Source organism: Odocoileus virginianus, chromosome 34 (assembly GCF_023699985.2).
Source record: "Odocoileus virginianus isolate 20LAN1187 ecotype Illinois chromosome 34, Ovbor_1.2, whole genome shotgun sequence".
Taxonomy (NCBI): domain Eukaryota; kingdom Metazoa; phylum Chordata; class Mammalia; order Artiodactyla; family Cervidae; genus Odocoileus; species Odocoileus virginianus.
The window spans coordinates 4,286,522-4,343,839 of NC_069707.1; the positions used below are offsets into that span (position 1 = coordinate 4,286,522).

The 57,318-nt window shown below is 41.9% G+C and overlaps 1 long non-coding RNA gene across 1 annotated transcript; it reads right to left on the reverse strand.

The window, feature by feature from the left end:
* Positions 1-22,552: 22,552 nt before the first annotated feature.
* On the reverse strand, positions 22,553-46,372 carry LOC139033043 (uncharacterized). Its single transcript, XR_011485667.1, has 3 exons — positions 46,222-46,372; positions 34,809-35,025; positions 22,553-22,710 (listed from the first exon to the last, which is right to left on the reverse strand). It is a non-coding gene; the product is annotated as an uncharacterized lncRNA (long non-coding RNA).
* Between the last annotated feature and the right edge of the window lie 10,946 nt (positions 46,373-57,318).

Below are 57,318 nucleotides of genomic sequence, written 5' to 3' on the forward strand. Positions count from 1 at the left end.
AAAAAAAAAAAAAGAAGGAAGTCAACCAAATGTAGACTTACAGAAATATACTGAGAACAATCTTAAGTGCTTCAGACATCTGAATGTGGAACTCCAGCCCTGGGTCAGACAAGTCATACTGCAGCAGGGAGCACATAAAAAGAGGTGAAACTCCATGTCGCCATCATCATCACCTGATTGCCTTTCAATTTGTCCTGTTCTGTTTGACCTCTGAATTCAGACCTGAAGCTTTCCTGGCTCCCAGACTCAGTCAATTAACAGTTCCCAAGTTGGAAGAAACTTCTAAGCTAACTCTCCTTGGAAAAACAACTCTTCAATCTCTGTCTCAACTTATCTTTTATGTCCATTTTGCATTTACAGAGGCTATAGTTAGAGCCCTATTGTTCCTTTCTTTAGAGAATCGCTTGGATTTCCAAAAAGAAATTTGAAAACTCCTATGTGGATGGACATCCTAAGTCCACCCTGATCTGCCCCTGAGGGTTAAAGGGAGGGAAGAAGGGGACTTCAGGAGTGACAGTGTGCATGGGGAAGGGTAAAGGGTCCCTCTTGCTTTTATACTGTTACGTGTTCAGTCCACATTCGTTTTAATTCAGGCATTCCTTTTCTTAGGAAAATTACTCCCAATTTCTAAAATTCCTGAGAAACCACTCCCACAGTAAAAAAATAAAAGCTTTATTTCTTTCTAAGGGCAATTTCCTTTCAAGTATTTTATAGTTTGGTAGATTTGACACTCAATGTGCAATTTGTCTCTTTCATAAATGTTAATTTCAAGTCTTTGCAAAAGATGTATATTTTGGGAAACACTCATACGTTTTAGAAGCAGCTGACAACAGAAGGAAATCACCTGTGTCTATAAATATAGCTTCTGTTGCTGTCATCAGTAACAAAAAAGAGGGAAATAATTTCTCTTTGTTCCTGCCAGATTCCCTAGGCTTAACTGTTTTGGGGGGAACATTCTAATGAGTCACAATTGTTATCCTTGTGCCCAAACGTGGTGTCTCCATGGCATCTAGAAATGAAGGCACCCTATAGTAATCCCCCTGAAGGAAGAGGGTCTACTCGAGTTCTCTATGGAAAAGAGTTCTACTTTCCTTTGCTCACACTGAAAGTGGAAGAGGTGGAATGGACTGAAGAGAGCAAAGTGCTTAATTGGTAGAAACCGAAGATCCATCTCCTCTGCTATAGTTAAAATACGAGGAGAAATGGAGCTATATGCTCACAAAAGCATTAGCCTCCGGCCTTGAATTTGCAAAGGCACTAAAAAGAGAAGTTACTATTTTACTGCCATTGATCCAGTGCACTGCAGAGATTCAGAGCTGCGGCCAGATTTATGATCGGGGGTATACCCCCTAGTAGCTAAATTGAGGGTGCTCCCTTGCACTAATTTATCATTTATGACCTGTCACCAGTATAATTTGTTCATCTTTTAATGTTTCACCCGGAAATATAACTTCTCATTAAAAAATTTATTAATGGTCAGATAGCTGAAACAGAATAAATATGAAGTATGTGAAAAACTTTGGTGAATTGTCACAAATGCAATGACCTAGACGTTAATATAGCTTTCCAAACCAGCTACACCTGATGTTAGGCAGCTTGTGAGGGCTACTGCTTCTTCCTTAATAATCCAGTCCTTTTAATTCACCAGTAGAGTGGGGTACAGAATGAGCTAAGAGGACTCCTGAAAACCAAAAGAAGTAATGCATTGGTCCCCGGTCAAGGCCTATATAACTGGCAAAAATAAATAAATGGGAGACTTTCCTGGTGATCCAGTGGTTTAGAATCTGCTTTGCAATGCAGAGAATGTGGGTTCCACCCATAGCAGGGGGGGGGGGACTGGGATCCCACATGCTGTGTGGCAACAAAGCCCACACACCCCAACTAGAGAGTCTGCAAGCTGCAACAAAAGATCCTGCATGGAAGATCCCAAGTGCTGCAGCTGAGACCCAAGGCAGCCAAGTGAATAAGTTTTAAATAACTACATGGAGTCAAAACAAGTGCTCAACTGTAAATATCATAGAGATCATGCAGGTATTCAAATAAATACAACCAAATCTCTATCAGTTAACCTGAGGAATTTTTTAAAGATATTATTTTTTAGAGAGAAAAGTAAGATGCTGAGAAGGTCATGTAACACACCCCGATTCGGCGAGGCAGCAACTGTCACCCTAGGTGTGCATTTGCAGGTTTGCACAGGAGGATGTGAGTGAGAAGCAAGGGGAGCTAAGACAGAGGGCTCACATTGGGGCCCTGGAGGGGCGGGGATGTGAGCCAAGAAGGGAGCCGCAAACGGAAAAGCAAGATGCAGAGGTCAGGAAGCATCCATGATGCAATACTCTTTCTGTAAAATTAGATGTACGCACGCACCCATGGAGAGAGGCATGAGAACATATTTGCCGAAACAGTAATGGTGTCTACTTTAAGGTGGCAAAAACTCAAAAGATGCTCCTTCCTTTTTATGCCTTTCTATATTTTTTTAAATGAGTATGCATTGTGTATTAAAAAGACAAATTTATTTCACAGTGATAAAAATAATTGATATACAAAATATTCTTCTGAGCAAAATTCTGCTGAGTGGACATCTTTATACATGTATTATATTATCGAATATGTAAGAATTTTTAGAAATCATTCTATAGCCCAAAAAATCCACATTTTAGTATGAATATGTGGAAGTCTTCAAACTATTATAGCATACAGGCTTTCCCAAGAAATGTACCCAACATATGTGCTTAATGTCAGATTATTTTGGTTATTAAGAGAATGTCAAACTCCTCACAACAAACCAAAATATGTAACGTATTTCTGCCTGCACATGGTTTTCTGTAAAGGAGCTGTAAATCCATAAATGCACAGATCTGAATTCATATCTGCCTTTATACATGTATGCATGCATGCACACACATACAGGCAGAGAGGTATGCCCAGAGTCATGCCTGCAAATCTATGTGCACATGTGTGCATGCACAGACATATCTGCACACATGGACGTGTACAGACTATATGCATGCACACATATAGGGTAATTTACATTCATACACATCTGCAGGCATATGTGTGGTCCAGAAAAAAAGCTTGTCCAGAAACCAGGACAACAGAACTCTAAATTCTCTATTCAAAGATGTGTTTCTGAATATTCACAGCCTCAGTTTCCTTATGTGTAAACTGCAAGTAGGAAAATGGTCAGTGATCTTCAAACCCAGCATTTTCATGCAATTACTTAAGGAGTTTTACAAAGGTGACAGTCTTAACAAAGTGATTGTTTTCAAAAATGGAAAAAATAAAAGCAATATATACCAAGAAAATGCTATATGTTATAATTTAACACCCTGAAGACCACTAATACATCAACTTGTACTGGCCAATAAACTCAATTTTTATAAGGATCGGTTTACAGTTTTCCCAGATATTTATCTGGGAATGTATTTGCAGTTCTTGACATCATGTAACTGCTAGAAAGCCTATAACCCCAAACTCATCCTTACATTCCATCTTTGTATTTCAGTCTTCAAACAAATGCAGGGAAATGCAGTATCTCTCCTATGGGTGCCAGGTACAACTGGACAGTGGGCTCCAGTCCACACTCACCAAGACGCAGCAACAAATTGTGTAAAATGAGCATACACAATACATGTATCATGTTCAAAATTTTAGAACTTAGAATAAATATGCATGCTTCAAATATGAGTTTCAATAAACTAAATAGCATATGTGTATGTGTTAGTTGCTCAGTCATGTCTGACTCTGTGACACCGTGGTCTGTAGCCCATCAGGTCCTCTGTCCATGGGATTCTCCAGGCAAGAATACTGGAGTGGGTTGCCATGCCCTCCTCCAGGGGATCTTCCCCACCCAGGGATCAAACTCAGGTCTCCCACACTGCCAGCAGATTCTCTACCATCTGAGCTACCAGGAAAGCCCAAACTAAATAACATGCATTCCATTTATTAAATTATTAACACACTTTAAAATTTAGCTCTAATGTTGGTATGAAACTAAAACATAAGTTGCAGAACCAATGAAGTAAATGTGAATGATTTCAACTTTCAATGAATATTGAAACACAGGCATCTGTGATTTTAAAAACAAGATTGCTACATGCCTCAAATGTTGTAAAATACTTTGTAGGTTATTTTCTACCCAAACAGACTTTTTGGCCAACCCAACACCAGGTATGCTTTAGCTAGTTTAAGAATTTGGCCTTTTGCTTTCTCCAATTTGAACACTTTTCAATTAAGGAATGCAAATAGTTTTTAGATACTGTATTTCATCACTCTGAGATACACTTTTCTCTTTGAAATTTGAAGACTTTTTCCCCCCAGGTAGGTCTCACAATGGATGGCATTTATCCATAGCAGACCACTTGAGCTAGGCTGTACTGGTTTCCACTGCCTGGACATATCTGTTTCTACTGGTGAGACTTCACTGGTGCTCACCACTCTTCCCAGCTTTTCTTGCTTCCTTGGATATGTGGAACAGTTAAACTTAACCATTTCTTTGAAATCAGGGGTCACTATGAGATGTCCTTGGTCCAGTGGGATGTGAAGAGAAGGATCACTTGCCAGTTTTAGGCAAAAGCAGATTTTTTTCATACTTTTTTTTTAGCACATGTTCACTTGTTCAGTAGCCAGCATCACCTATGCAGAGGAGATCCACAGTGAGTTTGAATAAAATTTATCAAATATACTTGTTAAATATGAAATGGGATTTGCTAAATCTGAAACTCCAGGGAAATAGTTTTGAAGAGAACAGACTTCATAAGATACCCAAATTCTAGAATTCACTCTCTAACAAAGCTTCTGGGCTAACCCTTTAGGCACATAGTTTCAGAACTAGGTAAATTCACTGCCATATTAATAGCGAACCAAATATGACTATCTTGAAAGGAGAGGAAAGCAAAGAAAAAGGGGATGAAGAAAGAGAAGCCTCAGTTTCTCACAGTGAACTTAAATATTGAAGGCATGGCATACTATTTCCCTGGAGTTTCAGATTGAGCAAATGGCATTTCACATCCAATACGTATATTTATTAAATTTCTTCTATGTGTCAGGCACTGGATTGGGTTATAGGTGGCAAGGAAGATAAGACTCAGTGGGTTTTCTTACAGAGCAGAGAGCTTATCAGGAAAGATGGAAATTCAAGAGTAAGAATCCCATGTGGTTCCACCTGCTGGGAAGGGAGTTCCTTGAGGTGAGTTCTAGAGGAAGAACAATTAGGCTGAAACCTGGAGGAAAAGTGTCTGGATGCTAAAGGGGAATGGAGAGATTATTTTCATCAGCAGGAACTAGACATATGAAAGCTCAGGAAAAGAACATGGCATGTTTAGCCACCAGACTGCCGGAGCCCAGACAGTAGGGAGACACAGGGGGATTCTAAGTGGCTCCGCTGTGCACAGAGGAATCTGGTTTAGATGCAAATGACTCAGGTGCCTTTACCTTATACTTTTAAAAACTACCTTGAGTTTCAGATTTCAAAGGGAAAAGTTTGTGAACCACATCTTAAAAGGAGAAAAATGTATCACTCTAGAGAATTTCTCAAAGACTAGTGGAAAAAGTAAGTTTTCAAATTTCCTGTAATCTACAAAGAATGAAAGGAGAGTGCCTCCAAAGCTGAAGATGGCAGGATTTTTTTAGCAATTCGCAATCAAAGCTATGCCAGGTTGAAGCAGCATCATTCTGCCCACCTTAATGCCAATTATCCTAAATTTCAGAAACACTTGGGTGCAATAATTCTAGGAAACTTTTTTTTTTTTTTTTTTAGAAAATAAGGTAGAATAACTGTGTAATAGAACCGTAGATTCTAAAACTGTTTAAGACACTTAGGAAATGTCCAGTGGTCTGAAATGTACCCTGGATAGTTGTGTTAATGACTGCAAATGCTTGCATCTTGCATATTAATATGTGAGTATTCCAGAATCTAGACTGCATCACTTAAAGAAGAGCTGCGACTTCCTTACTACATCTTCTGCATCACTGTCAGGATTCCCTGAGAATCATGAGCGACTGGAAAGTGTGAACCAACTGCGTAATGCTTCGTATACATTTGGACATGATGTTAAACACTTCTCTTTGGGAGTAGACGATGAGATTAAGTGCCAAAATCATAACGATTCTGAGCCACAGCTCCTCACAATGATCTGTGTTCAACAAATAATAACAAATATTAAGGCTTAGCAGATCTGCAGGAAGTTGGCTCACAACCTAATTAGCAACTAACACTGACAATTTTCAAACTTTAGCCAGAAGTATATTTGCACGTGGGCTTTGCTGGTAGCTCAGCTAGTAAAGACTCCGTCTGCAATGCAGGAGACCCCAGTTTGATTCCTGGGTTGGGAAGATCTGCTGGAGAAGGGATGGGCTACCCACCCCAGTATTCTTGGGCTTCCCTGGGGGCTCAGATACTGAAAGAATCTGCCTGCAATGCGAGAGACCTAGGTTTGATCCCTGGGTTGGGAAGGTCCCCTGGAGGAGGGCATGCAACCCACGCCAGTATTCTTGCCTGGAGAACCCTCATGCACAGAGGAGCCTGGTGGGCTACAGACCACACGGTCACACAGTCAGACAGGATTGAGCGACTAAGCACAGCACAGCATATATTCGCATGTATCCCACAGAGAAAGCAAATGTCAGCTCAAAAACGTTCACAATTAACCTACATGCTTTATATAATTTTTCATATATTTTAAAACAGTGCATTTGTCATTTAATGCAAGCAGATATATTAACCAATAAATTAACTTCTGGGCTCAAAACCAGAAGCCCATCCGAACACTTGAAAAATTCATTTGAAGTGGAATTTGGGGATTTCAGTTTGAAATGGCACTTCTTTATCTCTCTTTTTCATGTCTTCCTGATAGAATATTCACAGATTTTTTTTTTTAAGGGAAATATTTAAATGCTTCAAATAGGTAAAGAAACTGAAAGTGAAAGTGGCTCAGTTGTGTCCGACTCTTTGGGACCCTGTGGACTGTATAGAGTTCTCCAGGCCAGAGTACTAGAGTGGGTAGCGTTTCCCTTCACCAGGGGATCTTCCCAACCTAGGGATTGAACCCAGGACTCCCACATTGCAGGCAAATTCTTTACCAGCTGAGTCACAAGGGAAGCCCAAGAATATTGGAGCCTATCCCTTCTCCAGGGAACTTTCCCAACCCAGGAATCAACCCAGGGTCTCCTGCATTGATGGCGGATTTTTCACCAATTGAGCTATTCTAAGGTGTCAATAATGGGTCAGAAAGTTGGGGGTCTTTCAGGACTTTGTGAAGAAACTCCAACCCCTTGTATACCCTCCCTTCTGATATAAAGAGACTAGTTGATCTCAATAGCTTTCGACACAACAGTCAAAAACAACTCTGCAAAGAAAGTTCTCTCTGTCATGGGGAGGGTGTGTCTCTGAGGCTGGGAGAAATAAAAGCAGAATTTGAGGCAAATGAATTCTCCAGTTCTGAAGTAGAGTCTCCTTGCACAAGTGAATTTGGAATTCCTTGGATGGAATTCCATCCAGAAGAGTGGAATTTGGAAGATGAAACCTGACTTCTTGCGATCACTGTAAAAGAAAGACAGCAGAGAGGACGCCAGGCATCACACCAAGAATTTAAAATAAGATCATTAATATACCCAAAGGCATTAGGGAAGATGAAGATACTATAAAGCAGAAGTAAGAGACCACATGGGAAAATACTTGGCATGAGAAAGTATAATAATTCAGATACAGAACACATGGATGGGGGAAACAGTAGATGGACAGAACCAGGAACAAGACAGAGGGCTGGAAATTCAGAAGGAGAACTGCCCCCGAGCAGTGGGACAGCACAGAATAGACACCACAGGGGAAGCTAGGACACACGGGAGATGAGAGAGACTTGCTGAATCAAGATAAGAGGGGCTTGAGAAGGAGAGGCAATAGAGGAAAGAAGCAGATCAAGAATCAAAATTAAAATTTCAGATTTTAAGACTTCTCAAGTTCCAAACAGGATAAATAAGGAAAGCTCACATTTGGATGTCACAGTAAAATTTGAGAGCAACAATGATTTAAAAAATCTAAGTCTATCCAGAGGAAAAGTGATAAATAGATGATAGATATTGATACACATTGAGCAAGCTCCAGGAGTTGATGATGGACAGGAAAGTCTGGCGTGCTGCAGTCCATGCGGTCACAGAGAGTCGGACACAACTGAGTGACTGAACTGAACTGACTTGAGATACATGTAGATAAATAGATACATATAGACGGATTCATATATACTTATGTTTATACATACACATACTTATAAAAGAACAGAAGACTGTTTGATACCAAACTGCCGTTGGCCACACCAGATGCAAAAAGACAATCAAGCAGTATTTTTTAAAATTACAGGAGAAAAAAGTTGGAAATGATTTTTGAGTAACCATGAAGATCGGTTCAGTTCCTGGGTTGGGAAAATCCCCTGGAGGAGGGAGGGCATGGCAACCCACTCCAATGTTCTTGCCTGCAGAATCCCATGGACACAGGAGTCTGGCAGGTGACAGTCTGTGGGGTCACAAAGAGTCGGACACGACTGAAGCAACTTAGTATGCACACGCATCCATGAGAACACGTCCTCCCTGTCAAGGTCTTACTCTCTCCTTCACCCCCACATCCAGTCCCACGTCGAATCTCTTGATTCTACTTCCAGAAATATCTCAAATGTAATCTCCCTGTTCTATTTCCAATGCTCAGACCCTATTTTATACCCAGGTAAGGAATCCTCTGACCGATGGGTTTCGAAGGCCTCTAACTGATTTTCTTGCATCCAGCCTCGCCTGGTCAACGTGAGCACAGGTGACCTTGTCTTGTCATATCTGGTTTTGCTCTGATTTTCCAAATGAACAAAATTAAACCTAATTTTACTATATGAACCTTTTAGCAGAGCCAGTGTCAATAACCTCACGGAAATGCTTCCGAATGGCAACACATTCAAGAGAGACACAAGAATTGTCTTCCCATGGAGGCATCCATCTCCATTAGGTCCTCTGCAAAGATAAGAGTGTTTCTGTAATAAACAAGGCCCAGTGCAGCGGAAACAGGAAGATCTGCTGGGTGGCCACTCATCTGCATGCAGGGGACACGAGAACATGGCAAAGGAGATGTTGTAAATCACCCGGGAGCCCATGACGGGGCCTCTCGGAAGGCCTGGCTCAGAATTATTAATTAAAGCTTCCTCAAGGCTGTTTTGTTTGCACATCAGTTGAGCTAAGCCACACTGGTATCCCTGTAAATAATAAGACAGCCCGATTAGGCCCAGTCATTAATTAAGTGTCTTCGCTGTGAATAAACAGTGAAATCTTTCAGTCTGAGAGGGCCTATGGCGCCGTGATAAATATGCAGCTGTTGACAGTCGTGGAACACAGCTTGACATCTTCATTCGTTAACCAGAGCTCCCTCCCCAGGGCCGGGCAGCTCATGTCATGGGGAAGATGACACTTCTGCCGCTCTTGGCCCCTAAACTGACACCATAGGCAAGTTTACGAACAACCTACATTGGGAATAAACAAAGGGGAAAACAGTCCAGACCCTTCACTGCGACCCACAACTGTCACATTTAATTGTCAGAGGCACTGGCATGCTTGAAGCACACAAATTTGGATAAAAGCAATCCAGTGCTTTACTTTTAGGAAAATGTCCAAGTTTGTTATTTTAAAAAAAAAAATGGGGGGTCTAATTGCAGACACCTTCAAAACTGTTAGCTGTTTTCTAACTTTTGTTTTTTATAGTTGCAGCAAATACCCCTAAACTGATGATAAATAATTGTGATTGTATAAACAATCACCATGTTTATAACATTTGAAAAACAATCCTCTTTACAGCAAACACTCATAAATTTCCTTGTACTCATCTGCCACTGGAAGTGCTTTGCAAACTCTAAAATACACACCACACAGAAGGGGTCAATTCTTTTTCATTGTAATTTCCCCATGAAGCCATAGTTGCTAATAAGGTTTAGAGTGTAGTGTTAGTGAACCTAGCCAGCGTTAGAGCAAGAAGGAATTCTCAAGTTCTCCCAATAATCACCTCCCTCACCTCTATCCCAAGGCTGCCAAGGAAGTTGTATACAAGAGCCAGCATGATGGCGGAGAAGCACCAGCTTGTTAGGAATCACTCAAGGACAGAACTCTGAAACAAGTACACAAATGAAAGCCGACAAAGAAAGGCCTGCCACGGCCAGTAGACCAGGACATATGTGGGGTGTTCGGGAACGATCAATCAACCTCTCCTCTCTCAAGGGCTCACTCTGAGACCTGACCTTCAACCCGCAGGGCAGCCTCAACCTGCAGGGCATGGGCGGGCGCCTACCCCAGCTTCAGTGAGACTCCACGTCACTGCTGACCACGTTATCCCAATGATGATAAAAACAACAGCGATACTAGCTCGTATTTATTTGAGTGTTTAATATTGTCCTGGCCACGTGTTCAGCACTTGTAATCCTTAGAGGGAGCCAAAGGGTAAAAAAAGGTGAGGTTGGTAGTTTATCCTTTTTATTAGTGAATAAACTCAAGGTTACAAATGCTTCTTAATTTCAAGAGCAGAATTTGAGTTGAGGCCTGTCTGACTTCAGAGCCTGCCTTACCTACCCGGTCTACCTACAGGCAGGGGCCGGGCAAGTTGAATACCCTTAATTTTATCTTATGGATAATAGAGGTGAATTACGATGCCTGCTTTACATGAATTTTGTACTTGACTCCCCTCACAAAAAAAAAGGCAATTCAATTGTGCATGGAAGCTTTACTCATACTTCATTTGTGTCAATAAGTATAATGATTCACTATTTTACTGTCATTTAGTGGAATCAAACTTAGAAAGTTCTATTTTGTGTGTTGCATCTCATTCCACTGCAGAGACAGTTGCGCCTTAGACCCGGGCTGCTGGTATGAGATCGCGAAGCTCCCTTACATGGAGGGGGCGGGGGTGGTCCGGCTAACCGGGTAAAATCCCCCTTGCTAAATACTTCAGGACAGCTGCTCCGTATTTTTGCCCTAAGACATCCTCGTTGGTAGGGTCAATGAAAGCAAGACTTAGATTTCCATGACCGCCCAAGGCATCAGAGGACACTCCATCTGCGACCTCTCCTTGGAGCACTCCTTTCTCACGAACTTCACCGCACTCCACCCTGCTGTATTTTGCCCTTCTTGTGATTAGGGAACAGCTGCTCAGCAGGCTTCTATAATTACAGGGATCTGAAGAAATATTTTTCACTCTCTAAACCCTTAAGGAGGGTGACGCTCCTTTCCCTTAAAGCGGATCACCGCCACTGCAGACGCCTGAAGTCTCCATCTGAAGATGCAACCTGAGATTTCAAGCACTGTACGATGTTAGCAGAAAAAAGTGTATCCAGGCTTTTTTTTTCTTAATTTGGATTTTTCCCATGTGTGTATGTCCATTTTTGTCTAGGCACATGTCGGTACACTGTCCATGTCCCACATCTAAAAGGGGAGTTTGAACCAGTAGAATCCGCACACTTTCCGAGAACATAGACTGACCCCAAGGTTTCTCATCTGCTTGCCCTAATGGATTTCCTTGTCACGTCCCTCTAACAGCCAGTAGCCCCAGACACAGAAGGTATATACCTAACCTGAACACTGAGAGTTCCAGATTATATTCTTCACACAGCATCCCGGCACGTAGCCAGCAGTCTGTTATAGATGACAGTATTTAATCTACAGAGTTTCCCATCTACAGGATGGATATTAGGAGGAACTGGATATCACAGCAAAGTCAGACAGTTTATGAACTCTTCTTTTTTGAGAGACACAGTTTCTTCCCAGGGAACATACAGAGCACAGAATAAGAGGTAGGTTTCCTTTACCATTTAGTTTGGGTTCACATTTCACATCTCAAAACACAGGAAGAAAGTGGTTCCAATGTTATTTGACCCAGTCCTCACTCCAATTCTCCTGGCATTTATCTCTCTTGTGTATGAAAAGCTTCTTTTGAAGTTAGAACTCCAGGCATGAAGGAAGAAGGAATTCGTCAAGAGAATTGAATTTGGAAAGAATAAAATGTAGAGTTTTAATATAGCTGTAGCTGACACATGTCAAGGAGATAAAAGGAAGATTTTGGATTCTAAGAACACTTGCCAGAACTATGAAGCACTACTTTTAAAATACATGATTTTGATTGAAATTTGTAGGGAAAAAATCAATATAATCAACCACTCTAGTAGGTAGATGCATTGAGAAAATGTACGTTGCCTTACAGTGTTCATTTTTTAGATGGGAAAAGAAAACAATCTTTCACTGAAAACATTTCAGATGTATTTTCTAACAAGGGGTTTTTCTAAGTGTACTCAGCCTAGAGAATCTGCCCCCTCCAATTTTATCCAGAGTCATTGTCATGCAAAGCATCTTATTAACTTTAAATTAAAGTTGATAAGTTATGCCCACTTACCAATACAGTTACCGTCAGATATCAGAGCCTAAGAGGTTTGAATACATAAAAATTTGGAAATGATCAATCTCTCTACAAAAAAGAACAATTATATTAAAAACCTACTCATGTAAAAAAGAAAGATGAAGTTCTGAGAGATTCATTTCAACATTTATCCCTTCTCACACTCAACTCTCTAAATTACAGAATGTGTTTTAAGGGTGTTGCCCTCAAGTATACATATGCCAGTGCAGGTATATGTAAGAGACAGGTTCGATCCCTGGGTCAGGAAGATCCCCTGGAGGAGGGCATGGCAATCACTCCATACTCTTGCTTGGAGAATCCCATGGACAGAGAAACCTGGCCCATGGGGTTGCATAGAGTTGGACATGACTGAAGTGACTTAGCACACACACACACCATCAAGTAGAAATCTCTTTATGAATATGCTAGAAAGCCATTGCCAACAACTCTAGTCAGCTTGTGTTTTCCCAATCTAAGGTAATCCTGAGATGTTTTCAGGACAACTTTGCCCTGGGTTTTCTGATCAGATGTGATTATATGGAAAGTTCAGATCCTAGAAAGAAAATTTTTAGAATGTCAAGTAGCATGTTAATTATTATTATTATTAACCATGAAATAGTCACCAGAAGAATGAGGTTCCAGCTCAATAAATATTTTTGTTACTTCATCAACTTGCTGGTTAATAAATTACAATTGCCAAATTAAAATCTTAAAGTTGATATTTTCCTTTAGAAAAATAAAACACAATAAAACAGAGATGTAAGTCACTCTCTCCCATGCTCATTATAAATATATACAAAAGACATCAGGGGAGAAATGATCTTAGGGAGAAGTGATGGATTCCACTTTGTCCAGAGGAGGCATCAAGAAGACATTGGCAGCTTGCAGTCTGCTGGTCCCTTCTTTTCTGGAAGCTCAGAAAAGCACTGCAGGTTAGGTGTGTGGGCTTCTGATTACTGGGCATTGATGGTGACTGATACCATAAGAGCTGATGGGGTCACCCAGCCAACAGGTATAAACAGGAATGACATGAGGACCTGAGTACCCTCCTGACATGGTCAGAGCGGGGAAACCAGAGAGGAGAGTCAAAGGCAACAGCTGTGCCACGGCATCAAGGAAAAGGAGGGTATTGATTGGAAAGGAAAGTTCCATTGTGTTTAAGGTTTCTGGGAAGCCAAACAAAATGAACAGTGAAGATCGACCATTAAGCTGAAGATCAACCATTGATATTAAAAAAATAAAAAAGAAAAGGTCACTGGTGGCAAATAATTTGGTGGAAGCAAAGCGAAGTCTCTGGCTAAGACAGAGATTCGGAAGGAAGTGGAAACAGAAAGCGTAACAGCTGCTTTGACACTTTTGGTTGTGGAGAGAAAGAACAGGTGCTTGAGGGGATGTGATGACCAAGGGAGGTTCAATGCTGTTTGTTATGAAGATCAAGGAATATAAGGGATTGAGATACTTTGAAAAGAAGGAAGAGATGGGGTTCAGAGGTAAAATGTCTGGCCATGCACTTTGCAAAATGGGAGTGTAGCTATTACACCTACTCTACAGGAAAGCAAACAGACAAAAGAATCTGATGCTCCAGAGAAAGCAGAACATGGATTCAATTCCTAGTCCTTGGGCAAGCTTCTTTATTTAGGGTAAAGATGATTATACCTACTGTAACGAGATGAGATAAAATCTGAATGGGGCAAGCATGAAGTGCCTGGCACCCAGGGAGCACCCTAGATCTTGCCATGGTGCTGGTGGGGTAGCGCTTTGAGAAACTCATGTCCACTGAGTCGGTGATGCCATCCAACCATCCCATCCTCTTCGTCCCTTCTCCTCCTGCCCTCAATCTTTCCCAGCACCAGGGTCTTTTCCAATAAGTTGGCTCTTCACATCAATGCCAAAGTACTGGAACTTCAGCTTTAGCATCAGTCCTTCCAATGAACATTTCAAGATTGATTTCCTTTAGGATAGATTGATTTGATCTCCTTGCAGTCCAAGGGACTCTCAAAAGTCTTTTATAGCACCATAGCTCAAAAGCATCAGTTCTTCAGTGCTCAACCTTCTTTAAGGTCTAACTCTCACATCCATACATGACTACTGAAAATACCATAGCTTTTATTATACGTACCTTTGTCGGCAAAATGATGCTTCTGCTTTTTATTAAGCAGGATAATAAAGGCATATTAAGAACATCTCTATGTCCACAGATTTGATAACTTATATGAAATTGATGAACATCTTCAAAGATACAACAGTCCCCCTGTTTCAGTGATATCACATTGTGTCTCTTTCTCTCTGTTTTTTCTCTAATGTGTGTGCTGGACCCTCTTCTTTATGCTCCATTTACAAATGTAAATTTTTCTAAAGTTTGGCTTAGTACCAACCACTTAGGAAGGTATATTTACAGGTTTTTCCAGTGAGTGACTTTCCTTGAGTTTCCATCCTTAGCCCTTCCCTTCCCTCTGTAATATCAGGCCTCACTTATTTCACTATCAGAATTATAACTGTCAGTTCTATGGAGAGAACATTTCTTCATATATCTGTATCTTCCATAACCAAAGTCCCAGGTTTAGATTTTCATCTGCCTGAAGGCTACTTCTACCAGAGTAGTCCACCACTATCTCAGCTTAAGATTGTATAAGCTAAACTCATCTTTCTTCCCTTCAGCTCCTTCAGACACGCTCAGGATGCCTGAATTCTGTTCATCGGGCTGTTTTTCACCAACATGAAAGTCTAAAATTTCAGATAAAATTACTCTGCCTTTTAAATTTCCATTTAGTTTTGAGGTCCTGGACACTGTTTCTTTCCAATGACCCTGAAATCTACCTCATTTTGTTTCTTTTGCTTCTGGTTCAGGATTTCATCTTTCATTGAACAAATTCAACAGTATCCTAAAATGTCTTCCTGCTTTTTGGTTTTCCTTGCACAGATTTATCCAAGAACCAAGTCCCAGAGCTAGAGAGAAGTGACATTTTCAGAAACTGAAGTTCATTTGGTATGGCTGGATTATCTCATTCAGCCTCCTTTTCCCCCTAGATCATGCTCATACCCTAGCACCTGATTTTTGCATCTTCATTTTTCTTAACTTGGAATAAGCTTCAGAATTTACTTTTGAATAACCAGTTTTCTATGTCCCTCTTATATAATGGAAGTTAATAATAGGCAACTTTCTCTCCAATGAAATGATTTGGGTAGGAAGACTATGTCACAATTCTAGTGAATATGTCACAATTCTAGTGACAAATCCACTGTCATTAAAAATTGTACATCTCACTGACTTGAATGGATGAATGCCTTTGCCTCTAGTGATCCAACAGGTAATTGATTTTACCTTTATTTGAGCTCTTTGTTTCTTCTTTACATATGATGGCACCTAATAGAGATGTTTGTGCTTGCCCAATGAATTTCATTGATCACCTCTTTCTCCATCACAACCCTGAAGGGTCAGGTCATTTTTATTTCCTTAGAAGTCAAAAGGATAAGTTAAAATATTATCTTTTTCAACTGAATCCCAGATATTAATAGTATCCATGCCCTTAGCTTTCATTGAGTGTTATCACCTAGGGGTCTGTGGGAGGCAGGAGAAAACGGTAAAGGTATTATTCATCCCTCCAGATCCTCACAGAGTGGTGAGGCTGCCCGTGGTCTAGCTGCCCCCTTCTACTGAAGAGGGCATCTCCTCTTGGTGGGCCACATCCCCTCAACATCTCCATCCCCCCAGGTTCCAGCACCCACTTCCTCTCTTCGCTTTTCTGTCCTAAAGCAATCGTGGTTCTGCCCACTGTGACTGGTCCTGCTGAACTACACTACTCCTCGTGATCTTGTTGACGCAAAACTTCCTTTATACCGTTGAAAATAACCCCTTTATTAAGTATCCCTCACACACCAAATTTGAGTCTGCTGTCTGCTTTGTTTGGTCTCCCCAGGTGACTCAGTGGTAAAGAATCCACCTGCCAAGAAGGAGACACGCGTTTGATCCCTGGGTCAGGAAGATCCCCTGGAGAAGGAAACAGCAACCTGCTCTAGTATTCTTGCCTGGAGAAGCCTGGTGGACACAGTCCAGGGGGCTACAGTCCTGACGCAAGAGTCAGACATGGCTGAGCGGCTGAACTCAGTACATGCTTCCCTCGGGGACCCAGATGGATTCACTGACTTGCTACTAATATATGGCTTTATGTCATTTACTTAACTTCTATTGGCCTCAGGTTCATGATTGGTAGAGTAGGAGTCCTATTTTTTCAGACCTATCTTTCAGAATTTTTGTGAAAAACAAAAAAGATAACAATTCATTCTGGGAGCAGGAAACTCAAAACTCCACATAATTACAGCCAGATAAGTGTAGTATCATAAAAGCGCATGTTTGCATAAACAAATTGGGAAATACAAAAGGCAAATTGGAGAACATGCTTGTCATATAAACAGTAAAGACATTTTAAAATATCTAGAGTGAGCTCTTGTAAATCAGTGTTATAAAACAGAAAATGAACCCAATAGAAAAATGGCTAACTGTAGTCAATAGGAGAGAAAAAACAAATGCATTTAGTATTATTAAAAGATGCTCAATTATACACCAAGTAAAAAGAAGACAAATTAAAATCACAATGAAATTTTTTTTAATGCATCAAAATGAAAAAGATCAAAACGTAGGATGATACATTCCTCTGACTAGGGTATTGGGAAATCAGAACTCTCATACTTCATTGACAGGGATATACATTGGTACAACCTCTTTGGAGTGAAATTTAACAGTATGTAGTAAAACTAAAAAGTGCTCACATCCTCTGGGCCAGCCATTCCACTTTCAGAAATTAATTTTCTAGGTGTACTTATGCGAGTGAACAGAGATACAAGATCCCCTGAAGAAGGGAATGGCAACCCACTGTAGTATTCTTGCCTGGAGAACCCCATGGGCAGAGGAGCCTGGCGGGCTACATTAGGGTCGCAAAGAGTCAGGCATGACCGAAGTGACTTAGCACATAGAGCTATTCATGACAACATCACTTACAAACTCACAGGTGCAAAACAACCTCAGTTTCCATCAGGGTGGGGCTACTGTCGACCTTTGACACCAGAGCCCGGATAAGCTGGAATGAATTTTCCCAATCTCTTCTTTTTTTTTTTTTTTATGTCAACAATTCCTATTTTATTTTTTTTCCATTTATTTTCATTAGTTGGAGGCTAATTACTTTACATCATTACAGTAGCTTTTGTCATACATTGAAATGAATTAGCCATGGATTTACATGTATTCCCCATCCCAGTCCCCCCTCCCACCTCCCTCTCCACCCGATCCCTCTGGGTCTTCCCAGTGCACCAGGCCCGAGCACTTGTCTCATGCACCCAACCTGGGCTGGTGATCTGTTTCACCCTAGATAATATACATGTTTCAATGCTGTTCTCTTGAAACATCCCACCCTCGCCTTCTCCCAGAGTCCACAAGTCTGTTCTATACATCTGAGTCTCTTTTTCTGTTTTGCATATAGGATTATCGTTACCATCTTTCTAAATTCCATATATATGTGTTAGTATACTGTAATGGTCTTTATCTTTCTGGCTTACTTCGCTCTGTATAATGGGCTCCAGTTTCATCCATCTCATTAGAACTGATTCAAATGAATTAACACACAGAAATCTCTTGCATTCCTATACACTAACAATGAGAAAACAGAAAGAGAAATTGAGGAAACAATACCATTCACCATTGCAACAAAAAGAATAAAATACTTAGGAGTATATCTACCTAAAGAAACAAAAGACCTATACATAGAAAACTGTAAAACTGATGAAAGAAATCAAAGAGGATACAAACAGATGGAGAAATATACCGTGTTCATGGATTGGAAGAATCAATATTGTCAAAATGGCTATACTACCCAAAGCAATCTATAGATTCAATGCAATCCCTATCAAACTACCAACGGTATTTTTCACAGAACTAGAACAAATAATTTCACAATTTGTATGGAAATACAAAAAACCTTGAATAGCCAAAGTAATCCTGAGAAAGAAGAATGGAACTGGAGGAATCAATCTGCCTGACTTCAGACTCTACTACAAAGCCACAGTCATCAAGACAGTATGAACTGTCACAAAGACAGAAATATAAATCAATGGAACAGAATAGAAAACCCAGAGATAAATCCATGAACCTATGGTCACCTTATCTTCGACAAAGGAGACAAGGATATACAATGGAAAAAAGATAACCTCTTTAACAAGTGGTGCTGGGAAAACTGGTCAACCACCTGTAAAAGAATGAAACTAGTATACTGTAATGGTCTTTATCTTTCTGGCTTACTTCGCTCTGTATAATGGGCTCCAGTTTCATCCATCTCATTAGAAGTGATTCAAATGAATTCTTTTTAATGGCTGAGTAATATTCCATGGTGTATATGTACCACAGCTTCCTCATCCATTCGTCTGCTGATGGGCATCTGGGTTGCTTCCATGTCCTGGCTATTATAAACAGTGTTGCGATGATCATTGGGGTGCACGTGTCTCTTTCAGATCTGGTTTCCTTGGTGTGTATGCCCAGAAGTGGGATTGCTGGGTCATATGGCAGTTCTATTTCCAGCTTTTTAAGAAATCTCCACACTGTTTTCCATAGTGGCTGTACTAATTTGCATTCCCACCAACAGTTTAAGAGGGTTCCCTTTTCTCCGCACCCTCTCCAGCATTTATTGCTTGTAGACTTTTGGATAGCAGCCATCCTGACTGGCGTATAATGGTACTTCATTGTGGTTTTGATTTGCATTTCTCTGATAATGAGTGATGTTGAGCATCTTTTCATGTGTTTGTTAGCCATCTGTACGTCTTCCTTGGAGAAATGTCTGTTGAGTTCTTTGGCCCATTTTTTGATTGGGTCATTTATTTTTCTGGAGTTGAGCTGGAGGAGTTGCTTGTATATTTTTGAGATTAATCCTTTGTCTGTTGCTTCGTTTGCTATTATTTTCTCCCAATCTGAGGGCTGTCTTTTCACCTTGCTTATAGTTTCCTTTGTTGTGCAAAAGCTTTTAAGTTTCATTAGGTCCCATTTGTTTATTTTTGCTTTTATTTCTGAAATTCTGGGATGTGGGTCATAGAGGATCCTGCTGTGATTTATGTCGGAGAGGGTTTTGCCTACGTTCTCCTCTAGGAGTTTTATAGTTTCTGGTCTTACATTTAGATCTTTCATCCATTTTGAGTTTATTTTTGTGTATGGTGTTAGAAAGTGTTCTAGTTTCATTCTTTTACAGGTGGTTGACCAGTTTTCCCAGCACCACTTGTTAAAGAGGTTATCTTTTTTCCATTGTATATCCTTGCCTCCTTTGTCTAAGTTACAGTATACTAACACACATATATGGACTTTAGAAAGATGGTAATGATAACCCTATATGCAAAACAGAAAAAGAGACTCAGATGTATAGAACAGACTTGTGGACTCTGGGAGAAGGCGAGGGTGAGATGTTTCAAGAGAACAGCATTGAAACATGTATATTATCTAGGGTGAAACAGATCACCAGCCCAGGTTGGGTGCATGAGACAAGTGCTCAGGCCTGGTGCACTGGGAAGACCCAGAGGGATCGGGTGGAGAGGGAGGTGGGAGGGGGGACTGGGATGGGGAATACATGTAAATCCATGGCTAATTCATTTCAATGTATAACAAAAACTACTGTAATGATGTAAAGTAATTAGCCTCCAACTAATAAAAATAAATGGAAAAAAATAAAAATTTTAAAAAAAAAAGAATGAAACTAGAACACTTTCTAACACCATACACAAAAATAAACTCAAAATGGATGAAAGATCTAAATGTAAGACCAGAAACTATAAAACTCCTAGAGGAGAACATAGGCAAAACACTCTCTGACATAAATCACAGCAGGATCCTCTATGACCCACATCCCAGAATTTCAGAAATAAAAGCAAAAATAAACAAATGGGACCTAATGAAACTTAAAAGCTTTTGCACAACAAAGGAAACTATAAGCAAGGTGAAAAGACAGCCCTCAGATTGGGAGAAAATAATAGCAAACGAAGCAACAGACAAAGGATTAATCTCAAAAATATACAAGCAACTCCTCCAGCTCAACTCCAGAAAAATAAATGACCCAATCAAAAAATGGGCCAAAGAACTCAACAGACATTTCTCCAAGGAAGACATACAGATGGCTAACAAACACATGAAAAGATGCCCAACATCACTCATTATCAGAGAAATGCAAATCAAAACCACAATGAAGTACCATTATACGCCAGTCAGGATGGCTGCTATCCAAAAGTCTACAAGCAATAAATGCTGGAGAGGGTGTGGAGAAAAGGGAACCCTCTTACGCTGTTGGTGGGAATGCAAATTAGTACAGCCACTATGGAAAACAGTGTGGAGATTTCTTAAAAAGCTGGAAATAGAACTGCCATATGACCCAGCAATCCCACTTCTGGGCATACACACCAAGGAAACCAGATCTGAAAGAGACACGTGCACCCCAATGATCATCGCAACACTGTTTATAATAGCCAGGACATGGAAGCAACCCAGATGCCCATCAGCAGACGAATGGATGAGGAAGCTGTGGTACATATACACCATGGAATATTACTCAGCCATTAAAAAGAATTCATTTGAATCAGTTCTAATGAGATGGATGAAACTGGAGCCAATCTCTTCTTGCAAAGCTTCTGGATCAGGGCTCACCAAGAGAGACACGCGAGGTGAGCAGAGCAGAAGAGCGGCTCTGGGCTTGCAGGCGGGTGTGTGGTGGGTGGCCTGCATGCCACATGCGTGTGTGGCCCACTCACAGGAGTCACAGCAGGCCCAGCACAGCCCCTGCAGATCCGCCGCTTTACCCTTCGCAGGTTCGGCGCACCCCAGCCAAGTGCAAGCTTGGCTCTGTGGTAAGCGGCGCCAGCTTAGCTCCAGTTCCCCTGAATGGTCAGCAACAGAGGTGGTGAGAGAAAGGCATGGCTTCACTTGATCTTCACGGCTTCCAGATTGTTCTTGGTGCACTCTTGAACCTTGGTGTTGCCAACCCCACTGACTTCAGATCCAGTAGCACTGGTGGAGTCCACAGACTTCATAGGCTGCCTAACTGACCTCCAGGTCTAATTCTTCTGGACCACTTATGATGGCCCTGCTCCTCTCTTCAAACCCTACCTGATGCAATTGGTTAAGGAAACCACGAGGATGGTATAGACATCAGAAATGACAAGGCGGTTCTATATTTGAACATAAAGCAACGCCCAAGACATTATTAAGCAAGCAAAGTGATGCTCAGAAAAACGTATACTGTGTGCCACCTTTAGGTTTAAAACAGAGGAGGGGACTTCCCTGGCAGTCCAGTGGTTAAGACTCCGTGCTTCACCTGCACGAGGTACAGTCTACATCTCTGTGTGTTCCTGCTAAGTCGCTTCGGTCGTGTCCGACTCTCTGAGACACTATGGACTGTAGCCCGCCAGGCTCCTCTGCTCATGGGATTCTCCAGGCAAGAATACTGGAGCGGGTTGCCATGCCCTCCTCCAGGGGATCTTCCCAACCCAGGGATCGAACTAGCATCTGCCTGCATTTCTTGTACTGCAGGCAGATTCTTTACCCACTAATCCACCTAGGAAGTCCTTAGATCTCTGGTCAGGGGACTGAGATCCCACATGCTGGGCAGTAGGGTCAAAATATCTTTTTTAAGAAAAGGGAAAATACACACATACTCAACAGTAATACATACATATGCCTGCCAGTCATGGACTAGCTCTGGAAAGACACATTAAAAAATATAAGAACTCTCTTCTGGGGAAAAGAACTGACAGTGACAGGGAGGGTGAGATTTTGCTGTATAGCTTTTGTACCATTTGATTTTTTTCCCCCGTGAACTTGCGCTAATTTTTTAAATAATAAAAATAACATTGAAAAATTGAAATAGCTCACGGACATCTCATGGCATGACTCTCCTGAGCCTAAGAGGTGTTCTGTAAACACTGACTTCCTTGCACCGCTTATAGAGAGTGTCTCTCACCTCACCGTCTATGGAGATTCACCCCGTGTGTCTTTCCTTGCTGAAATGAGAGGTTGCTCTGAGCAGTGCTGCAGACACAATGAACAGAATAGATCAGGACCTGAGCAGGTGTGCATTTATGTTAGTCAATCTGGGAGCCAATGACCCAGCGAAAGATACGGACATTGCTGTACATAAGTTTAATTGCTGAAATAGAAAGGAACGAGATATGCACTACCTTATTGTTGAAGACGGGAAGAAAGAGAGGACCTCCTTAAGTGCAGCCAGGCTGCAGGCTGGGGAGAAATATTCCCTCTGGCTGTCAGCTTTCTGTATTTCACTTCAGTTTCCCTGAAAAGAGGAAGTTTGACACACTATGTGGAAATTTGAAATGCTATAACAACGAAAATCTCAAACGTTGAATTTTGCCTTATAGCTAAAATATTTAAGAAACATCAGTATGTGGTGTGTGTGTATATGTTATGTTGTGTGTGTGTGTGTGTGTGTGTGTGTGTACTCTAGAGCCTTAGGAATACATCTTTTAAAATAAAAATAAAAAGAGTTTCCCCAGAAGCCACAATGAGGAGGATATGCAATCTGGTTTAATGTATACAGGCAAAAATATATATATATATTTATGGCAGGTTATAAATTTTGAGAAATATTCATACACAAATATAAAATACTCTGGTAAAAATATAACTTAAAAAAACTCATTCCTTTGAACAAGGCATATTTTTGGCTAAATGGTTGTAGGAATAAAAGTCATATATTACAGGCTGCAGGCAGAGAAAACTAAACTGTCCTCCTACACTGTTGTAGCTTCGAAAACTTGCTCGCTCTTTTCAGATCCCTTCTCTGAATTATTCCTATGAGATTTCAGCAGCAGGACCCTAGGACTCCAGAGCATTTCTCCTCCCTCCACCTCCATTGAGATGCCCCCGCCCCTACAAAGAGAGTGAGATTGCATTGGAAGGGAAATAATAGAGTAAATGGACTCTGGAGATGCACGGGGAAGAAGGAAAGACAGACAGAGAGGAAGACTTTGGCCTCAGAAGCAGTTAACAATTAGCGAAATTACCGGCAATCACAAAAGGCCACTGCACTGGTTTCCTATCTGCTTTCAAGGCTTCTGCTACAGCCTGTCTTGACCCACAGCTGCAAAATGAATAGCAGAAGAGTGATATTTCAGAAATGAAGCAAAAATCCTTTCAGACGCCTATAATACTGTAATTGTTTTTTATACGAATACTGTAATATTAAGAGCCAAGTGTTCAGCGGTCTTTTGATTCCAGGACATCTAAATGGAACAGTGTGTTGTCTTCAGGAAGGGATGCCTGCTGGCTTAGTGGTAAAGAATCCACCTGCAATGCAGGAGACACAGGTTTGATCCTTGAATCTGCATCGGGAAGATCCACTGGAGAAGGAAGTGACAACCCACTCCAGTATTCTTGCCTGGGAAATCCCATGGACAGGGAAGCCTGGCAGGTCACAGTCCATGGGGTCACAAAGAGTCGGATGGGACTTAGCAACTAAACAGTGACGTACACTCCAAACCTAACATCCAAAGACACCAAAATAACTACCAATTTAGAGCGAACAAAGCTCATCGATACATAACTGTCATCCCTTTTAGACCAATGTGTGTTTCCTATGTTGATTAGCCCTGGCAAATAGGACATCAAGCTTTCTAGGGGGAGCTCTCCTTTTGAAATATCGGTTCGTCTGAGACTGTTTGAGAAAAGAAACAAAAGCATTTGCCTGGCTGGGATGCCTACTTATTTTTCATCACTCACGAACATCACAATCATTATAATTGCCAGGCATTTACAGACCACCTTTCCTCCCCAATCAGCTCATAAATGGTTTTGCAAATGGATTAGAAACAGCAGAGATATGGATCACTTCACACAGCACCAAAGTACAGTCACCTCAAGGGGAAGCTGTGGAACCACTGTATAAATCAGGATAACATTGGTGAAGGTTTAGGACCGACCGTAAAGAATGGCTTATTAGCTTGAAGCCATGGGGAATATTAGGTAAACAGAGGACGTTCCGTTCCCTTGGCTGCAAGGTCACCGTGGCCTCGTTGGTTGTGGTCTGAGGTTAATGAATCTTGCTTCCAGTTGGCAGTGGTGTTTGTCTTCTGGAAGGAGACTGATCAAGCCAGGGCAGGGTTTCCTGGCTTCTCCGAGTCTTGCCAGCTGAGAGGCACAGATCCAAGAGAGGGATCCTGGGCTCAAGTGACACGACTAAAGGACCTTCGGATGCTCACAGATTCAGCAGAGCCCAGGCACCTGCTTTCCACTGCCTTCTGCAAAGACAGTGTGGGTACTTTCCTACAGGGTCCGAAAACATGACCCACCTTGTTCTTGTGCAAAACCCGGTCAGGCTCATCGGCCCCGGGTGCCTCACTGGGGAGTTATCAGTGTAACTTGGAGAGTATTTGCTGTTGATGTTAAAATTGCTCTAAGTCCTAGAGTCTGTCATACAGAGGCATGCATGCATGCTAAGTCGCTTCAGTCGTGTCCAACTCTGTGCGACCTATGGACCCACCAGGCTCCTCTGTCCACAGGATTCTCTAGGCAAGGATACTGGGGTGGGTTGCCATTTCCTTCTGCAACACAGAGGTAAGTAAGTCAGAAAAAGGAACACAAATACTGTATGTTAATGCCTACATGTGAAGTCTAGAAAAATGGTACAGATGAACCTATTTGCAGGACAGGAAGAGAGACAGAGACACAGAGAACTGGCGTGTGGACGTGGGGGCAGGGGAAGGAGAGGGTGGGACGAATCGGAGGGTGATATTGACATATATCAGGTGTGAAATTGACAACCAGTGGGACGCTGACATACAGCGCAGAGAGCTCAGGTCAGTGCACCGTGATGACCTTGAGGGGTGGGATGGGGGACGTGGAAGGCAGGTCCAAGAGGGGGTACCTGTATATTTATGGCAGATTCACTTCAATGTACTGTCGAAGCTAACACAACTTTGCAAAGCAATTATGCTGCAATAAAAAAGATAGAAATAAGAAATGCAATCGCCTCTAGAGACGGTGTCAGAAGACGTTCTCCTGAGTCTCTCCATCTCCTGCGAGCCCTGCCAACCCCCCAAAGCAGTGTGTGAGAAGAACTAAGAAACTCCTGTCAGTCTTGCTTTGCAGAGACAGAGACTCAATCTATGTTGCCTCGTCCGTGGCTGTTAGAAGTGAATTTCCTCAGGGCAGTTATGAGAGATGCCAATGTTTAATGAGACTTGTCCTTGATACTTACTATATATAGGTGGAGACCTTCCTCAGAGGGATTCGGTGAATTGTGCTAGAAGGTTTCACGGTTTCTCACAGCGTATTTATAATGATTGTAAGGAGCAGTACCACACACACACAGAGGAAACGTATATTTTAGAAAATATTCTGGAAACTTGAAAGGTAGCTGTGCTGGTACCCAGCAAGTATAGAAAGTCAGCTCGGTGCTCGTCAGATGCAGAGACTCGTGTTAACAAGAAGATTCTGAGGCATTCCATCTGGGATAAGGACCAAGGTTCTGCATTTCTATTGTTGTTCACTTGCTCACTTGTGTCTGACTCTTTTTGACCCCATGGACTGCAGCACGCCAGGCTCCTCTGTCTTTCACCATCTCTCAAAGTTTGCTCAAACTCATGCCCACCAAGTCGATGATGCCATCCAGCCATCTCATCCTCTGTCATCCCCTCTCCTCCTGCCCTCAATCCTTCCTAGCATGAGGGTCTTTTCCAATGAGTTGGCTCATTGCATCAGGTGCACAAAGTATTGGAGCTTCAGCTTCAGCATCGGTCCTTCCAGGGAACACTCGGTGAACGGACTGGCTTCTGATGAAATCTGGTTCTCACCTCAAAGTTCCTGCCCTGAAGGTGTGGACTGGGTGTCTGCTCTGAGGGCCAGCACAACAGCCCCCGAGAAGCAGGTAAATAAAGAGCTGCTGCGGCTGTCCCTGGAATTTGAAGACATGCTCCCTCCTAGGTGGGACATGACTGAGAACTAGAAGTAACAAAATTGCACATCACTTGCATTTCTGATCAAGCCTGTGTTATCTTTCGAGGCTGTGATGCCTTCCTCTCCATAAAAACACCCTGATGTTTGGGTGTGACTGTTGAGAGTTCCTAAACAAGGTTTCTCTGGTTGTTCAGTGGCAAAGACCCTGCAGTCCCAATGAAGGGGGCCTAGGTTCCACCCCTAGCTGGGGAACGGTCTCCTGCCTGGTGTGATGAGGCTTCTTCGTGCCGCAGTTTAGACCTGGCATAGCCAAATAAACTAAATTTTAAAACAGAAGAATGCTTATATCAGAGGCCAACTCTTGCACATGAAACCCAGAAATAATGGCCTGAGACTCATTTCATCTGAACTGTTGTTTCGGGGTACAGCTTGTTAGTATCTTCCTCCTCGGCTCTCCAGTTTCATCGCAAAAGCCCTTTGTTGATGTGCCCCACCAAGAAGAGCCAGAAAATGTCTTGTTTACTGCCTCAGAAGTTCCTCCCACTACCTTCATCCCAGAACTCAAACAGAGAACTAAACAGCCCTGTAGTTTATGTGGAAGAATGAAATTAGCCTCAATTATTTTCTTAACGGGGAGGAAAGAGGAAAGTCAAAACCCTCCCCTGCTGTAGAAGCCAAAATGTGGGGTGATAAACAGCCTTTCTTCCACAATGTACTTCGCTGAAGTTCAAAGTTGTTTTGCTATCACCCAAGATTCCCCCAGAGGAATTCTATAGTTTGGCAGCAAATGCTATTTGCATTTGCTCATTGAGCCACTCTCCAGTTTCCTGCAGGAGAACTTCAAAAGACCCTTGTGTGGTTCAGGAGCTAACGACTGCACTCCCTGGGAGTCCGCTCAGAAAACATCTTCCCTGCGATGACTCGTAAAAGCTCACAGCCTACCACTTGGAAAAGTCTCAGATGTGATAATTAGAGCAATAGGCATTTTCATAGGACGAGGAGGCATACCTCAGTGACGGGTGTTCCAAATTCTTGTATTTCAGCACACAAAATACAGAGCCCTCACAGAAGAACACCTACCTGCATAACATAAGGCCAGCCTGGAATTTAAGAGGGATATCAAACAGCTTTCTGAAGTACTGTACCAACTTTGGAACTCATGTCTTTCGGGCCAAAAGCTCGTGATTCGGTAGAGCAGCACAATGCTGCAGGAAGAGCATTTTCTATGCGGCAGAGACCAGAGTTGAAAACGACTCTCTAGCTTTCCAGCAGTGTGTTCTCAAAGAAGCTATCTAACCTCGCTCCATCTCTGTAATGTCATCTCTAAAATGCGGGGAATAGTGCGATAAGATCTATTTCACTGAAAGGATTGAATGAAATACAAAATAAAGAAGTTTCTTGGGACTTCCTTGGCGGTCCAGTGGTTAAGACTCTACCCTTCCACTGCATGGTCCACGGGTCTGATCCCTGGTTGAGGAACTAAGATGCCACGCGCATGCCTCGTGGTGCAGCAAAAAAATACATTAAAAATAAATAAAGTTTCTTACACAGTGTATGTAGTCTCAGAGGAAGTTCCCTTTGCTTTCCAATCCTGGACCTCTTCATAATTATTTGAAATTCTTAAAAGCATAAAATAAAAAGGTGAGACAGAAATGAAGCAATGCAATCATATTAATCTAAAGGCCAATGGATGCATGTGAAGAAAAAATAAGTTGCCTTTACCTAGTGATATAAATGATGGAGAATTTAAGAGAAACATCAGGTGTCACTCTCTTGGAGTGTGTGACATTTGTTTGTCTTGTTTTGATCTTTTTAGAGCTGGAAATCATCATAAGGTGATCTAGCACAAAGGTGTCCTTCAAAAAATCAAAAACTTAAATTCTGCAAAATTTACTCTGAGCAGTCAGGTTAATAGTGACTGAACATGGGATGGAGTCCAGTTTTTCTGGTTCACACATAGTGCTACTTCTATTAAAACTTCCTCTGGTCCTTCTCCTTCTCTCCTTCTATTAAAACTCCCCCAGGACATGACTTTGAGAATGCCTGGTCCTAGGAGATCCATGATACTCTGAACAAATAGTTGTCCTTAATTTATGACAAACTTTCAGTGTGACTTTTGCAAAACTTTTTTAATGTATCTGAATCAATGTTCTTATCAATTTCCTCTTTAGTTTATACAGTTCCCTAAATGAAGCAAAAAAAAAAGAGAGAGAGAGAATGCCCTTGATCAAATTAGGTAAAGTGACCAGGACAGGCATTGCTAATTGATCACAGCATAATCATGTTGAGATCAGGCTTGACATCAGAATCTTTTTCAACACAGAACTCAACAGACACTATCAAGGAGCAGTTGTGCAAAATGAAACCTATTTGTCATTTGTAGGTTGAGTGAGCTGAAAGTCTCCATGACTATGGCTGATACTGGAGGACTAACCTCGGCTTGTTTTCCATTCTGCATTACCTGTTTATAATCAGAATTTCCTTACAGGGCTAGCCCTTCACTGACGGTTATAACTGGATTAGTACAGTAAGGAAACCTGACCCAAGTCCTCCCAAATCTGTGTTTTCATAAGTGATTCGTGTGTTTCCATTCTGGAAAATCCTTTTCAGTTGATAATCGTCCTAAAACTTAAGCAATCCTTTTTTGGGTAGATATATGATTTCCATCAAGATTTTTGAATATTGATAGTGGCTCAAATTGCTCCAGTATGTTGTCATGATTTCTCACCCAAGTTTGGAATATGCATCCTTAGAAGGTATTCCAGAAAAGTGCCATATGAAAAATGTTCAGCAAACAAGAGCTCTCTCTGGGTTTGGTGACAGAAATGAGTGCATGGCTACACTGCTGATCGATATGTGAAAGAGTCAAATCACATTGGGGAAGGTCCCATGGAACAGCTGTGTCCCAAGAGTTCTGAAAATCCAGGAAAACAGCTTCTCTTTATAGCTGATTTGCAACTTACCAGATAGATGCTACAGAGCAGATGCACCAAAAAGATGCAGAAAGTGATTTCTGATCCCCAGGTTCCAGCTTAGAATCCCATGTCCTAGGTGACAATACCACCCACTGCAGCGGCCGCATCTCTCATACCCCAGGGACTGTCTCCTCTTCCTCAAAGTGTTGGCTCCTGACTCTTGGTTCCCTGAGCACTTGATTCCTGGTGACTTTGAAACTCACCTGGAAGATCCTCCCAACCTCTTAGATCTGTGATCCATTCTCAGATGACCTTCATTAGTACACTCTAGCCAACTCAGTTCCATTGCCAACCCCCAGGCTTTGTCCTGACAACAACAGCCATCTTTCTACGTTCTAAATGTCAAGCATCCTACTCCCCAGACACTCTCACTTTTTAAAATCAATCTCTTCACCAGAGGGAGCCCTACCCGATGTGCTCAGTTTTTCCAACCAAGACCCACAAGCCATCATTTTTATGTTTCCTCTTCCTCTCACCCTTCTGCTTTTCTTCTTGCTCATTCAGCTTTAATTTCGTAAGCAATTATTATTGTTGTTCAGTCATTTAGTTGTGTCCTACTTTTGTGACCCCATAAACTGCGACAAGCCAGGCTTCCCTGTCCTTCACTATCTTCTGAGTTTGCTCAAGTTCATGTCCATTGAGTCAGGGATGCCATCCAACCATCTCATCTCCTGCTTCAGTTATTATAGTTCACCCTCCATCCCCTTCTCCTCTAGGTTAAACCAAAAAATGACTAAACCCAACCTGTTCCCTCCTGTGCCTACACATCGACCATTGAACGCAGCTGGAGAAAAATATACCTCTACGCTGACTAATATTTGAAATCTGTAATCACTAACCTCAGGTGTGCCCTTAATAAAGGCTGGCTATACCATTATATTCCTTATCCATCCCCTCTCCCACTCTTCCAGATTATTGCTTCATATCTTACTGTCTCTCCTCAAATCTTACTGGTTCTCACACTCTCCTTCTAATCCAATAGTCTTAATTCTTGCTTCAGTGGAAAAATTGACTAGAAGACTTCCACAGGCTCCACCATCGCAGTGACCCATCTCTCTTCAGGTGTCGTGCTATGCTGGTTGAAGCGTCCAGACTCAAGCTTACCTGCCTACTTCTATCCTGCCCCCACTAGATAGGGAAGTCTTATTCTAAGTATTTAATTACTCTGTACCTAACTTCTCTTTTGTAAAATGGAGAGAACAGTATCTTCTCGTTGGGGGTTAGATAGGGAGAATTAAAGCGGTTGATATGTGTAAAACACATAAGTAGCACCTGGCACAGAGCAGACACCGTTTGTATTTGCTGTGATTTTCTTTCCTGCGTGTCCCACATGTCCTCTGTCTTGGCCCCTGTTCTTGTGAACGAGCAATCACCTTCCTCTGAGCACTGGGTAACTCCTCTCACTAAGCACGGGCTTTCACCCTCTCACCTACGTGAGGCCAGTGCTCCCGCAATTCATTACTTCCCACTGAATTTTCCCCCAAATGTGCAAAACGCTGGTATTTTCCTACATCCAAATCCCTTGCGGGGGATAGCAATGTCTGCCTGCCCGGGGGTCCTGTGTTCACCAAGGCTCCCTCTCATTTGCTCTCAACAGAGTGCCAAAGGGTCATGATTCATTATAGTTTTTTATTCATAGTCACATTTTTCTTTTTTTAATTTACTTTTTTATATTGGAGTATATTTGACTTGCAATGTTGTGTTAGTTTCAGGGGTACAGAAAAATAATTTAGTTATGCATGTATATACTTCTTGGGGCTTCCCTTGTGTCTCAGACAGTAAGACGTCTGCCTACAATGCAGGAGACCTGGGTTCAATCCCTGGGTGGGGAAGATCCCCTGGAGAAGGAAATGGCAGCCCACTCCAGTACTCTTGTCAGGAAAATTCCATGGATGGAGGAGCCTGGTAGGCTACAGTCCATGGGATCGCAAATAGCTGGACATGACTGAGCAACTTCACTGGTTCACTGGTTATACTTCTATCCTTTTTCAGATTCTTTCCCCATATAGATTATTATGGAGTATTGAGTATGGTTCCATGTGCTGCACAGTAGGTCTCTGTTGATTATTTTGTGTAGGTAGAGTCTATACATTAGTCCCAAACTCCTAATTTATCTCTTCCCCCATCTCACCCCTTTGATCACCATGATTTTGTTTTCTAAGTTTGTGAGTCTGCTTCTGTTTTGTAAATAAGTTCACCTGTGTTATTTTTTAAAGATTCCATATATCAGTGATATCATGTCTGCCTGATTTACTTCACTTAGTATGACCATCTCTCGATCATCCATGTTGCTGCAAATTGCATTATTTCACTCTTATTCATGGCTGAGTAATATTCCATTGAATATATGTACCACAACTTTATCCATTTATCAGTCAATGGGCATTTAGGTTGCATCCATGGCCTGGCTATTGTGCTGCGGAGATCATTGGGGAGCATGTATCTTGGAGTGTCTCACTTCTTAAAGCCCTCCTGTAGTTTCCCGTATCACTTGGACCAGATGACAATGGCCTGTGAGACTCCACAATGTTGCTTCCACACATCTGACTTTGTTTCCCAGACCCTCCTTCTCAGCCCATTTCTGCGGTGCTGTTCCCAGAACATGTAGGCACGTTTCTGACTCAGTGCTTTTCGAGGCTGTCCTCCCGGCCTGGAATGTCCTTCCCCCGGTGTCTGGTGTCTAGCTGGCTCTCCTCTTCACCCCCTTCAGGTATTGGTCAGATATTTTCTTCTCATGGAGGGCTGTCTTGGATCTCACCATCACCACGCACCACCTCGATACTCTCTGCCTCCGCTCCCTTCTCTGTTTTCCCTTCCCCGCTAGCATGTCCAGAGGTACAACACACTTTCCTGCTTGACTCACTGTGTGTCTCCCGCAGAGCGGGCACGCCACGTGAGCTGGGGCTTTGATTTGCTTCCTGCTTCTGCAGCCAGGTGAAAAGGACGGAGAAAGGCCTGGTCGTGCCAGCCAGTCCCTTGGCAGTCGCCTCTAATCCCTTCCAAACTGCTGAGTGATAGAAAAGTCTTAGTCATTCAGAGGGACCCCTTGGTCCGCTACTTTATTTTATGCTAACAAGGTAGCTCTTGCTGACCCCTCTGAGACAGCAACCAAGTTGTAGGTCTGCCTACACACTCAGTTGTGTCTGGTTCTTTGCAACTCCATGGACTGTAGCCCACAAAGCTCCTCTGTTCATAGAAATCTCCAGGCGAGAATACTGGAGTGGCTTACCGTTTCCTCCTCCAGGGGATCCTCCCAACACGGGGATTGAACCCGCATCTCCTGCATCTCCTGCACTGCAGGCAGATTCTTTATTGGTTAAGCCACTGGGGAACCCAATGCTGGCCCCTCGAACCTCCTCCAAAAAGGAGAGATGCTGGAGGCTGAGTTTAATCATACGGGCAACTGGTCAGTCACTCATGCCCACACAGTGAAGCCCCATGGAAAGCCCTGGACAGTAAAGCTCAGGTGGCCTCCCTGGTTGCCAGCCCCCCACGAATATGATCACAAGTCCATGCAGGGAGTCACACGTCCTGGGGACAATGGAAGCTTTGCATTTGGAACCTCACTAAACTGCCCTGTGCATCCCTTCCTTGGGCTGATTTTAACATACCCGTTCTTATAATAAACATGGCCATGAGCACAGTAGGCTCCAATGAGTCCTGTGAATCTTTTCAGAGTACTGAATGTGGGGGTGTTTTGGGGAACCCCCAAAGTTGCTGTTGGTTTCAGAAGTAGGCAAGACTTTTTGTGAACTCTTACCCCTGACTTTTTGGTTGAACCTTCACTCCTTGCAGTTGGGTCAGAAGTTCTGGGCAGACTTGGCTGCACCTTAATCTTGTTGTTGTTTAGTCACTAAGCTGTGTCCTGGTGAACTGCAGCCCACCAGGCTCCTCTGTCCATGGGAATTCTCGGGCAAGAACACTGGGGTGGGTTGTCATTTCCTTCTCTGGGGGATTTTTTTGACTCAGGGCTAGAACCCATGTTTCTTGCATTGGCAGGTGGATTCTTTACCACTGTACCACCTGGGAAGCCCACCCTGGGCCTTACATGTTGGTTAATTCTGGGTTTCAGTACTGAGACCTGTCATTGGTACCCCACAGGCATCCATAAATGGGTGTTGGATGAAGAAAAGCATGGAAGAATAAAAAGATGAACTACAACCAAGGTTCAAATTTGGAAACATTCAAAACATAAATTATTAAGCTCATCCCACCTTCAACACAGTTTTCTTCCTGATTTCATTTGCTTCTTACCTCTCACTCCCATGGACTCTCAGGACCTGTGAGTCAAAGGACTAAACTTCACCCTTGACATATAAAATAAAAAACTACATCTTTTTTATTCAAAATTGTCATGTGGTTATTGGCAACTTATGGACTAAACAGTTTCAGGTATAAAATCATTAATGTGTGCTGAGTGAAATAGAATGGGCCCAAGAATTTTAGTTGTCTTACTTCATAATGGATATACATAGTGAAACAAAATGTACAGGTAACCTAAGATACTACCAACACTGACATGAAAATATCAGTTTTAAATTTTAACTTTCTTTTTAAACCAAAATCATTCTAATCCCTTTGAAATATAAATTATAGCTATCATTTTAAAAAATACTATCTCTCTGTTTTACCTATTAAGCCTTTATATTCTTAGAGAAAATAAATCTTAACCTCATACAGAGAGGAATATAAGAGGGTGAAAATTTAAAAAAAAAATTCATAATAAACCTTCTGTTCAAATGTGGAGGGCTTATAAGAATCGCAGGAGACCTTCCAGTGAGAAGATGGCCTTTGCACTTTTAAAAAGGTTACAAAATGTTTATCTGCTGATGAAGAAAATGGAGTGAACTTCGTTTTAAATTAATGGCAAATAAAGTCTTTCTGCTTCCACACTGATTTGCCTTCTCCTTGACAATCCAGCAGGGAAACAAGGTGGGGGGGGGGGGAGTGACAGACCACCCAATTGGAGATTGAGTGCAAGTCGAGGAGGGATTTATAAGAATTTCTGGCAGAAACTTGAAACACCATTTATACCCCAAGTGATACAAACACAAGCTCCATTGAAACTGTGGTGTCAGTAATCAACAGTGAAATATTAAATTATGGCTTGGGGCTGAACAGAGTCTCTTTATCAATTTTATTACTTTGGGAAATGTACAGACACATTAATATTTTTTCAAGTCCTTTCCCAAAACTGCCCAGCAATGAGAAATACATTAAAATAAAAAATAACTTTGACACAGGGTATTTTGGGGTGACAGAATCTACAGGATCGGGTCTTTCTGAACTTGCCATTCAGCATGGGTCATTCATCTACATTAGAAATACGAGCTGGGATAATGAGATATTCCCACCATGAGATGTGCGCTGAGTAAATCGCATTCAAGATGTAATTTGAATTTAATGCCTGGTTCATAAAAGAAACAAAGCATCATAAAAAGTGTAATGGTACACAGTGAATCAAGAAAATGCAAAAAAGGGCCAGAAAACTGTTAAAACTCACCCAGAGCCTTCCTCTGTTCCCTGCAGCATGGTGTCAGCAGCGCTGAGTTCATCACGCTGCCTCCATGCGTCCCTCCAGTGTGGACTTTCTTTGAGCTTGCTGGGCCACTTTGAGCTGCTTTTTCTTGTCAGTTTTAAAATCATTTTACCAAGTATCCTTGCTTCAGAGTTGTCACTTCCATCTTTATTGGGGAATACGTCCACTCTGGGCACAAGGCCTGGGATTTCAAAAGAAGGGAGTTTGTTACTCAAGACAGAGATTCCTGAGGAACGTTCTTGTGCCACCATTTGGACAGAAAAAAAGACAAAAATCCTCACTCCCCCCAGTTTGCTGAGTGCACCACGAGGCTGGCTGGATCTGTTAATCATGGAGCAGGAGTCTCACTCTTGAACCAAGAGGGTGTGTGTGTGTATATATATAACAAATTGTACATATATATATATAACAAATTTTACATATATATATAACAAATTATATATATATGTGTGAGTGTGTGTGTGTGTGTGTATATATATATATATAAAAGGCTTCCCTGGTGGCTAAAATGGTAAAGAATCTTCCTGCAACTCAAGAGAACTGGCTTGCATCACTGAGTCAGGAAGATCTCCTGGAAAAGGAAATGGCAATCCACTCCAGTATTCTTGCCTGGAGAATTCCATGGACAGAGGAGCCTGGAGGACTATGGTTCATGGGGTTGCAAATAGTTGGACACAACAGAGTGACTGACACTTTCACTTTCACATTCATATATATATATATATATATATATATATATACGAGCCCAGAGTGTGTGGGCTTTTAAAACTGTGCCTGTCATCATGGACTACCCCTTGCAGAGGTAAGCCATGCAAACACTAGGAACAAATGAGGTATAGGAATTTTCAGTGAGTACAATATTGTGAGAAGTGGGACAAGCTCTGGAATCTTAAGATTTGAATCTCAAGATTCAATCTACCACATACTATATGGACAGGTGTAGGGTATATAAATTTTAGGGCTTCAGCTTTCTTACTCATGAATGGCAATTATAGTATCTGCCCCCTGGGCATGCTATGGGGCTTCCCAGGTAGCTCAGTGGTAAAGAATCCACCTGCCAATGCAGGAGACTCAGGTTTGATCCCTGGGTCAGGAAGATCTCCTGGAGGAGGAAATGGCAACCCACTCCAGTATTCTTACCTGGAGAATCCCATGGACAGAGGAGCCTGGTTGGCTACAGTCCATGGGGTCTCAAAGAGTCAGACACAACTGAGAGAGTGAGCATCAGGCACATAGGAATGCTCTAGAGATGAAAGGACATGATATTTAAAGGATTAGTACCATGCCTAAAATGTAATTCTCAATAAATGGTGAACAACTGTTAGCATTAACATATACACAGGACAAGTTTACATATTTTCAATCATAACTTGTAAGTCAATTGGGTGTGTGTATATCAGCTCATCTTTTAGAATTCAGAGGTCGTAAGAAATTTTAATAGCTATTCCAAGCTTTGCAAGTAAGAAGTGTTCACCAGATAGAAAACCTGAAGCTCAGAGAAGTAACTTTTTCAATATCACGAAAGGAAGTCTTTTTTTTTTTTTTTTTTTTTTAGGTTTTACTGACACAAGCAGGTTCCAAGTTGAAGTTAGAAAAACTGTAACTTCTCTCTCAACTGAGCGGACCCCCTGGGGTTGTGGCTTCCTTCACAGGGTCGGTGAGCCTCCTCTTTTGATGACAAGGCATCCTTCTGATTTGCTGAGATCCAAAACCTGTCAGGCTTCTTCCTGAAGCAAAGCGCAGTACTGGAGCCAGATTGTGAACGGGAAGAAAAGTGGCCAGGAGCCAGCCTAGCTGGATGGTCTATAAATGCACAAACCCTAAACTCTTGGCTGAGAAAGTGGGGTTCCTTCTCTCAGATGAATGAATGTGCCTGCTTCATCACAGTCTACTTTTCCATAAATTCGAGAAGGAGCGGGGGGTGTCTCGGGGGTCTGCAATGCGGGGCTTCTGTGCGCCCCTGTTCTTCCCCTGGCTTCCTCTCTGGCTGGGCGCCCCCGGACGCGCGGAGGGGTGGCCTGGCTGCCTCCCACTTCCCCTCCCCCTGACGCTTCAGTGTTTCTGCTGAAATCCCTCTATTTAAAGGTAAGATAATCAGCTTTTGTTCCATTGGCTTGGATCAAAGACAAATCTCTGAGCTACAAAACAAAGCCTCGCTACGCTGGGGGCGGCCTGCTTGCTGGCAAAGCAGAGGACTGGGGTTTATTCCTTTTCCAGGACTGGAAATTCTCATGCCCTGGAAACCCCAGCAGGAGAACCCAAAGTGTTTCCCAAAGACAAACACTCCCATTATGCACGGGACTGGGCCTTGGCAGACACCTCCAGCCGCGGCGGGCACTTTGGCAGCGGCCCCTCCAAGGGGAGCGGACGGTCCCCCGGTCCCATCCATCCTCGGGGCCGGATTGGGCGCCGCATCACCAAGCACTCCTTCAGCCCCAGCGCTCCGTCAAAGCCTCCTTTCTCCATTTAGAGCTTTCCTCATTGTATTATCGGACTCTTCTAAGAAAGGCCCTGCCTGCGCGGTTCACTGCCCCGCGGAGCGCCAAGCTGCTCTCTGCCCGCCTGGCACAGAATGGGAACTGCCAGCCCGTCGCCCCTTGGAGGTGCCTTGGCTGAAAGCAGCCCAAGGAGGCACAGGTTCAGGCAGGGAGACAAGGAAAAGGAGATTGAACTTCACACAAAACCGCCGCACAGACGCACGTAAAACCTCCATGCGTGCCTGCGTGCTAAGCCACTTGAGTCGTCTCCGACTCTGTGACCCTATGGACCATAGCCCGCCAGGCGCCTCTGTCCATGGGATTCTCCAGGCAAGAACACTGGAATGGGTTGCCATTTCCTCCTCCAGAGGATCTTCCGGACCCAAGGATCAAACCCGTGTCTCGTGTCTCCGGCCCTGGCAGGCATCTTCTTTACCACTAGCGCCACCTGGGAAGCCCTAAAATGGCCATATTTTACATATTCCCTAAAAACACAAAGTGAGGAGACTGGCGAGATGATGGCGGCCTTGAGCTCTGGTTTGAGAACCAGATCATCTCTGCTTTGTCAGTTCCCTCCTTAAACAAGAATTGAGTTACATCCCTGTCTTTTGACTTAAGTGAACTGCAAGTGTTAGTGGGGCAGTGGTGTCTGGACTCTTTGCGACCCCGTGGATTGCAGCCCACCAGGCTCCTCTGTCCGTGGGACTCTCCAGGCAAGAACACTGCAGTGGGCTGCCATTCCCTTCTCCAGGGGATCTTCCCCACCCAGGGATGGAACCCTGGTCTCCTGCATTGCAGGCAGATTCTTTACTTCCTGAGCCGCCAGGGAAGCCCCCTTTTGAGTTAAAAAGAGCAGGAGAGCCCCACCCCCCACCCAGTGAGCTTCCAGAGCCGCCTGGCAGCCACGCCCACCCACCAGGTACCCCAGGCTTCCCCTGGAAAGATGGCTTGGCCATATACAAGGCCAGTTTTTGAGAGTTCCTTTCTCTTATGTCAGGGGGAAAGAGAAAGGAAGGTCTACAAAATTTCTTAAGAAAAGGAGCATCTGAGTATTTTCATGTCTAAGCAGTATTCTGCAAATCCACTCACTGCTGATTAGCCCTCGAGGTGAGATTTTTCTAAAGTCATCTCTGGCCCCAGATCCTCCTTCTCAGGCGAGCCTGGGTACCGCTGATTACCAAACAGGCTGAAGTTCCTCGTTAAGACCCTCCCCAGTCCCCGGGTTCTCTGAGGCGCCCTGATTCTGCAGGCCCGCCCCTGCCACTGCAGGCTCTGATTTTCTTAAAACAGGCGCCCCATTCTGTGTTGCGCCTCATTTAAAAATAAGATTTAAAGGCTTCCTCTTCCGTTCAGTCCTGTGCTCTCATTCAGCTCCTGGCATCTGTTCCTTACTTCAGGCTGGGAACACAAAGATTGTCCTTTGCTCTCTGAGAATCCTTTCACATTTTCCCAAGTCAGTTGAAAACATCCAGCATGTATACCACAGACAGACAGACAGAGACAGCCAGAGAGAACTGACTGAAAAGGTACAGATTTCTATAAAAAATAATGACCATATTTCTAATAGCTTAACCTTCCTGCTTTACCAAATGCTCATTATATGTGCCAACTGATCATAAATGTCATATCTAATTAAACCTAAGCAGCAGCCCACAGGCTGTAGAGTAAGCATCTTATGGCTTTAGGATTTTTTTTTAATGAACATAAATCAATTTATTAAAATTCACTTTAAAATCATCTAAGTTGACTCTAGAATTGTATACACTCTTAATGAGTACCATGTTCTAAGTGTCATGATTTCTACACTTTCTCAGAAATTTCTGGGTGGTTTTTAGTCAAATTCTGGAGGAAATTTTTAGCAGTCTTTAAAAAAACTTTTATGGCCCCTTAGAATGCCTCTAGTGATAAAATGGTTGGAATGCCTCAACTCTTTCGATTTTACTGCCTTCTTTTCCCCTCATGGCGAACACAGGACCTGGTTGTTTTGTTTTTCACTTTCCTGCTGTTATCCAGGTGGGAACACATTTGCTGAAATTTAATCAGAGCACAGGGTCTTTTGGTCATCGCTACCCATCAGTTAGATGAGTAAAAGCATCTCGTTGTCCAAGACGGTGAGAAGCAGATACAGCCTGTGGGCAAGTTATACTCATCCTCTGGGCCATACCAGTCATCTTCCCAAAATAAATGTGCAGGCAGACAAACAGATGCATCCTTCTGCCCCAATTCTTTTCTGTCAGTTACGACCTTATCACGGATTCTCAGGAGGTAAAAATAGCAACATTCCTCAAAAGTGGGTTCTTTCCACTTTCTCGGCATATTCAAAGTATCACCAACAGACCTCAAATCCGATTCCATTTCTTCTCCATTACAGAAAATTCCTTTCTCTTCATAAACTTGTATCTGTGCAATGAGTGGATGAACCCAAAAAAATCACTTTTAATTTGGAAAATTCAGAACAGATCAATTGACCAAGAGAACAGACCCGTGCACATGTCTGATTTAAAACAAAGGCACTTCCGTAGGGCAGTGAGGTGGAGAAAGTTCTCTGCAGCAAACAGTGCTGGGTTGCTGGGCCACCTGCATGGGAGACGAAATGGATTTGAACACCATCCTCAAAACCCAGTTCCTGATAGATTTCACATCTTTGTGGGAGAGATTAAAAAATAAAGCTTGTAGGGAAAAAATAGAGGGAGGTTTTGATGATACTGATCTAGGAGAAAAAAATTTAAACAGTACATAAATAATAATAGAAGAAAAAATGATAAGTGGCTTCATGTTAAAATTAAGAAGCTCTATTCTTCAAAAGACACCATTATGAGAGTGGAAAGGCAAGGCATTCACAGTACAAATGTCTGACAAAGGATTTACATCTAAAATACTTAACGAGCTCCTGCAAGTCAATTGAAAAAGCAAAAATACAGGCAGCCCAAGAGAAAAAAGTGAGTAAAAAAATTGAACAAATTCTTCATAAAAGAGGACCTCCAAATGGCCCATAAGCAACTGAAAAGGTAGGCCACTTTATCGGTGTTGACAAAAAAGTAATCAGTAGTCAATCAAAGAAAGAAATGGAAATTTTTATACCAGCCAAACTGAAGATTGTAACCTGAGAGACAGTCTCTCAGAGATCTCTGAGGACTGTTCCCAAGAGATAAGTTGGAGGTCAGTGTATATGTGATTTTGGTGAACAGAGGAAGTGCAATCAAGCATACATCTCGTAGGAGGTTGCTGCTGTCACAGGAACAGACATTTTAGTAAATGGTCTTGGTGCTTTTGTAGGTATGGGAAGATGTAAGAATCTAGGTTCATAAAATTCTTCTCCTGAGGATATCTAGCTGTTATCTGAGGTCTGGCTCTGCCAGTTCCCCCAGAGCACAGGGGGCCTCATCCTGACCTTTGTCCTGACTTCTTTTCAGGGTGCAGTGAAGGTTGGCAACCGCAGTGGCCAAAGACTTGATTCTTCTAGAACTGGATGGTGGGCAGCATTCTTTATTTTGCAACCCATTCCCTTTTGATTTTGATCTCAACCAAAGTTTGGGAGCCCTTTCAGGACTCATTTGCCCCAAGGCACTAGGAACGCTCATCTCCAGGTCAGGTGAGGATTTTGTTGAGAGGCTCTGCTGACAGCAGCCCAAAGCCTGTGGACCACCTGCCTTGCTCGTCTGCTATGGTCCAGGAAATATGGTCCAGCAGCCTCTTGCTGCTTCTTCCCTTATCTAAAGTAACACTGTTACAACCACTCATCTTATAAGGCTGTATATTTTGTCAATCATTTCAAGTCACCTAATCATGATTCATTTTATCTGAAGCTCAGTCACATATTAGGTAAAGTAAGAACCTTTTGGTTCTTGTGAACCAATTGCATCTATTGCATCTTGTGAAAGAGGCAGAAAACAAGCATTACAGATGGTAACATTAACAAAGCCCTAAGTAAGTATTTAAGCTAAGAACTTCCATTAGGTGGGGCCCATGTCTACCCAGGTTGTCCGGCCCATGTGCTCTGTGCCAGTCACTATCTTTAAAGGAAGTGATGTATTTGCATTTGACATTAAAGTCCACCAAAAATGTCTGTAGGTACAAGGCTATTGGTGGGTGATCATGACCCCTTATAGGCTTGAGAAAGGAGTGTTATCTTCTATGGAGTCATAGTTGATGCCAGAAAGATAAAAAGTGATCCTTATGTTTGAGCAGGTATGTCTGCAATGGGGAGTTCTGGTTAATGCATAATGCACATTAGAGGGGAGGGAGGAGGCTTCAGTGGGCAAAGATAAATTTTGTTGTTACATTTTTCTTGTCTTGCCTTAATATGTGAATTTTCTTTCATGGTCAATCATCATGGAAATGAAAATTAAGGCCAAAATGTTATAGGCTGCATAAACAACAGAATGGCTAAAATAAATAGATGTAAGTACCCATGTTGGCAAAGACATGGAATAATGGGAACTCTCATATACTGCTCCTGTGAGGGTGAAGTGACACAACTGCGTTGGAAAAATCTAGCAGTTTTAGGTAAACCAAGTTTACAGCTACACTCCAACCCAGCAACTGCACTCCTAGGTCTTTATATCCAACATAAATTCCTGCATACACACTCACCAAAAAATCATGAATTAGAATTTTCACAACAATATTTCTCATGATAGATCAAACCTGGCAGCTATCCAGGTCGTCATCAGTCAGAGACTAGGCAGAGACATTGTGCTCCATACACTGATTGGAACATTATGCAGGACTGGAAATAAACAAGATTCAACTACATGCAACTCTATGAATAAAACATGGCATTACAGAAAGAAGCCAGACACTAAACAGTGCACACAGCGTAACCATCTGTATAAAGCAAAAAGTCAAGCCCCTCACTCTATGCTGATAGGCGTAAGAAGGGTGGGAAGGCCAGCAGAGACTGGAAGGGAGGACAGGGAAGTTTCTGGAATGAAGTTCATGGTTTCCTTATCTGGATGGTAGTTACCCAGGTATGTTTAATTTATGGACATCCATTGATGTGTATACTTTTCTTTATATTCATGTGTGGTGCTTTTTAAAAGTAGAATGTACCCATTTACAGTTAAGTGTTCAGTCGTGTCTGACTCTTTGCAACCCCAGGGACTGTAGCCCACCAGGCTCCTCTGTCCATGGGATTGCCCAGGCAAGAATACTGGAGTGAATTGCCATTTCCTCCTCCAGGGCATCCTCTCTACCCAGGGATCAAAACCACATCTCCTGCATCTCCTGCCTTGCAGGCAGATTCTTTACCACTGCGTCACTGGGAAAGCCCCATTTGCAATAGAGTATTTAATAAAAAAACGAGTCAGTCACAACATCAGTGATGAACCTCATTATTTCCAGAGCTTATGAAAGTTATAACCACATTTCATGACATTTTAAAATTTCACAACAGATGGAATTGAAGGGAAGGCCTTTCCAGGGGAATTTGTTATGACCCAGCGGGAGAGGTTGTCTGCTTAAGACAGGGACAGGAGGTCATCCTCCCCCAGCCTCGCCTTCTCCGTGCACACAGCTTTCTGCCCCAGCCTCCGTCTGATGCTGAAGACACTGTCCCTGGCACAGACCTAAGTTCCAGAGCAGTAACCACTCTTGGGGGCCATCCTCTAGATGACCGACCCAGCTCCCTCGTCCCTCATGTGAGCGTAGGGGTGCGTGCCCACAAGACTGCCTGCCCTCCTCACCTCGCCTCCCCACGCCCTTAGTCGGTAGCCATCACCTCCCCAAGCTGCTTGCGGTACACCAGTCCTTGTCTGAGGATCTGCTTTTGGCAGGGACTCAAATGAGTACAATGTGACTGAAAATGAAGACTTCATCTATTTACACTCAAAGACTAACCAGATGTAAAAACAGTAGGAAGTGATGTCCAAGATGAGGAGGAAAATGGGGACGATGAGAAACTAAAATGTGAATTATAGTCCAAATAAACAGCAGCTGGGAGCAAAACAGACTTTGGAGAACCCAGCTGAGCTTATGAGAGGATTTGTAAAGCTCTCGCACAGTTGAGGAAGAAGGAGACGCAAGATTCCACTTAAGGATGAGAGGAATTCCCGAGGAATTCAGGGCAATTTGGAAAGAGCAATAATCACATAAATTACTAAAGAAAATGCTTCAGAGATGCAGAAAGGCAAGAGGAATGGAGATAAGTTTTGATCTATATCTGGACTGAGAAGAAAGCTGTGTGTCTTTCTTTTCTGGCACATTTTATGGTTTATAAGTATGAAGGAAAAAAAGTGTTACAAACATCCAGGAAAAAACAAACAAGCTTCTCTCTAAATGGAAAAGGAAAAGACACTTTTCACAAGATGCAACGCAAGAAGAGATCTTCAGACTTGCCAGACAGGTTTCTCAGAAAAAGTTCATGATGTAGGAATGTTTTTAATTCTGCTGTTACCCAAGCGAAAAGGCAACAGAAAGTTTCTCCCCAGAAATGCATGGGTCAGAAATATTCAGCAAATACGCCTTCCAAAATAATCTATTGAAGATAAATTCCAAGAACCAGGCAAAAAAAAATTTTTTTTAATTGAAAACAAACAGAGATGCCATTGATTAAAGTGGTGGTTGACTTTCTTGTTGAAGGTTCATTGTTGAATGAACAAGCTTTCATAAAAGGCCATAGTGGAATTCCCCACAACAAACCGGAAGATACTGCAGGAAAGTGGAAGGATTCCTATGGTCCTGGCATCTGGATAGACATTGTGTGTAAATTCTTTCCGGGGAAAGGAGACCTCTGATCGTCTCTCAAACCATCCCCAGGAGGACAGAGAAAGGAAATCAGCATGGCAAACTCGTTTGCTAGGTCCAGGAAATGATTTCCTCTTGCTGCTTCTTCCCGTAGCTAGAGTTAACACTATTACAATCATTGACCTTATAGGACTATATATTTGATCTATCATTTCAACTTGCCTAGTCATCATTCATTTTACTGGAGGATCAGTCACACATTTGGTAACGCAAGAACCATTAAATTGTAAAGCATGCAGAATTCCAGTAATACAGCTAGTATCACTAATACAATCATAATAAGCAGTTAAGCTAAGAAGTTCCAATAGGTGGGGCCCAGCCTCTCCCGAGTTGTCTGACCCCTCTGCTGCGCACCAATCTCCATCTTTAAAAGAAGCAGTGCCTTGGCACTGGACATAAAGTTGACCAAAGACGGCTGCAGGTTCAAGGCTAGTGTCAGAAAGAAATGTTATCATCTGAGAAGTTATATGGCTGACACAGAAGGTGAAAAATTGACCTCTTTGGCTGAGCCAGTATTTCTGGCATTGGGGAGGTCTGCTGCTGTTGCTGCTGCTGAGTCACTTCAGTTGTGTCCGACTCTGTGCGACCCCATAGACGGCAGCCCACCAGGCTCCGCCGTCCCTGGGATTCTCCAGGCAAGAACACTGGAGTGCGTTGCCACTTCCTTCTCCAATGCACGAAAGTGAAAAGTGAAAGTGAAGTCGCTCAGTTGTGTCCGACTCTTGGAGTGCATGGACTGCAGCCCACCAGGCTCCCGTGTCCGTGGGATTTTCCAGTCAAGAGTACTGGAGTGGGGTGCCATCGCCTTCTCCCTTGGGGGGGTCTGGTTAATGCAAAATTGCAGACACACAGTGCACCCTAGGGAGGAGGGGGGAGGCCCAAATGGGCAGAGAATTGTATGCCTTGTCTTGCCTCAGCATGTGAGTTTTTATTTCATCAGCTTTCAAGTGATAATTAAAGCAAGGAAGATCAAAATGTTACTATTTCCTATGGGATCCATGAGGATACCACCTTGGTGATATTTTGTAAAACTTAGAAGGAGGAGGATGAATTCTCATTTTTTAGAAGCAATTTCCAAGCAGCAAATCATCTACATCAGAATACATTACTAAAAAACTAACTAAAGATAATAAAGTGATAAAATATACATCAGAAAAGGACATTCCCATTTAAATATAGTCGCATGAATCAGTTCCAAACAAGCAAATCTTAAATATTCGAAAACTTCTACAAGTTCACTATCCATGCTAGAATTTTCACCAATTAAGCATATTGTAATTTTGTACAACTTTTGCTGTGAAATATGTAATAAATCATATCAAATACACATAAACTGTTGTTCAATTATATCATGACATTTAATGTTACATTTTATTTGCTATAACTTCATTTTTCCTCAATACATTAAGTTTTGAGTTCATACCATATGTCCTTGAAACAAGTTACTTTTAAGTGTTTCTTTTTTAATGTCTTATGATCCTTTAGAAATATGATTCAACATTGAATATGATAAATTCAATGAAATTATTCATTTATGATTTTTAAGAGATATTATGTTGAAAAAATCAGTTAAACTAGGCTTGAGTTTTTATTCATATTGTCTTAAAATTATTCTTAGAATGTGGGTGCAAAATAGAAATGTTTCATTTTCATAAGTGCTTGCTCTCTGAAGAACTTACCAGCTAAGAATAGCCTATGTAAAATCCCTGAATTTAAGGGTGCCATGGGTGGTACTGCAATTCTCAAGAGCACAGAGTTAAGAGATTTCCAAATGAAAGCTGCTTTGTGAAATTCTTGTCAATTAGGGTTATTAGTGTAAAGATAGCTAGCTCTTTTGAGCACCTATATTGACATTTCACCTTTGGAGATGAAGAAGAATTCAGTTACCTTATTTTGTTTTCAGTTTTCCTTATGTATAATGTTAATATGTCGACAGATATCTTTACAGAATGTTGTGTTAAGAGGAGCAACAAAATGTGTTAGAAAATTTGGAGACACTGAGAGATAAATGATAAAATTTGGAGGTCACTGAATAGGGTCTGAAGTTAATCTGGAAATGCTTCCAAGAGAAAATAAATTCTAGCTCCCCCCCCCCCCAACTTAATGAACTTATTTCTGCAACAGGAAAGAATCAAGACTTGGTTGAAAGACCTTACATGAAACGCAAGTCTAATGAGAGAAGAGGCGCTGTTTTCTCCCAGGCTCTCCGCGCAGGATCTCAAGGTCAGCTTGCTCTTCCCCTTCACTTCACCACCTAATCACTAGATGGCTCCTGGAAAGCACTAAAGGGACCACTTTGTCTTCAGGGCACCCCCTACTCTCCCTCCCGTGGCTTCTTGTTTTATTGTTTTGAGCCAGGGTAGACTAACACAAATAACTCTCTTAGAGGATTAAAACAAAGTGGGCCAGGGACTGTGCAAAATACCTCAGGCATTACCTCATTCATTCTCACGCCTCACTCTGAGGCAGTGTCCCTGCTCTTGGCAATGATTTTCCCCACCATCTCCCGTCAAACCAAGATTTGCTTACTCTGCTTATATCTGTGCATTTACATGCGGTGCCTTTGGAGAAACATCGGGGTAATTATTGTTTCATTTTCGTGTCACCTGCCTACACTTCCTCCAAGTCACCACCAGATGACAACTGTTGACCCTTGACAGCACAGACCAAGGCCAACTTTTTTCAGATTTTCACTTGAGTCTGTGAATCTAGAGAAAGTTAATTCTGTATCTTTTAAATTGGACTCTTATGACTAATTCTCAATCATTACTGAGACTTAAAATAAAATTCAGAGGCATTTCTCGAAGTATCTTTAAATACCAATCTCAAATAAGAGCGGTTGGTTTTCAAAACTTTAATACACTTTCTGCTCTCTGTCAAAGAATAGCTTTGACTTAAAATTGCTTTTCTTATCTGAAGCCTTCTGTGAAGCTTGAACATAGTATGTCAGTATGTGCTTCTACCTGGAATGAAGACTTTTACAGTTTGCCTTCAAATCATCCACCTATCAGGATCATAGCTTTACTTGTCATGGAATTCTTCAGATAAAAGCTATCCAATCAAGCTACTTCTGTCTGTCACCATTATTGATACAAGCTAGATCCCCTGCTTCTGATCTTTATCTAAACAGCTCACTTCTTGGCTGTGTTATTTACCATCTTCACACTCCATAATACTGTTTACCTTATCCAGCTTGGGGAAGAATTAAATAAATAACCATGTAAAACTCTTAACCTGCGTATACCAAGCCCTTAATAACCTCACTGCTCTCAATAGCATTATTGAAGTCATCACTACTGTGTGTATAATATAATCCCATGCCAAGAGATAGAAGGATTCTCTTTATTCATCTCATGATGACACAAAATGAAATGAAATTTGGGCAAAGATAAGATTTGCAATTTAACTCTAACACCAGAATAGTGAAACACCAATTTTTACATTGCTTCTAAACTTCTACAAAATCTTTACTTTCCCCCCTTTTTTTGAGACAGGAAAATAAAAATGATAAAACTTAGTCTAATGAACCCTCATTTTAGCATTTAATGGATAGTCGATGAATGGAAAGTAATCGTTTCAATTTTAAGAAACTTGAAAATGTTCCTTTGGCCTTTAAATCGCAGACTAGCTCTGTCTGCACTTTGTTGCAATAACTCCTGTTTTGTCTTCTTTTCGTCTGTCCTCTGTCTCACCCTGATTTCCCTTCCTATTCTTTAGCACACAGAAGAAACAAAATATAGCATAGACAATGTCAAATTCTTTCCAGATACAATTTGAAATTTTCTAAAAGTTATTTTTTAAAAAATCATTGTAAGTATTAACCAAAATACTTTTGTAGCATTCATCAGTCTGAAAAGATGTAAAAAGATAGAGTTTAGGGGTTAAGTTTTAACCCTGTGCACCCACTGGAACTTCATCACAAGCTGGTTTTTCTGTCCGTATCAAGATGAACACTCTTCTGGCAGAACAAAGTCTAGTTGCAAATGTCATTTGCATCAAATTTAAGTCTGAATAATTTCATTCAACTTGGGTTGATTTTATGCTTATCTATCCTCTTAACAATTTAAAATTTAAGATTCTGCTTCTGTTAAAGATATGGTTTTTATAATCATGAGATGTAAGAGGCTTTGAGTCTTCACTCAGCCTATGAGACCCGGGCTACTGATGCTGCTAAGTCGCTTCGGTCATGTCCGACTCTGTGCGACCCCAGAGACGGCAGCCCACCAGGCTCTCCCGTCCCTGGGATTCTCCAGGCAAGAGTACTGGAGTGGGTTGCCATTGCCTTCTCCATATGAGACCTGTAGCATCTAGCAAGCTCCTTTAAGCCAATATGCTAAGATGAAAATCTTACAGAAGTGGGTTTGGTTTGGTTTTTTGTTTCTGTTTTAAGGGTGCTAAAAATTCCCATCAAGAAGGAGAAGAGGACATGGTGGTTAGGAATACAGAATGCAGTGCTGAGCTGCCCAGATAACTAGTGGGAGCATCTGTCCTTGCCTCAGTTTCCTTCTCTATGAAGTGGCAAACAGTATTCTTCCCTTCCTCACGGGTTTGCAGAAGAGCTAAATGAGTTGACATGTTAAAGGTACTTAGAATAGCGCCAGATACACAATTAAGTACAATAGTAAGTGTTAGCCATCATTATTACTTAAAAGAACATATGCTGTGCCACAAACCGATGTCGACATTAAAAGGCTCTTACCTTTGAGTGTCTCAAGGTGAGTGGTGACGATGGTTTAAGCACTAGGTCGTGTCCGACTCTGTGACCCCACGGACTGTAGCCCACCAGCCCCTCTGTCCATGGGATTCTCCAGGCAGGAATACTGGAGTGGGCTGCCATGCCCTCCTCCAGGGGATCTTCCCGACCCAGGGCTGGAACCCTCAGCTCCTGCCTTGCAGGCAGACACTTTACCACTGAGCCACCAGGGAAGCCTTGTCAAAGTGAGGGGCAAGCATGAAAGCACCCCGATCAGAGGCAACAGGAGCCGGATTCTGAGTCGCAGCTGTGCTTTGGCTCCTTCCCGTGTGTCTCAGGACACAGACTCCAGTACCTGTGCAGACGCTTCAGCGGAGGAAAGCTGGTTTTCTGGACAGACTATTGAGCCTCCCTCAAGTACCTATAGGTGAAGGTGGGATTGGCTTCCGTCTGAACAGCATGCTTTTTTAAGAGAAAGCTAGAATCTGCAAACCTGTTTGTGGAATTGGCAATAATATTGGATCTTCAGACATATGAACATAGCAGAGTCCTTCATTTCTTAATTCCATCTTAATTTCTCACAATCATATTTTTAATCTTTACTATAGAGCTCTTGCATACCTTTCATTAGATATAATCATAATTTTATTTTCTGAATGGCATTTTAAATAGTATCATTTAAAAACTTTCAATGTTGCTGGTACATATACAAAAATGAATACTGTATAGTGACATCCTATCCAGCAAATTTACTGAATTTATTTTTTAATTTAAATTTATTCATTTTTAATTGGTTGGTGAATGCTTTACAATGTTGTGTTTGTTTCTGCCATATATCAATACGTGAATTCATATTTTAAAAATTCTAATAATTTAGAATTATATCATTGTTCCATTTTTATGAGTTTCTCTTTTCTTACCTATTCTAATGTCTACAATCTCAAGCGCAATTTTATTAATAAACACAACTAGGCCTGAAGATTTCTTTCTGGGAGGTTTTAAATCACATGTTCAACTTAATTAGTAGAAATGGAATTACTGAAATTAAATTTTTATTTGTTTCTTTTTTAGCCTTAGTAATTTGTATCTCCCAGGAATTTATTCATTTAAGTTTTACTGACATCAGTTCAGTCGCTCAGTCGTGCCTGACACTTTGCAACCCCGTGGACTGCAGCACGCCAGGCTTCCCTGTCCATCACCAACTCCCAGAGCTTGCTCAGACTTATGGCCTTTGAGTCGGTGATGCCATCTGACATAAACTTTATTGCTGACATAAACTTGGTATATTGCATCCTCTTAGCATTTTTTAAAATCTGAAGTATTTATAGTGTTATACCATTCCTAACCAGTGTTAGGAATAAATTATAAATTTATTAGTTATTTTAAAAGTAAAGGCTAGTACATTGTTTTGATCTTTTGCTCTATTTATTTTCTGTATTGTGGTAATATTTCCATTTTGTTCATTATTGCTCTTAAATTATTTTCTTCCCTCTATCTTATTTAGTCTTAATTTGCTGGTCTTTTCCTAATTTTTGAAGATGGATGCTTACAAATATTCAGATTTCCTTTTGATACATGTTTTAAGGATATAAAAATTTCTTTTAAGTGCCACTTATCTGCATCCTACTAATTATTACATGTCTTATTTTCTTTAGTATTCCTCTCAAAATACTTACAAATTTTCATTATTTTGCCTGTCACTTATTTAGCAATTTATTGTCTAATTTCAGGATTTTGAATTTTCTTGTTTTATACTATTCCCTTATAGCTTAATGCCAATGTGGTTGGAGAACATATTGTGAATGAATTCAATACTCTGAAGTATTCGACCATGCTTTATCACCTAATAATAGGTCAGTTTTGATAAAATTCCTTTCTCAAATTTTTGTCATTTGAAAACTTAGCATCACATATGTGTTGATCTGTAGTTTGTTTACTATTTTGAGCGGAACTTCTACATCCACACTGATCCTTTGTCAGGCATATAACCTGCTTTGAAAATGATATGATTTCTAGTATGATTGTGGCTGTGTCTCTCTTGACTCTTAGTTCTATCAATTTTTGCCCTACATATTTTGCAGCTATGTTTGGGGAGCATAGAAATTTAAAATGCATACATTTTCTTGATGAACTGATCCCACTGCAATCTGCAGTCATGGTTCTTGCCTCAGATTTTCCTCTCTGATGGGTCTTGATGGCTAATCTTTATCTTCTGGAAAACACAAAACTATTCCAGGTTTTAGAGACGCTGTCCTAAAATTCGTAGCCCTGACTAGGTGTGGTTTTTTTCCAGGGGAGCACAGGTCAAATGTCAGGCTCTCTGATCCTTTAGTCATCAGTTCAGTTCAGTCCTCAGTCGTGTCCTACTCTTTGTGACTCCATGGACTGCAGCACGCCAGGCTTCCCTGGCCATCACCAACTCCCAGAGCTTGCTCAAACTCATGGCCATCGAGTCGGTGATGCCATCCAGCCATTTCATCCTCTGTCGTCCCCTTCTCCTCCTGCCTTCAATCTTTCCCTTTAGTCATAGTGGGATCCTGAAACCATGCATTTTGGCTAATTAGTTTTCTTTCAAACATCATAATATTGTCAGTCTCTGCTGATTTCTTGGTTTCCTATTTACCACCTTCTGCCCCAGCAGTTTGGGTGCTCCGAAACATCCCTGACACTACAGTTGGCAAATAGCTCAAGGAGACCTCTGCTGTAAGATGCTGGCTTACTTTCTGGTAGTAACCTCTTAAGCCCTGGTTGATGCAGGAACCCTAAAGTACCTTCGGGGGAGGATTTTACGTTTTAATTGATTTTTTTACTTGTCAGTGAAATTTGTGGTCTACTATAAGTCTCCCATTGAGTCAGAAGCGAAAGTCTTAAGACCCAAACTTTTTTGAAAATCTGCAATTTTTGTGATGAAAAAAATGTGTTAGTTGCTCAGTCTTGTCTGACTCTTTGAGACCTTTTGGACTGTAGCCTACAGGGTTCCTCTGTCCATGAAATTCTGTAGTCTAGAATACTGCAGTGAGTAGCCATGCCCTTCTCCAGGGAATCTCCCCAACCTGGGAATCGAATCTGGGTCTCCCGCATGGCAGGCAGGCAGATTCTTTATCAACTGAGCCAGGAAAACCCGTTTGGGCCACAGAAAGAGAACAGTACCATTTTTACATGAGGATGTCAGCAATCACACATTCATTATAGTAAAGAAAAATTGCTGTGTGTTTAGCCACTCTTTAATCTTTTTTAAAGTTTCTGTTCAACGCTAGAATACAACTAAAGACACAAAAAGTACGGATGCTTTATATGACTTGTCTCTTATAGTTAATCTTTTCTCCACATAAATATATATATAGTTTTGCATTTATGAGATTGGTTGAATTTTAAATGTTTAACTCATTTTACAAAGTGTATTGCTTTCAGGAAATAAACACACATAATACTGAACAAAACTCCCCAAAGGTTATTAAATGAGCATAAAACTTCAAAGAAAATTCATAAGAATCAATGCATGTTAAATGAGAGAACCGGATTGGACCTAGGCTATGCGTTATTTGCAATAGAGCTAATTTGAAAAATGTGTGTTCAAAACAGCATATCCATTAGTCAGAACTAAAGGCTGAATGGGTCTAGCATTGAAGAAGGATGTTTATACACGGAGTTCAGCTTTTTCTCCAAGGTGCTACCCAGACTCAAGGAAATTGCACTCAAGAGGATGTCTCTTTATGAGGACACCTAGAGAGATGGCTATTTGCAAACCCAGTCCACAGTGGTACATGACTCATTTCCAACGTGCTGTAATTAGAAACAATACTAGTGTCGTGCACATTCCATTAGTCACCAGAACTTTCTTTTGTCCCTGTTCAGGCAATCTCTTGTGACCAGAGGCCTGCACACCAGTGCAGGAGACTTTTAATTAAAACTACAGATTGCAATAGTTGTGAAATGAAATATTAGTGGAATGAAACCCCATGAATTCCCTGAGCATGCCCACTTTAATAAATGTAAACACAGTGATTTCACAAACAGTCTCATTCACCCTGGCCACGCTGCCAATTACGTGCGTGCATGCTCACTCATGCCAGTCATGTCTGACTCTTGGGACCTCACGGACTGTAGCCCAGCAGTCTCCTTTGTCATGGGATTCTCCAGGCAAGAATACTGGAGTGGGTTGCCATTCCCTTCTCCAGGGGATCCTCCCGACCCAGGGATCGAACCTGTGCCTCCTGAGTTGGCAGGCAGGTTCTTTTCCACGAGCATCACCTGGGAAGCCACAGGTGGGAACCATTTACCTGGAAGGCAGTGATGGCGGGAGAATGTCCAGCCTCAGGAACCCCAGCAGCATCACGAGACACCTGCATTCATGGTACAGTAACAACCAATTATCTGCACAGGAGACACGCACCTGGGTGAAGAGAAAGCTTGCAGTCCACTGGGAGAAAGGCAGGCAGAAGAGCAGAAAGGCCTCGAGGTCCCAGGAGATTCTTAAGAATCAGTCCCCAACTGAAATGTGGGGTACAAATGGAATTTTGAATTTTTATTAGCCACAGTTAAGAAAGTGAAATATAGTAAAATTAACATCAATAATGTATTTTATGTAACCTAACATGTCAAAATGTTTTTATCTCATCATGCAATCAATAAACCTTACTGACATATTTTATGTAATTTCTTTATACTACATTTTTACAGTCGGGTCATTTACACTGACAGCAGGTCTCATTTTGGATGAGCCACTTTTCAGGGGCTAAACGGCCACATTTGGTTAATATCTCCTGTCTGTGTGAGTGTGTGTGAGTGTGTGTGTGTGTATGTGTGTGTGTGAGTGTGTGTGTGTCTGTGTGTGCTCATTCACTCAGTCGTGTCTGACTCTTTGCGACCCCATGGACTATACCTGGCCAGGCCCCTCTGTCCACAGGATTCTCCAGGCAAGAATCCTGGAGTAGGGTGCCATTTCGTTTTCCAGGGCATCTTTCTGACTCAGGGATCAAGCCTGCATTTCCTGTGTCTGCTGCAGTGGCAGGTGGATCCTTTCCTCCCGAACTACCAGGGAAGCCCTAATATCTCCCATACTAAAAAACATATACCTAAAGCCACACAATTTCCTTTAAAAATTATAGATGTCAATAGATTGAAGTCTTTGGAAAAATAGCTAATGACTATATCCAGGAAACACAACTGAGAAATTATAAATTATCCAACTTCTTTATAATTTCAACAAGCAAGTTAATTTCCTGATTGCTAATACCTTTAACACATGAAGCATTGTAAATATTTAAGTATGCACAATAACTCTATATACTGTTGATAACTAAGTGAATTGAAGTGAAGTGACTGAGTCATGTCCAACTCTTTGCAAGCCCATGGACTGTAGCCTACCAGGCTCCTCTGTCCATGAGATTCTCCAGGCAAGAGTACTGGAGTGGGTTGCCATTTCCTTTTCCAGGAGATTTTCCCGACCCAGGGATTGAACCCAGGTCTCCCACATCATTGGCAGACGCTTCACCATCTGAGCCACCAGGAAGCTGATAACAAAATATATACTTAATTAAAGCTTGAAAATACGCACATGAAGAATATACAGAGATTTCAAAATAGAGTTAGTTCTAGGAAGAGAGGGAAACATGTATTATGTGAGAAGGAAAAGCTGTAAAACTTTTAAAAGATCTTTTTTCAAAAGAAACTATATTGTATTTCACATTGCTTAATGTTACGAGTCTTTCATTAGAGTCCAGACAGCAAAGTTTATTTGTTTTCCCTATGGAAATGTTTCTCTTATTAAGGCATAAAGTAAAACACCAGAAAATTCACACTTACAAATTGCCTTGCTGGTGGCTCAGATGGTAAAGAGTCCGTCTGCAACGTGGAAGACTCAGGTTCGATCCCTGGGTCAGAAAGATCCCCTGGAAAGGGGACAGGTAACCCACTCCAGTATTCTTGCCTGGAGAATCCCACGGACAGAGGAGCCAGGTGATTACAGTCCACGGGGTCACAGAGTCAGACAGGACAGAGCAACTAACACTTTCACTTTCTTAAAATATGAAAATCAGAAGTTTCAAAAGAAAGACTTCACATATTCCACTAGGTGACTATATGAATTCTCAACAGAAACTGGAGAGTTCCAAATATGCTGAACGGAAGAGAAGAGCAAACGTGCCTAAGACTTGCCCGAAGGAGCAGATACGGCATCATGGCCCCGCCCTTCACAGAGACTTCGTAGCGCTGGGCCGCCTCCTCGCTTATCAGTACAAATCCGGGATCACTTTCTTCCTCAGGACCCAAACACACTCTTGACGGCCCTGGAAGACTTTCATAGTCTGAATTAATTTGTCTTATTTCCAAGTGTGTCAATGTTCCCCTCGTATAATTCATTCTCTGGGCAAAGTGTACTCTAAAAAGGCAGAGGGGGTTTCTCAACACTAGCGTCTATTATTGGTTTGTTGTTAAGTGACCAAAAAATTACAGATAATGAAGGATTAAGAGAGGATCACAGCATTCCTCAAGGAGTGAGAAACTAGGTTTTAATATCCACTGCCTTTGCTCTTATTCACAGAAACAGAATTGCATATATGTAAGTTGCCTTTGCAAATCATTCTCTTGGTAAGCATCTTTTTGTTTGTTTTTGTTTTTGGGCCAGCTTGTGGGATCTTAGCTCCTGGACTAGGGTTCGAACCCAGGTCCCTGGCAGTGAAAGCATGAAGCCCTAAGCACTGGTCCACCAGGGAATTCCTGCTAAGCATCTTTTCAATATTATCAGGAATACCTGAATAGATACTAGCCATGTTTCCATTATAAAAATCAATGCTGAATGCTCAGACCCTCTTTTCTCTCACCTCATCTTAGATAGGGGGCATCTTCAACACTTTTGTTACTGAAAAACTCTATAAAAGTAGTTTTCAAAGTCAAGAAGTAGATGGGAAGGAGGTGTTGTCATTAACTTTAAGAACTAAAACCCTTAGGAATGTGGGCATTTATTTACTTATATTCAGAGACACTGGATAGTTATTCTGCTAAATGATTCAATAATAGTGATCAAAGTTTTCATAAATCAAGTAAATAATTTCCTGATTTTAGGTCTTTCAGCATCATAACCATCCTTTCGCAATAACAATTTATGATCTAAAGTATCCCTGTGTTAAAGCTCCTTATTACGACTGTCCATCGGGGAGAGAGGCTGAGTATCAGAAAAGAAAAGGTAACAGCAGTCAGGACACAAGGCACAACGTTCAGATGGAGGGTGAAAGACACGTGCTGGTGAATTTCAGGATATTGACATGATTGCCTCCTCTCATCTTTTACCTGGGGAATTTATAATCTGTTCTGTGGAACAAAGTGAAACAAACAATCAGATCCCTGTGTGCAATTTCTGCTCAAGAAAAAGAAAACTCTCCTATTTTCTTGCTTCTCTATTATCCGAGTCCCCTTCAGGTGGCATGAATAAAAATATCTACATTAACCACACACACTTGCAAACTCAACAAAGCCATGAGCCATGTCAGGCAGGGTCACCCAAGATGGACGGGACCTAGTGAAGAGTTTTAACAAAACGTGGGCCACTGGAGGAGGGAAGGACGATCCACTCCAGTATCCCTGCTGCAAGAACTTCATGAGTGTATGAAAAGGCAAAAAGATCGTATTTCAGGAGATAGTGGAAGATGGAGGAGTCTGGCGAGCTGCAGTCCACGCGTTCACAAGGAACAGAACGTGACTTAGTGACTGAACAAGAAAAGAAAACCACACAAGCAGCGGGTCTTGACTCTCTCAGTAGAAGCCCCTACTTGCCCAAAGAAGTACTAACTCTAAACTCATTCCAAAGATGGAGAGAACAAAAGAAGGAAGGAAGGAAGAAAACTGTGCATTACCTAAAAGCAACACTTATCTTGAGACATCTTGGAAACCTAAGGAGGATAAACAAAACTAAACATGCCTGGAGTAGATCAAGTGAAGCTAGACGGAGCTCAAAATTGATAGGGGGAGCCGCTAGGGACGTGGAAGGAAGAGCGTTTGAAATCAATATTGGAAATGTTTAATTGTCAATGAGATAGAGTTCATGGGGAGCAGGTTTCCAGGAATAAATCAATCAGGATATGGTTCCCTTCGTGGATCTGAGGCATCAGTTCAGTTCAGTTCAGCCGCTCAGTCATGTCCGGCTCTTTTCGACCCCATGGACTGCAGCACGCCAGGCTTCCCTGATGGACAGTCATAATAAGGAATGATAACACAAGGATACTTTAGTTCATAGATTGTTACTGGGAAAGAGCTGAAAGACCTAAAATGCAGGAAATGATTTACTTGATTTATGAAAACTATGATTGAATCATTAAGTTATTTCAATACCAGACAGCATCGGTATTTCCAAAACCAGACACCATTGGGGATAGATGAGGACTCATCCTTTTCCCCCTCTTGTCTTGCCCCGATGAATCTCCAGGTAGAATCGATAAAACCACCTCAGGGTATTTTATAACCAATAGCTAAACGGCTGCACCCTCTCTGTTGATTTTCATATCAGAGTTTCTTCCTGTTTGTTTTCTCAGCACTTCCCATGAGAATGGCAGATACAAGAATGACC